The sequence below is a fragment of the Triticum urartu genome, chromosome 3 (genome assembly GCF_003073215.2).
Source record: "Triticum urartu cultivar G1812 chromosome 3, Tu2.1, whole genome shotgun sequence".
NCBI lineage: Eukaryota > Viridiplantae > Streptophyta > Magnoliopsida > Poales > Poaceae > Triticum > Triticum urartu.
The window spans coordinates 185,436,719-185,508,807 of NC_053024.1; the positions used below are offsets into that span (position 1 = coordinate 185,436,719).

The 72,089-nt window shown below is 47.2% G+C and overlaps 1 long non-coding RNA gene across 1 annotated transcript; it reads left to right on the forward strand.

Moving 5' to 3' along the window:
• The first annotated feature begins 17,106 nt into the window (after nucleotides 1-17,106).
• Nucleotides 17,107-22,332, forward strand: LOC125543535. The gene is made up of 3 exons (XR_007298556.1): nucleotides 17,107-20,392; nucleotides 20,836-20,926; nucleotides 21,625-22,332. It is a non-coding gene; the product is annotated as an uncharacterized LOC125543535 (long non-coding RNA).
• The last annotated feature ends 49,757 nt before the right edge of the window (nucleotides 22,333-72,089 follow it).

Below are 72,089 nucleotides of genomic sequence, written 5' to 3' on the forward strand. Positions count from 1 at the left end.
GAGCTCTACAGGTGTCTCCAAAGGTACATGTTGGGTTGGCGTATTTCGAGATTAGGATTTGTCACTCCGATTGTTGGAGAGGTATCTCTGGGCCCTCTCGGTAATGCTCATCACATAAGCCTTGCAAGCATTGCAACTAATGAGTTAGTTGTGAGATGATGTATTACGGAACGAGTAAAGAGACTTGCCGGTAATGAGATTGAACTAGGTATTAAGATACCGACGATCGAATCTCGGGCAAGTAACATACCGATGACAAAGGGAACACCGTATGTTGTTATGTAGTCTGACCGATAAAGATCTTCATAGAATATGTGGGAGCCTGAGCATCCAGGTTCCGCTATTGGTTATTGACCGGAGACATGTCTCGGTCATGTCTACATTGTTCTCGAACCCGTAGGGTCCGCACGCTTAAGGTTTCGATGACAATTATATTATGAGTTTATGAGTTTTGATGTACCGAAGGAGTTAGGAGTCCCGGATGAGATCGAGGACATGACGAGGAGTCTCGAAATGGTCGAGACGTAAATATCGATATATTGGACGACTATATTCGGACATCGGAAAGGTTCCAAGTGATTCGGGTATTTTCGGAGGTACCGAGGAGTTACGGGAATACGAGGAAGAAGCAATGGGCCTTAATGGGCCTTAGTGGGAAGGACCAGGAGGTGACGCGCGCCCCTCCCAAGCCTAGTCCGAATTGGACAAGGGGTTTGGGGCGCGGCCCCTCTCTCCCTTCCTTCCCCCCTTTCCCCCCTTCTCCTAGTTGGACTAGGAAAGGAGGAAACCTACTCCAACTAGGAGTAGGAATCCTACTCCCTGGCGCGCCCCTCCTAGGGCCGGCCTCCTCCCCCTTGCTCCTTTATATACGGGGGCAGGGGGCACCTCTAGACACACAAGTTGATCTCCAAGATCGTTCTCTTAGCCGTGTGCGGTGCCCCCTTCCACCATAGTCCTCGATAATATTGTAGCGGTGCTTAGGCGAAGCCCTGCGACGGTAGAACATCAAGATCATCACCACGCCGTCGTGCTGACGGAACTCTTCCCCGACACTTTGCTGGATCGGAGTCCAGGGATCATCATCGAGCTGAACGTGTGCTAAAACTCGGAGGTGCCGTAGTTTCGGTGCTTGATCGGTCGGGCCGTGAAGACGTACGACTACATCAACCGCGTTGTGCTAACGCTTCCGCTGTCGTTCTACGAGGGTACGTAGATCAAACTCTCCCCTCTCGTTGCTATACATCACCATGATCTTGCGTGTGCATAGGAAATTTTTTGAAATTACAACGTTCCCCAACAAGGGGGTGAAGGAAATATGCCCTAGAGGCAATAATAAAGTTATTATTTATTTCCTTATATCATGATAAATGTTTATTATTCATGCTAGAATTGTATTAACCGGAAACATAATACATGTGTGAATACATAGACAAACAGAGTGTCACTAGTATGCCTCTACATGACTAGCTCGTTAATCAAAGATGGTTATGTTTCCTAACCATGGACAAAGAGTTGTTATTTGATTAACGAGGTCACATCATTAGTTGAATGATGTGATTGACATGACCCATTCCATTAGCTTAGCACCCGATCGTTTAGTATGTTGCTATTGCTTTCTTCATGACTTATACATGTTCCTATGACTATGAGATTATGCAACTCCCGTTTGCCGGAGGAACACTTTGGGTGCTACCAAACGTCACAACGTAACTGGGTGATTATAAAGGAGCATTACAGGTGTCTCCAAAGGTAGATGTTGGGTTGGCGTATTTCAATATTAGGATTTGTCACTCCGATTGTCGGAGAGGTATCTCTGGGCCCTCTCGGTAATGCACATCACATAAGCCTTGCAAGCATTGCAACTAATGAGTCAGTTGCGAGATGATGTATTACGGAACGAGTAAAGAGACTTGCCAGTAACGAGATTGAACTAGGTATGGGATACCGACGATCGAATCTCGGGCAAGTAACATACCGATGACAAAGGGAACAACGTATGTTGTTATGCGGTCTGACCGATAAAGATCTTCATAGAATATGTAGGAGCCAATATGGGCATCCATGTCCCGCTATTGGTTATTGACCGGAGACGTGTCTCGGTCATGTCTACATTGTTCTCGAACCCGTAGGGTCCGCACGCTTAAGGTTACGATGATAGTTATATTATGAGTTTATGCATTTTGATGTACCGAAGGTTGTTTGGAGTCCCGGATATGATCACGGACATGACGAGGAGTCTCAAAATGGTCGAGACATAAAGATTGATATATTGGAAGCCTATGTTTGGATATCGGAAGTGTTCCGGGTGAAATCGGGATTTTACTAGAGTACCGGGAGGTTACCGGAACCCCCCGGGAGACATATGGGCCTTAATGGGCTTTAGTGGAAAGGAGAAAGGGGAAGCCCAAGGTGGCCGTGCGCCTCCCCCCTCCCCTAGTCCTATTAGGACTAGGAGAGGTGGCCGGCCCCCCTCTCTCTCTTTCCCCCTCGGGGAATCCTAGTCCAACTAGGATTGGGAGGGGAGTCCTACTCCCGGAAGGAGTAGGACTCCTCCTGCGCCCTCCTCCTGGCCGGCGGCCCCCTCCCCCTTGGCTCCTTTATATACTGAGGCAGAGGCACCCCAGAAACACACAAGTTGATCCACGTGATCTATTCCTTAGCCGTGTGCGGTGCCCCCAGCCACCATATTCCTCGATAATACTGAGTTTAGGCGAAGCCCTGCTGCCGTAGTACATCAAGATCGTCACCACGCCGTCGTGCTGACGGAACTCTTCCCTGACACTTTGCTGGATCGGAGTCTGGGGATCATCATCGAGCTGAACATGTGCTCGAACTCGAAGGTGCCGTAGTTTCGGTGCTTGATCGGTCGGATTGGGAAGACGTACGACTAATTCCTCTACGTTGCGTCAATGCTTCCGCAGTCGGTCTGCGTGGGTACGTAGACAACACTCTCCCATCTCGTTGCTATGCATCACATGATCTTGCGTGTGCGTAGGAAATTTTTTGAAATTACTACATAACCCAACAGGGGGCACCCCAAAGGCACACCAAGTCTTCTCTTAGCCGTGTGCGGTGCCCCCCTCCACAGTTACACACCTCGGTCATATAGTCGTAGTGCTTAGGTGAAGCCCTGCGCCGGTAACTTCATCATCACCGTTGCCATGCCATCGTGCTGACGGAACTCTCCCCCGGCCTCAACTGGATCAAGAGTTCGAGGGACGTCATCGAGCTGAATGTGTGCTGAACGCAGAGGTTCCGTACGTTCGGTGCTTGGATCTGTTGGATCGCGAAGACGTTCGACTACATCAACCGCGTTACTAAATGCTTCCGCTTTCAGTCTACGAGGGTACGTAGACACACTCTCCCCACTTGTTGCTATGCATCTCCTAGATAGATCTTGCGTGATCGTAGGTAATTTTTTTTGAAATATTGCGTTCCCCGACAGTGGCATCTGAGCCAGGTCTATGCGTAGATGTTATATGCACGAGTAGAACAGAAAGAGTTGTGGGCGATAATAGTCATACTACTTACCAGCAATGTCTTACTTTGATTTGACGGTATTGTTGGATGAAGCGGCCCGGACCGACATTACAGGACTGCGTTCATGAGACTAGTTCTACCGACGTGCTTCACACACAGGTGGCTAGCGGGTGTCTGTTTCTCCAACTTTAGTTGAATGGAGTTTGACTACGCCCGGTCCTTGTTGAAGGTTAAAACAACACACTTGACGAAAAATCGTTGTGGTTTTGATGCGTAGGTAAGAACAGTTCTTGCTAGAAGCCCGTAGCAGCCACGTAAAACTTGCGACAACAAAGTAGAGGACGTCTAGCTAGTTTTTGCAGGGCATGTTGTGATGTGATATGTCAAGACGTGATGATATATAAATTGTTGTATGAGATGATCATGTTTTGTAATAGTTATCGGCAACTGGCAGGAGCCATATGGTTGTTGCTTTATTGTATGAAATGCAATCGCCATGTAATTGCTTTACTTTATCACTAAGCGGTAGAGATAGTCGTAGAAGCAATAGTTGGCGATACGACAACAATGCTACGATGGAGATCAAGGTGTCAAGCCGGTGATGATGGTTATCATGGCGGTGCTTTGGAGATGGAGATCAAAGGCACAAGATGATGATGGCCATATCATATCACTTATTTTGATTGCATGTGATGTTTATCCTTTATGCATCTTATTTTGCTTAGTACGGCGGTAGCATTATAAGATGATCTCTCAGTAAATTTCAAGGTATAAGTGTTCTCCCTAAGTATGTACCGTTGCTACAGTTCGTCATGCCGAGACACCACGTGATGATCAGGTGTGATAAGCTCTATGTTCACATACAACTGGTGCAAGCCAGTTTTGCACACGCAGAATACTCGGGTTAAACTTGACGAGCCTAGCATATGCAGATATGGCCTCGGGACACTGAGACCGAAAGGTCAAACGTGAATCATATAGTAGATATGATCAACATAGTGATGTTCACCATTAAAAACTACTTCATCTCACGTGATGATCAGACATGGTTTAGTTGATATGGATCATGTGATCATTTAGATGACTAGAGAGATGTCTATCTAAGTGGGATTTCTTAAGTAATATGATTAATTGAACTTTAATTTATCATGAACTTAGTATGTGATAGTATTTTGCATGTCTATGTTGTTGTAGATCAATGGCCCGTGCTACCGTTCCTTTGAATTTTAATACGTTCCTAGAGAAAGCTAAGTTGAAAGATGATGGTAGCAATTACACGGACTGGGTCCGTAACTTGAGGATTATCCTCATTGCTGCACAAACGAATTACGTCCTGGAAGCACCGCTAGGTGCAAAGCCCGCTGCAGGAGAAACTCCAGATGTTATGAACGTCTGACAGAGCAAAGCTGATGACTACTCGATAGTTGAGTGTGCCATGCTTTACGGATTAGAATCGGGACTTCAATGACGTTTTGAACTTCATGGAGCATATGACATGTTCCAGGAGTTGAAATTAATATTTCAAGCAAATGCCCGGATTGAGAGATGTGAAGTCTCCAATAAATTCTACAGCTGCAAGATGGAGGAGAATAGTTCTGTCAGTGAACTTATACTCAGAATGTCTGGGTACCACAACCACATGACTCAACTGGGAGTTAATCTTCCTAATGATAGTGTCATTGACAGAGTTCTTCAATCATTGCCACCAAGCTACAAAAGCTTCGTGATGAACTATAATATGCAAGGGATGGATAAGACAATTCCCGAGCTCTTCGCGATGCTAAAAGCTGCGGAGGTAGAAATCAAGAAGGAGCATCAAGTGTTGATGGTTAACAAGACCACTAGTTTCAAGAAGAATGGCAAAGGGAAGAAAGGGAACTTCAAGAAGAATAGCAAGCAAGTTGCTGCTCAAGTGAAGAAGCCCAAGTCTGTACCTAAGCCTGAGACTGAGTGCTTCTACTGCAATGGGACTGGTCACTGGAAGCGGAACTGCCCCAAGTATTTGGTGGATAATAAGGATGGCAAAGTGAAAGGTATATTTGATATACATGTTATTGATGTGTACCTTACTAATGCTCGTAGTAGCACCTGGGTATTTGATAGTGGTTCTGTTGCTCATATTTGCAACTCGAAACAGGGGCTACATATTAAATGGAGATTGGCTAAGGACGAGGTGACGATGCGGGTGGGAAATGGTTCCAAAGTCGATGTGATCGCCGTCCGCACGCTACCTCTACATCTACCTTCGAGATTAGTTTTAGACCTGAATAATTGTTATTTGGTGCCAGCGTTAAGCATGGACATTATATCTGGATCTTGTTTGATGCGAGATGGCTATTCATTTAAATCATATAATAATGGTTGTTCTATTCATATGAGTAATATCTTTTATGGTCATGCACCCTTGATGAGTGGTCTACTTTTGTTAAATCTCGATAGTAGTGATACACATATTCATAGTATCGAAACCAAAAGAGACAAGTTTAATAATGATAGTGCAACTTATTTGTGGCACTGCCGTTTAGGTCATATTGGTGTAAAGTGCATGAAGAAACTCCATGCTGATGGGCTTTTGGAATCACTTGATTATGAATCACTTGATGCTTTCGAACCATGCCTCATGGGCAAGATGACTAAGACTCTGTTCTCCGGAACAACGGAGCGAGCAACAGACTTATTGGAAATAATACATACTGATGTATGCGGTTCGATGAGTGTTGATGCTTGCGGCGAGTATCGTTATTTTTTGACCTTCACAGATGATTTGAGCAGATATGGGTATATCTACTTAATGAAACATAAGTCTGAAACATTTGAAAAGTTCAAAGAATTTTAGAGTGAAGTGGAAAATCATTGTAACAAGAAAATAAAGTTTCTACAATCTGATCGTGGAGGTGAATATTTGAGTTATGAGTTTGGTCTTCATTTGAAACAATGCGGAATAGTTTCGCAACTCACGCCACCTGGAACACCATAGCGTAATGGTGTGTCCGAACATCGTAACCGCACTTTATTAGATATGGTGCGATCTATCATGTCTCTTACTGATTTACCGCTATCTTTTGGGGTTATGATACGTCCATTTTGCATCATGCTTTTATATCGATATTTATTACATTATGGGCTATTATTACACATTATGTCACAATACTTATGCCTATTCTATCTTATTTTACAAGGATTACACGAAGAGGGAGAATGCCGACAGCTGGAATTCTGGGCTGGAAAAGGAGCAAATATTAGAGACCTATTTTGCACAACTCCAAATGTCCTGAAACTCCACGGAAGTCAGGTTTAGAATATATAAAAATATTGGGCGAAGAAAGCACCAGAGGGGGCCACCCACCATCCACGAGGGTGGAGGCGCGCCCTACCCACCTGGGCACGCCCCCTGTCTCATGGCCCCCTGGCAGGCCTCTGGTGCCCATCTTTGGCTATATGAAGTCTTTCGCCCTGGAAAAAATCATAAGCAAGCTTTCGGGACGAAGCACCGCCGCCACGAGGCAGAACCTTGACGGAACCAATCTAGGGCTCCGGCGGAGCTGTTCTGCCGGGGAAGCATCCCTCCGGGAGGGGGAAATCATCACCATCGATCCTCTCATTGGGAGGGGGTCAATCTCCATCAACATCTTCACCAGCACCATCTCATCTCAAACCCTAGTTCATCTCTTGTATCCAATCTTTGTCTCAAAACCTCAGATTGGTACCTGTGGGTTGCTAGTAGTGTTGATTACTCCGTGTAGTTGATGCTAGTTGGTTTATTCGGTGGAAGATCATATGTTCAGATCCTTTATGCATATTAATACCCCTCTGATTATGAACATGAATAGGATTTGTGAGTAGTTACGTTTGTTCCTGAGGACATGGGAGAAGTCTTGCTATAAGTAGTCATGTGAATTTGGTATTCGTTCGATATTTTGATGAGATGTATGTTGTCTCTTCTCTAGTGGTGTCATGTGAACATCGACTACATGCCACTTCACCATTTTTTGGGCCTAGGGGAAGGCATAGGGAAGTAATAAGTAGATGATGGGTTGCTAGAGTGACAGAAGCTTAAACCCTAGTTTATGTGTTGCTTCGTAAGGGGCTGATTTGGATCCATATGTTTCATGCTATGGTTAGGTTTACCTTAATACTTCTTTTGTAGTTGCAGATGCTTGCAAGAGGGGATAATCATAAGTGGGATGCTTGTCCAAGGAAGGTCAGTAGCCAAGCACCGGTCCACCCACATATCAAATTATCAAAGTAACGAACGTGAATCATATGAGCGTGATGGAAACTAGCTTGATGATAATTCCCATGTGTCCTTGGGAGCGCTTTCCTTTATATAAGAGTTTGTCCAGGCTTGTCCTTTGCTACAAAAAGGATTGGGCCATCTTGCCGCACCTTACTTACTTTTGTTACTTGTTACCCGTTACAAATTACCTTATCACAAAACTATCTGTTACCGATAATTTCAGTGCTTGCAGAGAATACCTTACTGAAAACTGCTTGTCATTTCCTTCTACTCCTCGTTGGGTTTGACACTCTTGCTTATCAAAAGGACTAGGATATATCCCCTATACTTGTGGATCATCAAGACTCTTTTCTGGCGCCGTTGCCGGGGAGTGAAGCACCTTTGGTAGGTGGAATTTGGTAAGGAAAATTTTATATAGTGTGCTGAAATTTACTGTCACTTGTTACTATGGAAAGTAATCCTTTGAGGGGCTTGTTCAGGGTATCTTCACACCGACCAGTAGAGAAAGGAGTTGCTCCTCAACCTACTGAAAATGTTTACTTTGAAATTCCTTCGGCTATGATAGAGAAACTGCTAGCTAATCCTTTTATAGGAGATGGAACATTGCATCCCGATTTGCACTTAATCTATGTGGATGAAGTTTGTGGATTATTTAAGCTTGCAGGTATGCACGAGGATGTTATCAAGAAGAATGTCTTCCCTTTATCTTTGAAGGGAAAGGCATTGCCATGGTTTAGGCTATGTGATGATATTGGATCATGGAACTACAATTGATTGAAATTGGAATTTCGTCAAAAGTTTTATCCTATGCATCTGGTTCATTGTGATCGTAATTATATATATATAATTTCTGGCCTCGTGAAGGAGAAAGCATCGCTCAAGCTTGGGGGAGGCTTAAGTCAATGTTATATTCATGCCCCAATCATGAGCTCTCAAGAGAAATTATTATTCAAAAAATTTATGCTCGGCTTTCTCTCAATAATTGCTCCATGCTCGATACTTCTTGTACTGGTTCTTTTATGATGAAGACTATTGAATTCAGATGGGATTTATTGGAAAGAATTAAACGCAACTCTGAATATTGGGAACTCGATGAAGGTAAGGAGTCAGGTATAACACCTAAGTTTGATTGTGTTAATCTTTTATGGATACCGATGCTTTTTGTGAATTTAGCACTAAATATGGACTTGACTCTGAGATAGTAGCTTCTTTTTGTGAATCCTTTGCTACTCATGTTGATCTCCCTAAGGATAAGTGGCTTAAATATCATCCTCCCATTGAAGTAAAAGTAGATTAAAGTTGAAGAAAATACTATCACTTATAATGTTGATCCTATTGTTCCTACCGCTTATATTGAGAAACCACATTTCCCTGTTAGAATAAAGGATCATGCTAAAGCTTCAACTGTGGTTCGTAAGAGTAATACTAGAACACCTACACCCTCTGAGAAAATTAAAGTTGAACCTAGTATTGCTATGGTTAAGGATCTCTTGTCTGATAATATTGATGTGCATGTTATTTACTTTTGTGATGAAGCTGCTAGAACTGCTCGACCCGATACTAAAAATAAACATAGACCTGTTGTAGGCATGCCTGTTATTTCTGTTAAAATAGGAGATCATTGCTATCATGGCTTATGTGATATGGGTTCTAGTGCGAGTGCAATACCTCATTCTTTATATGAAGAAATTATGCATGATATTGCACCTGCTGAGATAGAAGGTATTGATGTTACAATTAAGCTTGCCAATAGAGATACTATTTCACTGATTGGGATTGTTAGATATTTTTAAGTCTTGTGTGGGAAAGTTAAATATCCTGCTGATTTTCTTGTTCTTGGTTCCCCACAAGATGACTTTTGTCCCATTATATTTGGTAGACCCTTCTTGAATACTGTTAATGCTAGGATAGCTGCAAAAAGGATATTGTTTCTGTTGGTTTAGGGGATATGTCTCATGATTTTAATTTTACTAAATTTCGTAGACAACCCCATGATAAAGAATTGCCTAGTCAAGATGAAATTATTGGTCTTGCTTCTATTGCCATGCCTCCTAATGATCCTTTAGAACAATATTTGCTAGACCATGAAAATGATATGTTTATGAATGAAAGAAGGGAAATAGATGAAGTATTCTTTAAACAGGGACCTATTTTGAAACACAACTTGCCTGTTGAAATTCTAAGGGATCCTCCTCCACCCAAGGGAGATCCCGTGTTTGAGCTTAAACCATTACTTGATACTCTTAAATATGCTTATCTTGATGAAAAGAAGATATATCATGTTATTATTAGTGCTAACCTTTCAAAGCAGGAAGAAGAGAAATTATTGAAAACTATAAAGGAGCACTGTGCCGCTATTGGATATACTCTTGATGATCTTAAGGGAATTAGTCCCACTCTATGCCAGCACAAAATAAAATTGGAGAAATACGCTAAACTGGTTGTTAATCACCAACGACGGTTAAATCCTAATATGAAAGAAGTGGTAAGAAAAGAAATACTAAAGCTTCTGGAGGCAGGTATAATTTATCCTGTTGCTGATAGTCAGTGGGTAAGTCATGTCCATTGTGTCCCTAAGAAAGGAGGTATTATTGTTGTTCCAAATGCTAAAGATGAATTGATCCCACAAAGAATTGTTACAGGTTATAGAATGGTAATTGATTTCCGCAAATTAAATAAAGCTACTAAAAATGATCATTACCCTCTACCTTTCATTGATCAAATGCTAGAAAGATTACCCAAACATACACATTTTTGCTTTCTAGATGGTTATTCTGGTTTCTCTCAAATACCTGTGTCAAAAGAGGATCAGGAAAAGACCACTTTTACTTACCCTTTCGGTACCTTTGCTTATAAACTTATGCCTTTTGGTTTATGTAATGCACCTTCTACCTTTCAAAGATGCATGACTGCTATATTCTCTGACTTTTATGAAAAGATTGTTGAGGTTTTCATGGATGATTTTTCTGTATCTGGAACTTCTTTTGCTGATTGCTTAAGCAACCTTGATCGAGTTTTGCAGAGATGTGAAGAAACTAATCTTGTCTTGAATTGGGAGAAGTGCCACTTTATGGTTAATGAAGGTATTGTCTTGGGGCATAAAATTTCTGAAAGAGGTATTGAAGTTGATAAAGCTAAAGTTGATGCTATCGAAAAGATGCCCTGTCCTAAGGACATTAAAGGTATAATAAGTTTCCTTGGTCATGCCAGTTTTTATAAGACGTTCATTAAAGACTTCTAAAAAAATTCTAGGCCTCTAACTAATCTCTTACAAAAATATGTTCCTTTTGTCTTTGATGATGATTGTGTAGAAGCATTTGAAATACTTAAGAAAGCCTTGATTTTTGCACCTATTGTTCAGGCTCCTGATTGGAATTTACCCTTTGAAATTATGTGTGATGCTAGTGATTATGTTGTAGGTGTTATTCTAGGACAAAGAGTTGATAAGAAATTAAATGTTATCCAATATTCTAGTAAAACTCTAGACAGTGCCCAGAGAAATTATGCTACTACTGAAAAGGAATTTTTAGCAGTTGTATTTGCTTGTGATAAGTTCAGACCTTATATTGTTGATTCTAAAATAACTGTTCACACTGATCATGCTGCTATTAAATACCTTATGGAAAAGAAAGGTGCTAAACCTAGACTTATTAGATGGGTTATCCTACTACAAGAATTTGATTTGCATATTATTGATAGAAAGGGAGCTGAGAACCCGGTTGCAGACAACTTATCTAGGTTAGATAATGTTCTTGATGACCCACTACCTATTGATGACAGCTTTTTCTGATGAACAATTAGCTGTCATAAATGCTTCTCGTACTGCTCCATGGTATGTTGATTATGCTAATTACATTGTTGCTAAATTTATACCACCTAGTTTCACATACCAACAAAATAAAAGGTTTTTCTATGATTGAAGACATTACTTCTGGGGTGACCCACACCTTTATAAATGAGTAGATGGTGTTATTAGACGTTGTGTGCCTGAGCATGAATAGGAATAGATCCTACGCAAGTGTCACTCCGAGGCTTATGGAGGACACCATGCTAGAGATAGAACTGCACATAAGGTATTGCAATCCGGTTTTTATTGGCCTACTCTCTTCAAGGATGCCCGTAAGTTTGTCTTGTCTTGTGATGAATGTCAAAGAATTGGTAATATTAGTAGACGTCAAGAAATGCCTATGAATTACTCACTTGTTATTGAACCATTTGATATTTGGGGCTTTGATTATATGGGACCGTTTCCTTCCTCTAATGGGTATACACATATTTTAGTTATTGTTGATTACGTTACTAAGTGGGTAGAAGCTATTTCAACTAGCAGTGCTGATCATAACACCTCTATTAAGATGCTTAAAGAAGTTATCTTTCCGAGGTTTGGAGTCCCTAGATACTTAATGACTGATGGTGGCTCACACTTTACTCATGGTGCCTTTCGTAAAATGCTTGCAAAGTATGATGTTAATCATAAAATTGCATCCCCATATCACCCACAGTCTAGTGGTCAAGTAGAACTGAGCAATAGAGAGCTTAAATTAATTTTGCAAAAGACTGTTAATAGATCTAAAAAGAATTGGTCCAAGAAACTTGATGATGCATTATGGGCCTATAGAACTACATATAAAAATCCTATGGGTGTGTCTCCATATAAAATGGTTTATGGAAAAGCATGTCACTTACCTCTCGAACTAGAACATAAGGCATATTGGGCCATTAAAGAGCTCAACTATGACTTCAAACTTGCTGGTGAAAAGAGACTATTTGACATTAGCTCACTTGATGAGTGGAGAACCTAGGCTTATGAGAATGCCAAACTGTTTAAAGAAAAAGTTAAAAGATGGCATGACAAAAGGATACAAAAACGTGAGTTTAATGTAGGTGATTATGTATTGTTATAAAACTCTCGTTTAAGATTTTTTGCAGGAAAACTCCTCTCTAAATGGGAAGGTCCTTACGTTATCGAGGAGGTCTATCATTCCGGTGCCATAAAAATCAACAACTTCGAAGGCACAAATCCGAGGATGGTGAACGGTCAAAGAATCAAACATTATATCTCAGGTAATCCTATAAATGTTGAAACTAATGTTATTGAAACCGTAACCCCAGAGGAGTATATAAGGGACACCTTCCAGAACGTTTCAGCCTCTGAAAAGGAAGATGTATGTGGTACGGTAAGTAAACCGACTCCAAAATAGTTCTAATAGCAAATTTTCCGTTTTGGAATATTTAAGAAAATAGAAAAATAAGAAGCACTCCAGAAAGGACACGAGGCGTCCACGAGGGTGGAGGGCGCGCCGTACCCCCCTGGGCGCGCCCCTCTGCCTCGTGGGCACCTCATGTGCCCTCCGGACTCCGTTTTCTTGCACGATACTTCTTTTGGTTGGTAAAAATCCATTATATAATCTCCTGGAGGTTTTGACCACCGTACCACGCAAATATCTCCTATCTTTATTTCGAGCTGTTTTTCTGACAGATCTAGATCACCATGACGTCTTCAAGCGCCCCCAAGGACAAGTTTTTCGAGAGGGTCATCAACCCCTACCTCACGGAGGTGCTACAACACCCTCAAACCATTGAGTTGCTTGAGGGGGTGCTGCACATCCGCGATGTTGAGGGACCAAGGAGGACCGGAAGCGTGGAGACAAGACTCGAAGTAATGGAGCAACAAGCTTTCAATTGCCAGGGGATGGTGGAACGCGGACTCGACGCCAACCACATGATGATCGCGGAGTTCACCAACAATCACAAGCTGGATGCCAAGGACATTGGGGAGACCATCTTCAAGCTTCACGAGAAAATCGAGCACCTCCAAGCCTAGATCTATGACCTGCAAAACCAAAACTGTGAGTATGAATATAGATTCGAGAGGACGAGTTTGATTGCAGATTCGAGGATACCGGAGATTCGATCATCATTCTATTATGGTGAGCCTATGCCTTGGAAGATGGACGACAAGCCTTCATCAAAAACTCCATCATCACTACCACCAAAGGAGAACTGAGTATCGGGTATGGGCACTCCCCTTGGCAACTGCCAAGCTTGGGGGAGTGCCCCGGTACCGTATCACCATCACACTTTTATCTTTATCATTTTTCTTAGTTCGATCCTTTTGGTAATGTCTTGATCTAGTAGAATAAAGTTTTAGTATGATTTAGTTTTGAGTTTTGCTTTATGATCCTTCTATGTAATCAAGTCCGTGAGCTATTTATCTATCTATCTATCTATCTATCTATCTATACCTATACCTATACCTACCTATACTAATTACAGACTCACGAGAAATTACCATGTTAATTAGAAAATTAGAGCCGTTAATCTGGTGGGACCGAGTTATTATGGTGTAGATCTACTCATAGAAAATCTATTTTTTTCTATACCTATACTACTTACAGACTCCCGAGAAATTACCATGTTAATTAGAAAATTAGGGCCGTTAATCTGGTGGGACCGACTTTATTACGGTGTAGATCTACTCATAGAAAATCCTTTTTTTAGGGTACGAGAAAATCTATCTATATCTAATTACTGTTTGAACAAACTATATCAATGCATACCATGTTACAGGCCCATTGTCAAAAGAATATAGTCCATAATTTCTCATTGTTATGGACTCAGAAACGGCGTTTCCTAAACGCCGCCTGTAGCGCCCGTTTTAGGCTTATTGGTATATGACGCACACCCCTTTTACCCCGCTGGGCCGGCCCATCTCCTTTTTCCTAAGCGCTAATCTGGTGGGACCGAGTTATTATGGTGTAGATCTACTCATAGAAAATCTATTTTTTTCTATACCTATACTACTTACAAACTCCCGAGAAATTACCATGTTAATTAGAAAATTAGGGCCGTTAATCTGGTGGGACCGACTTTATTACGGTGTAGATCTACTCATAGAAAATCTTTTTTTTGGGGTACAAGAAAATCTATCTATATCTAATTACTGTTTGAACAAACTATATCAATGTATACCACGTTACAGGCCCATTGTCAAAAGAATATAGTCCATAATTTCTCATTGTTATGGACTTAGAAACGGCGTTTCCTAAACGGCGCCTGTAGCGCCCGTTTTAGGCTTATTGGTATATGGCGCACACCCCTTTTACCCCGCTGGGCCGGCCCATCTCCTTTTTCCTAAGCGCTAATCTGGTGGGACCGAGTTATTATGGTGTAGATCTACTCATAGAAAATCTATTTTTTTCTATACCTATACTACTTACAGACTCCCGAGAAATTACCATGTTAATTAGAAAATTAGGGCCGTTAATCTGGTGGGACCGACTTTATTACGGTGTAGATCTACTCATAGAAAATCTTTTTTTAGGGTACGAGAAAATCTATCTATATCTAATTACTGTTTGAACAAACTATATCAATGCATACCACGTTACAGGCCCATTGTCAAAAGAATATAGTCCATAATTTCTCATTGTTATGGACTTAGAAACGGCGTCTCCTAAACGGCGCCTGTAACGCCCGTTTTAGGCTTATTGGTATATGGCGCATGTAGCGCCCGTTTTAGGCTTATTGGTATATGGCGCACACCCCTTTTACCCCGCTGGGCCGGCCCATCTCCTTTTTCCTAAGCGCTGGTACGAGAAAATCTATCTATATCTAATTACTGTTTGAACAAACTATATCAATGCATACCACGTTACAGGCCCATTGTCAAAAGAATATAGTCCATAATTTCTCATTGTTATAGACTTAGAAACGGCGTTTCCTAAACGGCGCCTGTAGCGCCCGTTTTAGGCTTATTGGTATATGGCGCACACCCCTTTTACCCCGCTGGGCCGGCCCATCTCCTTTTTCCTAAGCGCTAAAAACAGATGTCCCGGCAGAGGATCGAACCAGCGACATCCCTGTCGAGCAAAGCATCGCTAACCATCACGCTAACTTGCTTATATGTGTTTCTCAAAAAAAAAACTTGCTTATATGTAAACTACAATCTTTTTCCTCTATTTCCATTCTATTCTTTCCTCTTTTCCTTTTTTTCCTTTTTCGTTTTTGTTTTCTGTTTTTCCTTTTTTTGTTCTTCCTACTTTGATGTTTTTGCTTGAAATTCATGATTTTTTTCTTAAAAATCAATGAACTTTTTTCAAATGTGAAGAACTCTTTTCCAAATTTGATGAACCTTTTTCAAATCTGATGAACGTTTTTCCAAATCCGATGAACTTTTTTCAAATTCTATGAACTCTTTTTCCAATTTTGATGAACTTTTTTCAAATTTGATGAACTTCTTTCAAATCAGACGACCTTTTTCCAAATCCGATAAGCTTTTTTCAAATTCAATGAACTTTTTTCAAATCCGATGTTTTTTTCAAAATTCGATGAACTTTTTACAAATTTGATGAACTTTTCTTGAAAAATTATTAACTTTTTTTCAATTTCGATGAACATTTTTCAAATTTGATGAACTTTTTTCAAATCCGATGAACTCTTTTCCAAATCCGATATTTTTTTCAAATTCGATGAACTCTTTTCCAAATCCGATGGACTTTTTTCGAATTTGATGAACTTATTTCAAATCCGATGAACTTTTTTCAAATTCGATGAACTTTTTTCAAATCCGATAATTTTTTTTCAAATTCGATGAACTCTTTTCCAAATCTGATGAACTTTTTTCAAATTTGATGAACTTATTTCAAATATGATGAACTTTTCAAATCCGATGAACTTTTTCCAAATCTGATGAACCTTTTTCCAAATTTGATGAACTTTTTTCAAATTTGATGAACTTTTCTTGAAAAATTATTACCTTTTTTTTCAATTTCGATGAACATTTTTCAAATTTGATGAACTTTTTTTAAATTCGCTGAACAATTTTTCAAGTTTGATGAACATTAAATGAAAATGCATTTTTTTTATTTTGATGAACGTTTTTCAAAACCAATAAGTTTTTTCAAATTTGATGAACCTTTTTTGAAAACCAACGAACTTTTTCAGTTTTGTGTAATTTTCCTCCAAAATGAAGAACAATTTTCAAAATCCATGAACTATTTCAATGTCACGATCTTTTTCCAAAAAAAAATCTATGAAATAGAATAGCGCAGCGACATTATTTATTATGCCTTTGCCGCTGTTACTAATCACTACCTAGACGATAGATCGTGTGGCTAGCGGACTCGTACGTAAACTGGAAGGTTCTGTGTTCGAGACCCGGAGATGTCTTTGTCCGAATTTTTTTCGCGAGCTTTTTGTGTTCGCTGCTGGGCGCGATTCGTGGGCCGGCCCAACTGGCCGCCGTAGCGAGCGCCAGGGAGAGGTTCGGGCGCTTCAGGCGCCCGATAGTAGCTCCCCTTAGAAACCACTTTACAACCGCACCGGATTACCCCCGATGATGTTGCGCGGTCAACGACCCATCAGCCCATTACAGCCTGAACGTTTGCACCAAAAGCCTCGCTCCGGGACTGGTTCTCCTTGGCTTCCTCGACCTATATGCCGCCGCCATCCGCCGTTGCGACCGCCACTGCTGCCATCCGCCGCTCCCACCGCTGCCGCCATACGCCGCTGCTGCTATCCGTCGCTGCGGCCACCGCTGCCGCTGCCGCCATCCAACGATGTCGTCGCCATCGTCATGCAACGATGCCGCCGCCGTCATGGGACGATGTCGCCGCCGCCAATTCCTTCATGATGCTCTGGGTGGTGCGCTCTAGCATTGCGCGTTCCCAGCGCCCCTGCCGTCCGTCGCCGTGCTGCGGTGCCTGCACTGTGACGAGCGCCTCATGCTAGAGGCCATGGTCGTGAGGCCCCAAGTGTACCTCACACTATAATCGCTCTGATAAAAGGCCCACACAACCCAATCACCTCTTGCTAATCCTTCTCCGTCTTACTTCAATGTCATCTTGAAGTTCAGATTTCTATCAACGGATCTGAAAAAGGATCACAAACTCACAGTTCAATCCAGAATCTCCCCAATCCCTTTCTTTTTTGGTCTTTAATAACAACATATTTTGGGTTGTGATTATGCAGCATGCCAACATAAATCATTTTAGGCCAATTTACTGAGTCAGTCTCACAATGGTTGATGTGACGACGAGTGAAGGGGCTGTAGCGGACTGCTAGCGCCAGGATCCCTACTCTATTCTCCATCCGTTCAATTTATCACAGAGGTATGATGCTTGGAGTTTAAATATTCTTTCATGTGTTAAACTACTAAATTGTGCACTTTTGTTATTGTTATATCCGCTGGTAGTCAGATTTTAAAACTATTGGCCATACACAGTTAGCTTCAAGTACGAGTTGTACATGCATAATATTTTTTTTGGCAAACCTCTATCCCTTAAAGGTACACTCCATTTCTTTCTATATCACACATATGGTTTATATCATTTGTTATTTCCCTAACTGTACTCTATATGCAACTATGCAAGTACTGCACTCCACTTAAGATTTTTTGCTGCTAACCATGGTCATTGTTATGTGTAATATTTTTCCAAGTATGATCAATTCATACTATTTTGTGTAATATTTTTGCAGCTTGAGAGAAACTACATGTAAGTATCTTCATCATTCTTACGATGTTAAGTTTAGTGCTCTGCTAGCCCTTTTAGTGCTTAGTTGCTGTTACGACTGAAGTAACTTCTTTTTCATTCACGAATTCGCATGCTAGGATGCAATGTTATGTAGGATAGTTCTTCTAAGGGGTCGTTAGAGAGGGAAATTTGAAGATGACAGTGTGTTGACTTTTTGAAAATCACTAATGGTCTACTGAATATTTTAACATTCTATCGAAATGCTTTGTAATTTTTACTATTCTAATTAGAGACTTCTTTAATTAGTGCTTCCTCATTTATCCACGTCGTTCAAACTATCAAATTAATCTATGTAATTGGAATATGTTAACCAAACGATTTAGATAACTCTTGAAGTGGAAAAATAACCCAACCTACACGATTTTACTTAGGAAGTTAATATATAATTTACCTGTAGCACTCGGATGAAGCATGAGATGCTCTCATATGCCACGTGTGACGAGTCGTCCTCTCCTTGGTCTCTCATGTTTTCCTTGAGGCATCCTCCCCTTGATTCTCCTATTTTGCCCTATTGGGGAAAAAATGATCGTCATCTCTCTCTGTATGTCTCGACAACAAAAAATAGGAAAAATGATATTTGATCGCAGGCTCCTTATAAATTAGCTACTTTCAGCCCTCGATGAACTGAGCCTACAGAGCACAATCATCTGCCTGCTATTGCAATCTTAATTTCCATCGCCTAAAAAGCATCCCTCTTATCGTGATGTCGTTGTTCCCAGCCGGCATCACTCCTCGAAAGAAACTTCATACATACAATACAACGTGCTGATGATGCTGTTACAATATTGATCTCGCACTGCACATCTGTCCAAAGGAATTGCATCATCATCTCTCATTGCAGATCTATCTGAAGGCGTCATTGACAAGGGTGGACATTGCTAGCCTGGGCGACTAGATAGATCCCTTCCTCGGTTTTGTACTTTTTTGCCGTTTTCTTATAAAATAGTGGATTAATATCCTCCGGTGTTTCTAAATGAATCTTTTAGTTTTGTATCCATATATTTGCTAACAAGCCTGACGTGTGAAGCCAAGATGCTAGACTAGCGTTTTATACAAACACGGAAACTGTTGCTTTGTATTTCCTTGCAGAACATGGATGGGAGCACATCTTCATCCTATTTTATATCGTTGTTTCAGTACACATAGAGGTATTGGTCTGGTCGCTTCTATTCTGATACATCAAATATGTAAGTGAAACCCTCGAAGTGAATGTCTTATATGAATTCGTTATTGCCTGACTACTTAACATTGGTGTCTAAATAATCTTTCCATTTTTTATTTGTTATTTTGGTTTGCAAGCTAACCTTTTAACTGCTGATGACTTTTTCTGTTCTAATAACAACATCGGAGGTGGATTTTGTACTATTGTAATTGAGAAAATGCCTGTAATGCAGAATTGCAATCTCAAGAATGAAACTAAAGAATGTGCGTCATGATGTTTTTCTTTAAGATTAATTTTATAATTTTATATGCCATCTTCTTTTTTGCTTCAGGATTAGAAATGTCCGTCTGCTACATAATGCATGTGTTCAGTCTGAAAATTTCAGTGTTAGTACTATCATATTTACTATTTGTTAGTATTAATTCACAACACGTCATTGGTAAAAGTGTACTGGAAAGAACAACTAATCAATATTGTTGTGCTTTGATGTTTCCCTGGTCTGTTCACATGCTTCTTTAATAGTTTCCATTGGATTACATGCATGATCTTCTTTGTCTTTGTGGAGCTAGCAGAAATCTGTTTGTGATCAATCAAAGACAATGAAAACATTTACTCTAGATTTTTATTAGTGTGGATCCTATAAAATACTATGATTGGAAGTCCAATGGCCAATCTCATTTTCTTAGTACTGGTAGTTCTATCTGGAGTGCTTTTGCCTTCTATATGTACTAAATAAATAAAATAGCACTTTTTAGGAGATGGTGCAGGGGTGCGAACAAGTAATCATAGTATTAGTAAATCATTTTTTGCAATCAGTTATGCTTTTTTCATACATAATACTATTATTTTGGGGCATGACATAATGTTTCTCTCTCTCTCTTGGTATGAATGCCTGAGTTTTACTAGAAGCCTTCAGGTTTGCATGTTGAGATTGAAGGTGTTTGATTTTTGGAGGGCAATATCCATCTTACACTAAAGGTAAAATGTTCTTGAACTGATGCCGCATGGATAAGAGAACTTATTGTGCTACGTGAGAACTTCATTTGGCCTCTAATATGTGGCATCATTATAGTTGAATATAGAGAATAAGTTGTTAATATATTCTTTGCGTTTGAATAAATAACTACCATATTAGCTGGCCACTCTATCTAATACACATAAGTATAGTTCTTACTATACACAGCATCATACGTGTATTTCCCATACAAATGTTTGTTGAACCAATCAAGCTAGATCTTGGATTTGATGTTTCCTCTGTACTGTGCTATCTTCTTGCTGTTACAATTGCATCAATGCATAATTAAATCTTCATGCCTTGACAACTTTTAGTATAGTCATGCTATATGAAGCAATAGGAATTTGAGAGCAACTGGTGAAATATCACTTAATAACACCTCACATAACTTTCTTTTTTATTGCAGAATGTATTTTGTTCTAGATTACATCTATCGACAGAAACAATGTTCGGAGATTCAGGTTTTCTAAAGGCCTAGCAGAACAGATAAATACCAGGTACCATGCTGCTGTGATATAGTTTTATGGATCAAATTTTGATTATATGATTAGTAATTTCATAAATTTTGATCCCAACAATTGATAGTGAATTAGCAGTGATGTGTGGATACTTAATACCGTTACACCGAAACTATAAGAAAGCCTACGAGCATGAGAACCTTGAACATTTGTTGCCAATAGCTTACTCTTTCAGCATGTTACTATATCTGTATAGTCTTACAAGCAACAACCATTGACTCCCGATATCTGTATTCTCAGTTTACAAATGATTATTGTTGTTGCGACTGAATCTGTATTCTTAGTATACAAGTGATTATCGTTGTTGCTACTGAAGATTTGGCATTCGAAATGACTTTCAGAATTGAATCTGTAAGATTATGCACCTATAATTTTAATATTTCACTCTCAATATGTATTTGTAACAGTGTTGTACACTTTGGAAGAACATCTTTCCCTCAGATATTGTACTTCATTAGCAAGAATCCATGATTAGAATGACTGGATTTGTAAATTATCTATATATATTTCTTAATTCATCCATGGGAGATGAAAAAAAGAAATCAAAATAGTTTCAAATATTTATATTCTTTTTTTGCAAGTAAAATATTTATATTCTATAATAAAAATAGGTTCAAAAATTTATATTCTTTGAAATACTATAATCTATAATAATGTGTTATTGCTCAACTTTTCAGATCACAACTCACTACGTAGATTGGAAGGAAAAGACTCCATATTTATTCCCCGTGTTCATTTCATTAGGAATACATAACACATCAATTTGATTTGTGCTAAGAATTGGCAAGAGCGGTAGCTTATACCTAATACAGGAAATGGTGCTATAAGTCTAATGTCACCTGAATGCACATTATTTTGAAAAATCCTTATAAATGTAAAAATAGACAAGAAGTTGTCATGTCGACTAGAGATATAGCTTCTGAGGTGTATAACCGTGGGTATATTCAAACATGTCATCTGATTCAAGTTGAAGCGACGTGGTTTGCTTCTTTAACACCTATCTATTCAGTGTGCTTGTGGAATGGTCTTATAATCAAAGTTGTATTTTAATGAAAAAAGTAGTCTTCAAAAGGGAGAAGAAGCAATTTCTTTCTCGGCCAGAACATCACTTATTATAACATTACAGAGTAGTATGCACAATTTTTCCTTTTCGTTTTGCCAAAAATAACAGACCAAGACTTATATCTCACACAGCTCACATGCGTTTATTCATATGCATGTCATACAAATAATAAAGAAGTTTGGTTTAAAAAAATTTAGACCGAGATGAATGTCTCATGCACGGTTTTGCATGAGAGAAACAAACAAGGAGTCCTCTTCTCGACTCTGACTCCCCCACTCCAGCCGTTGCGTTTCTTTCTATTAGTTCGAAAGTAGTTGCTTCTGCCACGCGAACTCGATATTTCTTTTTATTTCTCATCATACAAATGACATCTTATAGAAATCCTAACTACTATTAGCAAGACACCCAAAATAAGAATCTAATAGTACAACAGTAAAAGATTGAGAACCAGTGGAATATGCATACAAATTGAAAGATCCAGCACAAAAAATGGTAGAGCCCATGAACACATGTGAAGTGTCTAATAATTACCTAACCTAAACTCTTTAACTCTGTTTTTCATATGGATTACCATGAAAAATTATAACATGCATTCTCAGTATGGAGTTACATGTAAAGCGTATCACCAATAACTGAACCAAAGGATTTGATCCTCTTTATCATATGGTCATTTTTAGTAAAAGCATACATACCCATGTGATAATCAATTGGTAATACTTCTAAAATTTTAGTGTTGTGCAACAATAAACTAGCCTGTGCAATGCACGGGTTGGCTAAAGATTAGTTTTGAGTCAAGGGCTTGGTTATCATCTTATGGAGAGTAATGATTTCACATATAAAAGAGTATGATGAATAAAAGTTGTTGAGAGTTGACAAACATAGTTTTGATCATTGTTGCAATTAGTAGGAAGTAATAAAGAGAGAGAGGTTTTCACATATAAATATACTATCTTGGACATCTTTTATGATTGTGAGCACTCATTAAAATATGACATGCTAAAAGGTTGATGTTAGACAAGGAAGACAACGTAATGGGTTATGTTTTCTTACGTCCGAAATAAATTATATTATCATGGATCATCCAACATGTTGAGCCTGCCTTTCTCCCTTATTCTAGCCAAATTCTTTGCACCAAGTAGAGATACTACTTGTGCTTCCAAATATCCTTAAACCCAGTTTTGCCATGAGAGTCCACCATATCTACATATGGATTGAGTAAGATCCTTCAAGTAAGTTGTCATTGTTGCAAGGAAAAAATTGCTCTCGAAATATGTATGATTTATTAGTGTGGAGAAAATAAACTTTATACAATCTTGTGTTGTGGAAGAAATAAAAGCGACGCACTGCATAATAAAGGTCCATATCACAAGTGGCAATATAAACTGATGTTCTTTTGTATTAAGATTTCGTGCATCCAACCATAAAAACACATGATAACCTATGCTTCCCTCTACAAAGGGCCTACCTTTTATTTTTTGTCCTATACTTCATACAAGAGTCACGCTGATCTTCACCTTTTCTTTTTACATTTTATCCTTTGGCAAGCACTGTGTGTTGGAAAAATACTGATATATATATATAGCTAATTGGATGTGGGTTTTCATAAACTATTATTGTTGACATTACCCTTGAGGTAAAAGGTTGGGAGGCAAAACTATAAGCCCCTATCTTTCTCTGTGTCCGATTAAAACTTTATACCCATAAGTATTGCGTGAGTGTTAGTAATTGTGAAAGACTAAATGATAGTTGAGTATGTGGACTTCCTGAAAAGTTCTTATATTGACTGTTTTCGATGTTATGATAAATTGCAATTGCTTCAATGACTGAGATTATAGTTTGTTAGTTTTCAATGAAGTTTGTGATTCATACTTGAAATTGTGAATGAATTGTTACTTTAGCATAAGAAATCATATGACAATATATATATACGTTGCTGTTCTAAGAATGATCATGATGCCCTCATGTCCGTATTTTATTTTATCGACACCTCTATCTCTAAACATGTGAACATTCGATATCGGCTTCCGCTTGAGGACAAGCGAGGTCTAAGCTTGGGGGAGTTGATACGTCCATTTTGCATCATGCTTTTATATCGATATTTATTGCATTATGGGCTGTTATTACACATTATGTCATAATACTTATGCCTATTCTCTGTTATTTTATAAGGATTACATGAAGAGGGAGAATGCCGGCAGCTGGAATTCTGGGCTGGAAAAAGAGCAAATATTAGAGACCTATTATGCACAATTTCAAATGTCCTGAAACTCCACGGAAGTCAGTTTTAGAATATATAAAAAATATTTGGCGAAGAAAGCACCAGAGGGGGGCCACCCACCATCCACGAGGGTGGGGGGTGCGCCCCACCGCCCTGGGCGTGCCCCTGTCTTGTGGGCCCCTTGGCAGGCCTCCGGTGCCCATTTTGGCTATATGAAGTCTTTCGCCCTGGAAAAAATCATAAGCAAGCTTTTGGGACGAAGCACCGCCGCCACGAGGCGGAACCTTGGCGGAACCAATCTAGGGCTCCGGCGAAGCTATTCTGCCAGGGAAGCATCCCTCTGGGAGGGGGAAATTATCACCATCGTCATCACCATAGATCCTCTCATCGGGAGGGGGTCAATCTCCATCAACATCTTCACCAGCACCATCTCATCTCAAACCCTAGTTCATCTCTTGTATCCAATCTTTGTCTCAAAACCTCAAATTGGTACCTGTGGGTTGCTACTAGTGTTGATTACTCCTTGTAGTTGATGCTAGTTGGTTTATTTGATGGAAGATCATATGTTCAGATCCTTTATGCATATTAATACCCCTCTGATTATGAGCATGAATAGGATTTGTGAGTAGTTACGTTTGTTCCTGAGGACATGGGAGAAGTCTTGCTATAAGTAGTCATGTGAATTTGGTATTCGTTCGATATTTTGATGAGATGTATGTTGTCTCTCCTCTAGTGGTGTCATGTGAACATCGACTACTTGCCAATTCACCATTGTTTGGGCCTAGGGGAAGGCATTGGGAAGTAATAAGTAGATGATGGGTTGCTAGAGTGACAGAAGCTTAAACCCTAGTTTATGCGTTGCTTCGTAAGGGGCTAATTTGGATCCATATGTTTCATGCTATGGTTAGGTTTACCTTAATACTTCTTTTGTAGTTGCAGATGCTTGCAAGAGGGGATAATCATAAGTGGGATGCTTGTCCAAGGAAGGGCAGTAGCCAAGCACCGGTCCACCCACATATCAAATTATCAAAGTAACGAACGCGAATCATATGAGCGTGATGGAAACTAGCTTGACGATAATTCCCATGTGTCCTCGGGAGCGCTTTCCTTTATATAAGAGTTTGTCCAGGCTTGTCCTTTGCTACAAAAAGGATTGGGCCATCTTGCTGCACCTTACTTACCTTTGTTACTTGTTACCCGTTACAAATTACCTTATCACAAAACTATCTGTTACCGATAATTTCAGTGCTTGCAGAGAATACCTTACTGAAAACCGCTTGTCATTTCCTTCTGCTCCTCATTGGGTTCGACACTCTTACTTATCGAAAGGACTATGATAGATCCCCTATACTTGTGGGTCATCAGGGTATGCTTTAGATACGGCCGCATTCACGTTAAATAGGGCACCATCTAAATCCGTTGATACGACTGTCAGTGTCAAAAACGACGGATCTCGGGTAGGGGGTCCCGAAATGTGCGTCTAAGGCGGATGGTAACAGGAGGCAGGGGACACAATGTTTACCCTGGTTCGGGCCCTCTCGATGGAGGTAATACCCTACGTCCTGCTTGATTGATCTTGATGATATGAGTATTACAAGAGTTGATCTACCACGAGATCGTAGAGGCTAAACCCTAGAAGCTAGCCTATGATTCTGATTGTTCTTGTCCTATGGACTAAACCCTCCGGTTTATATAGACATCGGAGGGGGCTAGGGTTACATAGAGTCGGTTACAAGGGAGGAGATCTACATATCCGAATTGCCAAGCTTGCCTTCCACGCAAAGGAGAGTCCCACCCGGACACGGGACGAAGTCTTCAATGTTGTATCTTCATAGTCCAACAGTCCGGCCAAAGAATATAGTCCGGTTGTCCGAGGACCCCCTAATCTAGGACTCCCTCAGTAGCCCCCGAACCAGGCTTCAATGACGATGAGTCCGACGCGCAGATTGTCTTCGGCATTGCAAGGAGGGTTCTTTTCCAAATTCCGAATACCTGTCGAGCAGTGCCCGGCTTCCCATGAATGTTGCACTCCTTGGCTTATGTGCCTAATAATGGCTATCCTCCACATGTCGAGTGAATGCAAGAAGTCGGGGCATATTTACACTTGCCACCCTAACCATGCGAGTAAATCGTCTATCTAAAGAGACGGGGATCCTCAGATCCAGATCACACCATCTTCCCACAGCGAGCATCCATCGTAGCGCACCCGGAAAAAGTCCATCCCATCATGGCCGGCCATCACAGCTCCTCCTCTCGCTCCCGTAGCCCTAAGCCAAGTGATTGGAAGAAGTGTTCCGTCCCCCATAGTCAATTAGTAGAGCTACAAACCCAGGGGTTTCTCCCGCCAGCGTATATGGTCTCCGTTCGAGCCAGACTTGCCACTTACAATGGTGGGGAGCAAGCGGAGAGCTTTTCCAACCCATCCACGGGGGAGCGGGTATGCCTTGTCCCTTACTTACTAAGGGGGCTTGGATTTCTAATCCATCCATTCCTCTGCGGGCTCCTGGAGTTCTATGGCCTCCGGCTACATAACTTTACTCCCACCTTCATATTACACAACGTTGGTTACGTCGCCTTTTGCGAGCTGTTTTTGGGCTGCGAAGCTCATTTCGAGCTATGGAATAGGCTATTCTGCCTCGTACCCCGTACACAGGAGGGGTCACTATATCAAGTGGGCGGAGCCGAGATATGGCGCATCGCCGGGACCGGATACCTGTCCGATACTCCGAAGAAGACATCCAAAGACTGGCCTTCGGAGTGGTTTTATATGGAGGACGTCCCTCTTCCGGATCCTATTCGGATGGGCCTTCCTGAATTCAGTAACGCCCCTCTGAAGAAACGCCACAGCTGGCGCCCTCGGGACCCCCAGGAGGAAGATGACAGAGAGGTCCTTTACCTGATGGGCCGGATAAAGACGCTGGCCAAATCAGGATTGACAATAATCGAGGTTATGTCAGTATGTATAATGCGGGGGTTGCAGCCACTTCAATATCAGGGACAACCCATGTGGCACTTCAATGGAGAAGACGATGCCACCCATTGCGGTCGTAAGGGACCGGACTCCGCCGCTGCCCTAACGAAAATACTGTTCGATCTATATAAGGGAGAGGAAGAGGAGTTCATCCGCATCAAGCCACGGGATAGGTTCTCCATGTACAACCCCCCAATCTGGGTGAGCTCCTACTTTCTACTCCAGACCTTCCCGCATTCTTCGTCATGAGTATTTACCTTGCTATTTCATAGCAGGAAGTGCGAAAAGCCGTAAGGGAGATCCATAGCCCGCCTCCACAACTAGAGGACCCTGACCGGGCCCTCGACCCCGGACTCGAAGAAGATCCGGACACATTTGTGGAGCTCATCGACAGGACGTTCTATCAGTTAAGCTACAATGGTGCCTTGGTGGCCATCATAGCCGATTATCCCGGACTGCTCCCTGCCTCGCACGTAAGTAAAACCGAAGTCCCAACTTCCGAGAAGGATTCCCCTATTTTATTTTCGCACTTCACCTACCGCACACATATGGTGTCTTATAGGGAAGGCCCTCGGGACGCCATGCCGAACCCGCGGTGACTCACCAACAAGAAGCACCGTTGCCGGGTAGGCTTAAAAGGAAGGCGGTCAGGACTGAGACGCCGTCGCAAAGGTATGAAAAAGAACCCCGCTCCATGGTTGTTGTCTTTTAAAATATAATAACATCCATGGTTCCTGACAGGAAAAACGCTCGCCGGACCATATCCGGAGAGCCTGCTGGCCAAGCTTCCACCAGCCAGGCTCCAGAGCCGGACTTAGACGCAGATGCTAACGTGGGGCCAACATCGGATGTTCCTCCTATAGAGGATGCGGATAGGCTGTCCGCTACACATTCCGAAGTGGAGAGCGCCATGAATCACATGCGTCGCCGGGCCATACTCCGCGACGCTTGTTTCTCTCAAGAGGCGTTCGATGCCTTCAACTCAGGAGATGCGTATATCCGAGCTGCTCAAAATGGTCTTGCCCGAGCCATGGACCAGTATGTGAAGGATATACGGGTAAGAAAATCTAATAATTATGTATATCAGTAGCCCCTGAGACTTGAAACAGTTGGCACAACTGATTTAAGGATCATTGTTTGTGTAGGTTCTTACGGGGAAGAATTCCCAATTGTCTCAAGAGCTGGAGGAGTGCAAAGCCCAGCTACGGGCCCCGGTTGCCGCAATGAAGGAGTCCGAAAAGGCCCCATCTGGTAACACTTGTTATCTAAAAGAATGACATGTACCAGTTCGTGTTCGGCATGCATGCAAATCTAACAGTAGATTCTGCAGATGATCCCGGAGTGAATCCGGAGGTCGCACGAGGGGATGAGCAACATGCTCAACGACTGCTAAAGGCTGGTGAGCGCGTGCTTACGTAGGTTAGGCAGGAGAGAAACGATCTCCAAGATGCCAATACCCGGCTGGGCGTTGAACTGAACGATGTTCGGGCCCAGCTTGCTGACTCCGTAAAGGAGAATAAGAGGCTTCGACGCGGCATTTTTAGTAAGTGCTTGAACGAACTTTCATAGAGTTCGGCGAAGAAATTGGCTAACAGAGTTATATCTATAGGTATGCTGACGGGTCGTCCCGCAGAGGAGATGCCCGGGTCGGTGGGTGATCTTCTGCCAGAGCTCTCATAACTGCACGAACAAGTTAGGCAGGTGATGCAGGGCATTGCCCAAGCCTTGTGGCCATCCGCCTCCCTGCCAGGAGGCATGGGGAGCTTGTAGAGATGCTCAAGGGAGCGCGGCGGCGCTTCCGATTATGGAAGATATCAGCCTGCCGACAAGGTGCAAGGGAAGCCTGGGCCATGGTGAAGACGCGATATACCAAGGCAAACCCGAACCACATGGCCGAGGTCGGACCTGTGGGGTCATATGGGAAAGAGATCCCTTTCAATTTGGTGTATGACCAGGTTAAATTAGCCGCAAAGTATTCCCAACAGGATTGTAGGCTAGACAGTCTGTTGGATGGTATAGAAGAAGAATATAGTCAGTCTAAGTGACTGTGTACTTCAATTGACATATATTGTCTCTAGCCGGATTGTAAATCATTTGTCATGGCGGACCTTTTCGCTTCAACCTTCGGACCCGACAGTCCGGAGTGTATCCGAATACCTGCTCGGTTATGTAAAAACCGGGGTATGCATGGAAACCAGGCGTAGGGGTCATAAGTGCTTGAACAGACAAGTACCCAACTAGCTATGTTATATTACATGGATAGTAAGAAACATCTTCCAGGGAGAATAGTTCCGTTAAGGGTTCCTTTCCCTGGGTACGCATGCATTAATGTGCATGTCCGAACTGCAAAAAGAGGCGCGGGATATAGACATCTGGTGGCATGTATTACAATAAATAAAAGCCGTCTTTTGTCCACCGACCGAATATTCCCTTAAGAACTCTAGCTTTCGGCTTCACCCAGTCTGAGGTACACATCCAGCTGACCCAGTAGTAACAATCGTAGAGGTGCTCCCCTTATGCTCTAGCCGAATTAACGGGAACGTAGGGCATAAACACAAGAGCCAGGCAACCCAACTTGGCCAAAACTTAAGTCATATCGATGCATATAATGGCGAAGAAAATGCACATGTGGAAAAGTAACACATGTGCGGGGGCATAGAGCCCGGAACATAGTTATATTAAGCTTCTGTATAGGAAGCCCCCAGGTATAATAAGCACGCTTAGTGTGTCAAGATTGTGCAGTCAAGACACATTTTAACCTTTTAAGGCCGTGAAGAAAAAGGGAAGAAAGAAAGAAAGAAAAGATAGATAACGGATGTAAAAAAATTGATGGAGGTAAGGGGACGAACACAAAGTCCGGCGCTAGGCGTAGAACCTTCGGAGTCTGGCTGCGTTCCATGGGTTTGGCTCGAGTCGATTGTCCGATGCATCCCGCAAACGGTACGCTCCACCGGTCAGAACTTTGTCGATGACGAAGGGACCTTCCCATTTGGGCTTGAACTTGTCCTTTTTCTTCTTCGGTAGGCGTAGAACGAGTTCGCCAACGTTATAAGTTCTGGCCCATACTTCTCTGCTTTGATACCGTCGAGCCTGTTTCTGATAGAATGCAGAGCGGGCTTTTGCCACGTCACGCTCCTCCTCCAGGGAGTCCAAACTATCCTGCCGATCAAACTCGGCTTATTTCTCTTCGTACATGCGCACTCGAGGTGAATCATGAATAATGTCGCAGGGCAATACCGCCTCTGCGCCGTACACCATGAAGAACGGTGTGTATCCGGTAGTGCGATTCGGTGTGGTCCGCAGCCCCCATAGTACGGAGTCAAGCTCCTCCACCCAGTGCGTATCTGATTCCTTCAAGGATTGCACTAATCTGGGTTTAATGCCGCTCATGATAAGACCATTTGCTCGCTCGACTTGACCGTTAGTTTGCGGGTGATAGACAGAGGCGTAATCGAGCTTAATGCCTATTTTGCTGCACCAAGTTTTTACATCGTCGGCTATAAAGTTCGAGCTGTTATCGATGATGATGCTGTGGGGAACACCGTAACGGTGTACAACCCCGGATATGAAGTCTATCACTGGTCCGGACTCGGCCGTTTTAACTGGTTTGGCCTCTATCCATTTGGTGAATTTATCCACCATAACCAAGAGGTATTTTTTCTTATGGCTTCCCCCTTTAAGGGGTCCAACCATATCAAGCCCCCAGACCGCAAAGGGCCAAGTAATGGGGATTGTTTTGAGAGCGGTAGGCGGCATATGGCTTTGGTTTGCAAAAAGCTGGCAACCGACGCAACGTTGAATGGGGTCCTGTGCGTCCGCTCGGGCTGTCGGCCAGTAAAAACCTGTATGGAAGGCCTTGTTTACAAGGGCCCGAGCTGCAGCGTGGTGGCCGCCAAGTCCAGCATGAATTTCTGCCAAAAGTTGCCGTCCTTCCTCTTCGGAGATGCACCTTTGAAGGACTTCGGTAGCACTTTTCTTATAAAGCTCTCCCTCGTGGACCTTGTAGGCTTTAGACCGCCGCACAATGCAGCGTGCCTCGTTTGGGTCATCAGGGAGTTCTTGCCTAGTTAGATAAGCCAAGAAGGGTTCTGTCCACGGGGCGATGACGGCCATAATCACGTGGGCCGAAGGTGTTATTTCGGTGGTAGAGCCTTCGATTACGTCAGAGTGTTCGGGGTCTGGTGTTGTGGCCGGATCCGGACTGTTACTGCCGGACTCCCTATCCCACACCACGGATGGCTTAAACAACCTTTCCAAGAAGATATTAGGTGGGATAGGGTCATGTTTAGCGCCGATGCGGGCGAGGATATCCGCCACTTGATTGTTTTCTCGGACCACATGGTGGAATTCGAGGCCCATGAACCGAGCTGACATTTTGAGGATGGCGTTGCGGTAAGCCGCCATTTTGGGTCCTTGGCGTCAAAGTCCCCATTTATTTGAGATATTGCGAGGTTCGAATCCCCCCGCACCTCAAGGCGTTGAATGCCTATGGAGACTGCCATCCGGAGACCATGCAACAGGGCCTCATATTCTGCTGCATTGTTGGAGTCTATGTATAATATTTGGAGTACGTACTGGACTGTATCTCCGGTGGGGGATGTCAGGACGACGCTTGCCCCCAGACCAGCCATCATCTTAGAGCCATGAAAGTGCATGATCCAATTTTAGTACCCGCTGTACTCTTTAGGGAGTTCGGCTTCCATCCATTCGGCGACGAAATCAGCCAGTACCTGCGACTTAATGGCTCGCTGTGGTTTATATGTTATGTCGAACGGGAGGAGCTCGATAGCCCATTTAGCAATCCGGCCCGTGGCATCGTGATTATTTATTATGTCGTTGAGTGGTACTTCGGAGGCCACCGTGATTGAACACTCTTGAAAGTAGTGTCGTAGTTTTCGGGATGCCATGAAGACCGCGTATGCTATCTTTTGGTAATCTGGGTACCGTGATTTGCATGGAGTGAGGACGGTGGACACGTAGTATACCAGCTTTTGAAGCGGGAACTTATGTCCGTCCGTCTCTCGTTCGACGACGAGCACTGCGCTTACAACTTGGTGTGTTGCCGCTATATATAACATCATTGGTTCGCTGGCATTTGGCGCGGCCAAGATTGGGTTGGTGGCCAATACGGCCTTTATTTCTTCCAATCCGGCCGTGGCCTCATCCAACCACTCGAAGTGTTCGGTGCGTCTAAGAAGGCGATAAAGAGGTAGTGCCTTTTCTCCTAATCGGGAGATGAAGCGGCTTAAGGCAGCCATGCATCCAGTTAACTTCTGGATTTCCTTGAGGTCTGTTGGGATAGCCAACTGTGACAAAGCTCGGATTTTAGCCGGATTTGCTTCAATTCCTCTATTGGAGACGATGAAGCCCAAGAGCTTTCCGGCGGGCACGCCAAAAACGCATTTTTCCGGATTGAGCTTAATGTCATATGTTCGGAGGTTGTCGAATGTGAGCCTCAAGTCGTCTATTAAGGATTCGACCTGTCTTGTTTTAATGACCACATCGTCTATGTATGCCTCCACTGTTTTGCCGATTTGTGTTTCCAGGCATGTCTGAATCATGTGTTGATAGGTTGCACCGGCGTTTTTGAGCCCGAAAGGCATCGTGTTGAAACAGAAGGGGCCGTATGTAGTGATGAATGCCGTTGCGGCTTGATCGGGCTCCGCCATCTTAATTTGATGGTATCCGGAGTATGCGTCGAGGAAGCACAATGAGTCGTGTCCCGTGGTAGCATCGATAATTTGATCGATGCGGGGGAGGGGGAAGGGATCCTTGGGGCAAGCCTTGTTAAGGTCCTTGAAATCGACACATAGGCGCCCGGATTTGTCCTTTTTTGGTACCATCACCAGGTTTGCTAGCCAGTCCGGATGTTTTATTTCTCTAATGAATCCGGCCTCGAGTAACTTGGCTAGCTCTTCTCCCATGGCTTGTCGCTTAGGCTCAGAGAAACGCCGAAGAGTCTACTTGACCGGCTTGAACCCCTTTAGGATGTTAAGTCTATGCTCGGCCAGCCTGCGTGGGATTCCTGGCATGTCCGAAGGATGCCAGGCGAAGATGTCCCAATTCTCGCGCAAGAACTCCCGCAGTGCGGTGTCTGTTGTGGGGTTCAGTTGTGCCTCGATGGATGCTGTTTTGGTAGGGTCCGTTGGGTGGACCTGGAATTTGACTATTTTGTCCGCTGGTTTAGAAGAGGTGGACTTGGGTCTTTTGTCGAGTATCACGTCATCCCTGTCCACCGTGGAGCGCAACACAGTTAGTTCTTCGGCCACGAGGGCTTCGGATAACGCCTCGAGGGCTAGTGCGGCAGTTTTATTTTCGGCGCGGAGTGCTATGTCCGGATCACTAGCTAGAGTGATGATTCCATTGTGCCCGGGCATTTTGAGCTTCATGTACCCGTAATGGGGTATAGCTTGGAAGATCGTGAATGCATCCCACCCTAAAAGGGCGTGGTATCCGCTACTGAACGGGGCCACTTGGAATGTGATTTCTTTGGACCTATAATTCTCCGGCGTGCTGAATACCACATCTAGTGTGATTTTTCCTGCACATCGTGCCTCCCGGCTAGGGATGATTCCTGTGAAGGTCGTGCTGCTTTGCTCAATGAGGCTCTTGTCTATTTCCATTTTTCTAAGAGTTTCCTGCAGATGAGGTTTAATCTGCTGCCACCGTCCATGAGCACTTTAGCAAGCCGGAAGTCGTCCATAATTGGACTAAGGACCAAAGCGGCTGGTGCTCGGGCTGTTCGGAATTGAGGTTCGTCACTGGCATTGAAGGCTATGGCCATGTCGTTCCATGGATTTATTGTTGTAACGTGGCAGACTTCAGCAAGGCTGCGGAATGTTTCGTTTGCGCCTATTATTTGAGGCGAAGGTCTCGAAGACTGTCAATACTGTATTGTTGTTTTCCACCCAATGGTGCTCTACCGTATTGTTGATGAGGATATCCTCGCCACTCTTGGCTACCTGCCGAAGTATCCAACACTCTTGGCTACAAACCAAGTAATTGTTCTTTAATAAAAAAATATTTATTAATAAAATAAATTATCACAAACCAAGTAATTGTTTTTTAATAAAAACAATATTTATTAATAAAATAAATTTGGATGGATATCACCTGATATATTTATCAGATGAACGCAGACGCCGGTGCTGGATAATGCACCTTGATGCTTTTGGCTTCATCAGATGTGTACTATTGGACTTGTCTTTGAGCGCCCAGCATGATTGAGGTGTCTACGTGATGTAGACTTGATTTTTCTTCAAATGTCAAATATTAGTACTCCTGGGACTCAGCACAGGTGAGAAGTACAAACAATCTCCTGGGGACTCGGACAGCCGCGTGTGGACAGGAAGACACAGGAGCAATCTGACATGTCCGCTTACACAGATTGAATCTGCAGTAGAAATTCCTGATGGTCTCGGTAAACTGTGTACGATTGGAGTACTAGTGTAAGCGGACTCCTCCACGTCATGTGTACTAGTAGCATAGATTGCCTTCTCTCCTCCACGTCATGTGTACTAGTAGCATAGATTGGCTTGTCTTCTTTGCATAAAAAAGGAAATTTTCTTTGGGAGTCCGTGGTGCACCCTCCAAGATTGCTTTGGAAAACGAGATTTCATTCCCGTGGGATCTTCGGCTGGTTCTACTTTATGAGCGCTGACCCGGCGGGGCTTGCGTGCTATGGACACACCTGGTCTTTTGCGTCCAGCATTTTGATCTGATGATTTTCTTTTTGTTGGATCGTCCTCCGAGTAAATTCATCGTGCCAGGAACTCATCCGACACTTATACTGTATGAGGGATTTGTTGAATAACAGGAACGGCAGGTGCTAGCTCATGAAGAAACTACTGAAACCTTGACCCGTGAGGGACAGAGATCAGCGAATAGAAACAGAGTTTCAGCCTGACGCATCAATGCAACAACCCGGTGGAAACGGGGCGGTCCCGAGGCGCAGCGGTTTAACGGAGGCGGCCCTGGAGGTGACGCGTGTATATATTCTCTGTGTGAATTTGCAAAGGCAGTTCCGATTTGGCCACTTCCCCATGTAGCAATTTTGGCTAATAAAAAATTTGAAGTTTGTAGATCAACCTGACCATCACGTGGCAGAATACTAATTGAATTAGTACGATAGCTACTGTTATCTTGTACGAACAGGTGCGTCTTCCCATTGTTTTGAGGATACCGCAGTTGGTCTGATTCCTTCGTGTGTGTGCATCTTGATTGGTCAATCAGAGAAGAACGAGGATTCCGGCGATTTGACCGCTTGGTCTCGGCGACTTGCAACAATAAACAGATCACAACCCAATCCAAATTTCTCTTGAACCTCTCGATCCTTGTAAGAGATCCCTTCAAGAACTCAACACCATTGTGCGCGAGCCCCATGGTGGACGCCAACTGTCGTGGAATTGTCACGGCAGATGTCCTCGTTGAAAGGACTTAGTCGTGAGGCCAACGCATCTATGTGGTAGCTTGAGAGGGGTTGAGTGGAACGAGATACACGAGGTTTTACCCAGGTTCGACCCCTCACGGTGGAAGTAAAAGCCTATGTCCTGCTTCATTGATATTGATGATGATGATCCCGATTACAAGGGAGCTCTATCTCGAGAGCTATTGAGTTGTCTGTTTAAACCTAACGTGTAAAAACCTGTGGAACTTGTCCCTCTTTGGGGAGCCCTGCCCCTCCTTATATAAGTTAGAGGGGCGGGTTATATGTGGAGTCCTATTAGTATTAGGACTAGTCTACCTTCTAATACAAACCGAATACAAGTCCGGGTCTTGACTCCTTGTAAGGGAAATATTCCTCACGCCTTTCCTCTTAAACCGGCCCACCATTAACATAAACCGGCCTTCTGAGCCTTGGGCCTTGTCATCCGTCTGTCCCACCCACCGGGTAACCAGTGAGTCATAATGTTCAGGCGGGTTGCTGGTAAACTGTCTGGTCAGGGCGGGTCGCCAGTGAATCGCCAAGTGTTAACCGGGTCTCAAGTAAACCGCCAAGCCCGGCCGGGTCATATTTCCGGGCGGGTCATACCGCGGGGTATATCCACGACAGCAGATGGATGTCAAAAACTGCATTCCTTAATGGATATCTCAAAGAGTTGTATATGATGCAACCAGAAGGTTTTGTCGATCCAAAAGGTGCTAACAAAGTGTGCAAGCTACAGCGATCCATTTATGGACTGGTGCAAGCCTCTCGGAGTTGGAATATACACTTTGATAGTGTGACCAAAGCATATGATTTTATACATACATTTGGAGAAGCTTATATTTACAAGAAAGTAAGTGGGAGCTCTGTAGCATTTCTGATATTATATGTGGATGACATATTGTTGATCGGAAATGTAACACCCTCAATGCAGCTATATCTCCCGCGTGTCGAAGCACGACTTAGAGGCATAACCGCACTGAAAGCAATGTCGCAAGTGAGGTAATCTTCGCAAACAACCCATGTAATACAAAAGGGGAAAAGATACATAGTTGGCTTACAATCGCCACTTCACACAATTACATGAATAAAACATTACATCATCCAGATACAATCAAGGTCCGACTACGGAACCAAAATAAAAGAAGACTACCCCAAATGCTACAAGGTCCCCGATCGACCCCAACTGGGCTCCACTACTGATCAACTAGAACGAAACAACACAAAGGACAAGATCTTCATCGAGCTCCTCCTTGATCTTGGTTGCGTCATCTGCACGGACTCATCGGCACCTGCAAGCTGGTTTTGGAAGTATCTGTGAGTCACGGGGACTCAACAATATCGCACCCTCGCGATCAAGACTATTTAAGCTTATGGATAAGGTAAAAGGTATGAGGTGGAGCTGCAGCAAGCGACTAGCATCTATGGTGGCTAACATACGCAAATGAGAGCGAGAAGAGAAGGCAAAAGCACGGTCGAACAACTATGATCAAGAAGTGATCCTAGAACAACCTACGTCAAGCATAACTCCAACACCGTGTTCACTTCCCGGACTCCGCCGAAAAGAGACCATCACGGTTACACACGCGGTTGATGTATTTTAATTAAGGTCAACTTCAGGTTTTCTACAACCGGACGTTAACAAATTCCCATCTGCCATAACCGCGGGCACGGCTTTCGAAAGATCAAATCCCTGCAGGGGAGTCCCAACTTAGCCCATGACAAGCTCTCACGGTCAACGAAGGATATACCTTCTCCCGAGACATTCCGATCAGACTCGGTATCCCGGTTCTACAAGACAACTTCGACAAGTTAAAACAAATCCAGCAACACCGCCCGAATGTGCCGACAAATCCCGATAGGAGCTACACATATCTCGTTCTCAGGGCACACTCAGATGAGCGCTCCATACAACTAAAACCAAACCTCGAGTTTCCCCAAGTGGGCGCTGCACATGACTCTAGTTTGGACCAACACTCAGAGGAGCACTGGCCCGGGGGGGGGGGGTTAAATAAAGATGACCCTTGAGTCCGCGAAACCCAAGGGAAAAAAGGCTAGGTGGACAATGGTAAAACCAATGTTGGGCATTGCTGGAGGAGTTTTATCCAAGGCGAACTGTCAAGGGGTTCCCATAATAGCCCAACCGCGTAAGGAACGCAAAATCCAGGAACATAACACCGATATGACGGAAACTAGGGCGGCAAGAGTGGAACAAAACACTAGGCATAAGGCCGAGCCTTCCACCCTTTACCAACTATATAGATGCATTAATTAAATAAGAGATATTGTGATATCCCAACAAGTAAACATGTTCCAACAAGGAACAACATCTCCATGTTCCAACAAGGAACAAACTTCAATTTTCACCTGCAACTAACAACACTATAAGAGGGGCTGAGCAAAGCGGTAACATAGCCAAACAACGGTTTGCTAGGACAAGGTGGGTTAGAGGCTTGGTTCAACAATATGGGAGGCATGATAAGCAAGTGGTAGGTATCGTAGCATAGGCATAGCAAAAGAGCGAGCATCTAGCAAGCAAAGATAGAAGTGATTTCGAGGGTATGATCATCTTGCCTGAAATCCCGCAAGGAAGAAGAACGAGTCCATGAAGAAGAAAAACGGGCGTAGTCGAATGGGTCCTCACAAACGCGACGTTATCGGAACCAACCCGAAGAAGCAACACCGGAAAAGAGCAAACAACCTAGTAAACAACCACCACATAGACATGGCATGATGCGCAAACAAGTATGATGCATGTCCGGTTTAAAGAGGGCATGGCATGGCAAAGTGCACAAACAACCCTACAAATTAAGTGGAGCTCAATATGCAACTCCGTTGCATATTGACGAAACACCACATTCAAGTTATTTAGTTCGATCTCGTTTATGTACCCAACAATATTAAATGTTGTTAAACAATGGCAAGAGGGGAAGCATGATGAAACTATCTAATCTAGGCAAGTTTAAATGAGGCCGGAACAACAAAACAATAAGTCCGGAAACTCCTCGTATGCATATATTAGGTTTGGTACTGTTCTGCCCTAAACATAATTTTAGAGTTGTTAAGCATGCAAAGTGATGCCACCATGTTGAACTAGGCAAAATTCTACCCCATTTACATATAAAGATTAACTAAAACCGAGCTACGGTTAATTAGTTATGAATTAAACCGTTTAGCATGGCAAAAGAGTAAATCTACACAAACAGAAATTTAATCATTTTAACCATGGATGAAAATGACAAATTATTATACTAGATGAAAAACTAAGCAAGTTTCATATATAACTTATTTTAAATTGATGTACGGTTTGTGAGTTAGAATATGCATGAACATTAAGGGGTTTTCTGAAAAACTATAGTTCTCTGATTAATTAGCAAATTCGTTTGTGGAAAAAAAACAGACATCGGGCCGAATTGGAGCTACATGCCGAAACATGTCATGGGTCTTGGGGGGTTGCCTCACATAATGGGCCTTGGCCCGGTCGGTGGGCTGCAGCAGGCCGGCTGAGTGGAAGGACGAGGTGGGCGCTGGGCCTAGGCGAGGCCGGTCCAGGCGAAGTCAACGCAAGCGAGCGAGGCGCTCGATCCCGAGCTGCTGCTCGATGCAGAGGATGCAGAAGAGCCGGCGATGCAAGGCGCGTCATCTTCAGGCGATGCAGGATGTCGGAGTAAATAGCCATGGGTAGCCTAGCCGGCTTCCCCTGGCCCTTCTGAAAAAATTACGAGCCCGTCCGGCTCTCAAGAATCCAAGACATGGGGCCGCCTTCCCCTTGCTGGCTGCCACCCAGGCCGGCTTTTGGAAGGCGGCCCGACTTTAGCCCTCATGAAGAAAGCCATGGGAGGGCCGACTTCGAGAAGCCGGCCGCGAGAAGGCCGACTCCAAGAAGCCGGCTCCCACAAAGCGGTCGAGACCGTACCCTCAAAGTTTGCATCCACCTAGCGGCGATGGGACGGGGCATGGCTACAGTAAAGCCTGCCACCCCCGAATCCCGGAGCACGCCTGGCACAGTGCGCCGTACGGAGTGGCCATGACCCGTCCGGCGCGGCACTGTTGCCATGTTGACCCTGATGTCATCCACGACGGGCTACCAGTACGGCCCGCGGGCGGTGGGCCCCTGCGGGCAGAGAGACGCCTGAAGGCGGCCAGGCCTCCCCCAGTCAGCCTGAGACGGGGCCGGCTCCCTGCAGCCGGCTCGCTTCCCCCCTCGAAGGAGACGCCCCATTAAGGAGACAAGACGCGGTAAGGCTACAGCGATCGCCCGCCGGACGGCGGCACTGTAGCCGCGCTTACCTCAACGAAGCCCTCGTCATCAGGTTGAGGCAACAGTAACCAACCACCGACGAGACCCTTGGCAGTGGGGCCTGCCTGTTGCCAAGGAGTTGGCAGCCGGCGGGACCCACCAGCCGGCGGGCCCCAGCAGTCGGCGCAAAAGCCGGCGAGTGCAGTCACAGACGGCTGGGCCCCGCGCCCAGTCGGATTACCATTGTACCCCTGGGGGGTAGGCCTATATAAACCCCCCGGGGCACCCATGCAAAGGGGGGGACCCCCTGCTAGTCCTAGACACCACACAAGGAGAAGAAGCAGGCTAGCCGTGCCATTCTTCCTCCTCCCACCGAACAGCTCAAGGAGCATTGTGTAGCTACTTGTCCATCTAGTGATCACGCGGAGACCCCGCAGAGCAGCAGTAGGGGTGTTATCTCCACGGAGAGCCCCGAAGCTGGGTAAGATCCGCCGGCGTGCATGTCTTTGCCTTATCCCGTTTCCAGGCACCGGCGACGTCTTACTGGCTCCCACAATGATAAGCCATCCGTTGGCATATGTCGCACCTACCACCCGACATTTGGCGCCCACCATGGGGCCAGGTGCACCGTCGTCCGGAGACCTGTTCTGGACGGGAACCCTCTTCGTCCCCAGCGAGCGTAGCCAGCCCGGCACGCCCGATGGCGCTTGCCACGACGCGCTGCAAGGCACCACCAGCGTCTGCGCGGCGAGCAGCCTCGCCGATCTCCTTGACGAAACCTTCACCTCCGACGAGCTCGCCTCCGATGCGGGCACCGACCACCTCGCCAACCTCCTCGGCCAGCTCCGTGTCTCCAGCGAGCCCGCTGTGGATCTGGAGTCGGTTGGCTCCACCGACCCGATGCCTGTCGACTCCGACATGGCCTCGTTCGACACCTTCCCCACCAACGTCGCGATCTACAACGACCCGCTTCCCCGAGCCGGTGGCTGCGACGCTGTCACCACCGAAGTGATGGTTGTCGGCCACGGCGGCCCGGCCGACGAGAGCGCCCACGACGCCCCACACGCGGCGGCCCACGACTTGTCCACCCCCTCCCGGCTGATGTCGACGACGAAGCACTGGAGGCGCGCCGCCTCGCCCTCCTCGCAGAGGGCCGGAGGCTGGCCTCCGTTAGACGCCTCACTGAGGCCTACCAGCGCGAAGCTGACCGCGCCGCCTTCGGCACGCCGGCCCCGGGCGGGCCAAGCCGGGCCGGCTTTGTCAAGCAACGCGGCGCCATCATCGCCGACACGTTAGGAGTCGACCGCCCAGTCTACGGCACTCCACTTGAGAACCTGCGCGCCGCCCAGGCGGCCGTAGACGAGCTAGACGGACTGGGGGCCGAAGAACTCCCCCACATGACCCGACGCATCCAGCAGCTGATTGACGCAGCCGCATAGCGACATGAAGCCGATGCCCGCGCGGGAAGCCCTCCCCCGCGCCGAGATCACGGCGCGACGTCCCGGACACCGACTACGAGCAACACCCGCGCGCGGCGCGAGAAAGAGCCGGCTGCCAGCCGCAGCCGTACCCGAATCTCCATCGAGCGAGACGCGGACGACCATCCCCGAGCCATGGAATGGCGGGGCAACCCGCCTCCGCCTCCACCCCATGGAGAGAGATATCCCACCCCGCCGCCAGTGGCGCACCCGACTCTCAGCGGCCGACTAGATCGCCGCGAAGGAGTCGGCGAGAACGACGCCCGCCATCGGATCGACCGCCTGGCGCGATCCCTGGCGCTGGAAGAAGAAGACGATGTCGGCCCGCCTTGCTTCGGCCCCCGCATCCGCGACGAGCCCTTCCCCAAAGGGTTCCCGCTCCCAAGAGACACGCCCAAGTACAACGGCTCCGTGAAGCCGGAAGATTGGTTGATTGACTACTCCATGGCGGTTAGCATAGCCAACGGCAACCGGCGCATTGCCGTGAAGTACGTGCCCCTCATGCTGCAAGGCACGGCGCGGACCTGGCTCAACAGCCTCAAGCCGCGCAGCATCAACAGCTGGCTAGATTTCACCGAAGCTTTCATCCACAAGTTCACCAGCACCTACAAGCGGGCTCCCAAGCCCAGACAGCTCTCCTTGTGCGTACAAGGCCCCGCCGAGTCCACTCGCGACTACCTCACGCGTTGGGCCGAGCTCCGCAACTCTTGCGAAGGGGTGCACGAGGTGCAAGCCATAGAATACTTCACAGCCGGATGCCGAGAAGGCACCCTCCTCAAGCACAAGCTCCTCTGCGACGAGCCGACTAGCCTCGACGAGATTCTGGACATAGCCGACAAATACGCCACCGCTGACTCCTCGATGAAGACCGAGCTTCGGGTAGACGCGTCCGGAAAAGTACTCAACCCGGCGCCCAAGACGCCGGCTGGGGATTCCGGCCGACGCCCACACTCGAACGACCACAAGCGCAAGGGCCCCGCGCCGCCTCCCGCCAGTCGGCAGGTGGCCACAGTTGAAGACGTGCCGCCCGAAGGGCGGCCCGCACCCAAGAAACCCAAGGGCGGCAGGCCGGCTTGGCAGCCGGCCTTCTCCTACGAGCAAACTCTCGACGCCCCCTGCAAGTTCCACAGCGGCACAAAGCCGTCCAACCACACAACCCGGATGTGCCATTGGCTCACCCGAATCTCTAAAGGCGAGGGGCTCGCGCCGCCTCCGCCTGCCGGCCCGCCGCCTCCGGCCCCGCCGCCTCCGGCCGCTCGGCCCGCAGTCGGAGCTGTGCACGACGAATTCCCCGACGAGCAAGCAACTTACATCATCTTTACAAGCCAGCCCAAAGACCGGCGCAGCAAACGCCGAGAGCACCAGGAAGTCAGCGTGATCGCTGCCAACCCCGCCGGACACATGCATTGGTCAGAAAAGCCCATCAGCTGGAGCCGGGCCGACCATCCAGAGGTGATGCCGTCTCCCGGCTCTTATGCCCTAGTCCTGGAAGCCACCCTCGCGACGGACAGGCGCGCCGCCCGCTTCTCCCGTGTGTTGATAGACGGCGGGAGCAGCATCAACATCCTGTACCGTGACACCCTGGAGAAGCTAAATGTCAAGACGAAGCAGCTCATGCCGACTCGGACAGTGTTTCATGGCATCGTACCCGGCCTGTCCTGCGCCCCCATTGGCAAGATCAAGATTGATGTACTTTTTGGGACAAGGAGCATTTCCGCCGGGAAGCGATCTCGTTTGAAGTGGTGGACCTGGAGAGCCCTTACCATGCATTGCTTGGCCGACCTGCCTTGGCCAAATTCATGGCAGTTCCCCACTATGCATACCTCAAGATGAAGATACCAAGCACCAAAGGCGTCATCACCATAGCCGGCGATTACAAGAAGTCTTTTGAGTGCGCAGGAGCCAGCAGCCGGCTGGCCGAGTCCCTTGTGATTGCCGAAGAAAAGAAGATGTTGGACCGAGTCGTGGCCATAGCCGGCAAGCAGTCGGCCGTGTCCCCCGACTCCACAGCCGGATGCGAGCTGTTGAGCTTCTTGGATGCTTACTCAGGATATCACCAGATAAAGCTGGATCCGGCTGACCGCCTGAAGACCGCCTTCATCACGCCATTTGGAGCCTTCTGCTACCTGACTATGACATTCGGCTTGAGAAATGCCGGTGCCACTTTTCAGCGTTGCATGCAGAAGTGCCTCCTCAAGCAACTTGGCAGAAACGCTCACGTTTACGTGGACGACATTGTGGTGAAGACGGAGAAGCGCGGCACCTTGCTGGGAGACCTCAAGGAAACGTTTGAGAACCTATGCCGGTTCCAAATCAAGCTCAACCCCGAGAAATGCGTGTTCAGAGTGCTAGCCGGCCAGCTCCTAGGCTTCCTGGTCTCTGAACGCGGCATCGAATGCAACCCGGTGAAGATCAAGGCCATCGAGAGAATGGCGATCCCCACCAAGCTTCGAGACATCCAAAAGTTCACCGGATGCTTGGCCTCCTTGAACCGCTTCATCAGCCGGCTCGGAGAGAAAGCTCTCCCCCTCTACTGCCTCATGAAGAAGAGCACTCACTTCGAGTGGAACGACCAGGCCGACCAAGCTTTTCATGAGCTGAAGAAGATGCTGGCCACGCCGCCCGTCCTGGCGGCGCCGACTGAGAAAGAGCCCATGCTCCTTTACATTGCCGCAACCAGCCGGGTGGTCAGCACCGTCATCGTAGTCCAACGCCCAGAAGAAGGCCGAGCCCAGCCGGTCCAGAGGCAGGTGTATTATTTGAGCGAGGTGCTGTCCGCTTCAAAGCAGAACTGCCCGCACTACCAGAAGATGTGTTACGGCGTGTACTTCACCGCCAAGAAGCTGAAGCCCTACTTTCAAGAGCATCCCGTCACGGTCGTATGCACCGCCCCGCTGGCCGAGATCATAGGCAGCCGGGACGCATCCGGCCGGGTGGCGAAATGGGCCATCGAGCTGGCCCCTTACACAATCTTCTACCAGCCCCGCACCGCCATCAAGTCCCAAGCACTGGCCGACTTCCTCGTCGACTGGGCCGAGACCCAGTACCTACCGCCGGCTCCCGACTCCACCCATTGGCGCATGCACTTCGACGGGTCCAAGATGCGCACCGGCTTGGGAGCCGGCGTCGTCCTTACCTCTCCCAAGGGCGACAAGCTCAGATACACGCTGCAGATTCACTTTGCCGCCTCCAACAACGTGGCCGAGTACGAGGCGCTCATACATGGGCTCCGGCTTGCCAAAGAACTCGGCATTCGCCGGATCCTATGTTATGGCGACTCGGACTTGGTGGTTCAGCAATCATCCGGCGACTGGGACGCCAAGGACGCAAATATGGCGAGCTACCGCTTCCTGGTTCAACAACTCAGCGGATACTTTGAAGGATGCGAGTTCCTCCACGTACCGCGAGCGGACAACGAGCCAGCCGATGCCCTGGCTCGAATAGGCTCCACTCGGCAAGCAATACCAACCGGCATCGCTCTACAACGCCTCCTCAAGCCGTCCATCAAGCCGTCTCCAGAGTCCGATTCCATCTTCGTGCCGCCTGACCTCGACGCGGCCGGGTCCGGCTCAAAGAACCAAGCAGGCGGCCCCGGGACTTCAGTAGTCGGCCCGGGGACTTCGGCAACTGGCTCGGGGACTGCAGTAGCCGGCTCGGGGACTGCGATAGCCGGCCCAGGGACTGCACCAGCACAACAGCCGGCGGCCGACTCCAGCATTTCACCACCCAGCCCGCCCACCATGGTGGCAGTAGCCACATTGGCAGTAGGAGAAGTCGCGGCTCCGTCATGGGCTCAGTCCATCCTCAACTTCCTAGTAAACCAAGATCTGCCGGCTGACGAAACAGAGGCAAGACAAGTCCAACGTCGAGCCGGAGCATACACAATCGTCAACAGAGAACTCGTCAAACGCAGTGTCACTGGAGTCCTCCAACGGTGCGTCGAGCAAGAGAAGGGCATTGCAATCCTCAGAGACATTCACCAAGGAGAATGCGGCCACCATGCGGCCTCAAGATCACTTGTCGCCAAAGCCTTCCGCCATGGTTTCTTCTGGCCGACTGCTTTGGATGACGCCAAAGAATTAGTTAAATATTGCAAGGGGTGCCACCTCTTCAGCTCCAAGCAACACATGCCGGCTTCGGCACTCAAGACCATTCCCCTCACTTGGCCCTTCGCCATTTGGGGACTGGACATGGTGGGCCCATTCAAGACGACGCGTGGCGGCATGACGCATTTTCTCGTCGCCGTGGACAAATTCACCAAGTGGATTGAGGCAAAGCCGATCAAGAAGCTGAATGGGCCGACTGCTGTGACATTCATCGCAGACATAACAACTCGGTACGGCGTGGCACACAGCATCATCACCGACAATGGCACGAATTTTGCCAAAGGAGCCTTGGCACGTTTCTGCGCAGCCCAAGGTATTCGGCTGGACTTAGCGTCCGTCGCCCACCCGCAGTCAAATGGCCAGGTCGAGCGAGCCAACGGCCTCATCCTCTCTGGCATCAAGCCCCGACTGGTCGTACCTCTGGAGCGTTCAGCCGGCTGTTGGCTCGATGAGCTGCCGGCTGTCCTCTGGAGTCTGCGCACTACACCAAACAAGTCAACCGGCTTTACCCCTTTCTTCCTCGTCTATGGTGCCGAGGCGGTCATCCCAACTGATATCGAGTACGACTCGCCTCGAGTAACCATGTACACAGAAGCGGAGGCTAAGGAAGCACGAGAAGACGGCGTCGACCTGCTGGAAGAAAGCCGACTGTTAGCCCTCAGCCGGTCTGTCATCTACTAGCAGGGCCTGCGTCGCTACCACAGCCGGAAGGTCAAGCCAAGATCCTTCCAAGAGGGCGATCTTGTGCTCCGGCTGATCCAGCGAACAGCCGGCCAGCACAATCTCTCGGCCTCTTGGGAGGGCCCCTTTGTCATCAGCAGAGCCTTAGGCAACGACTCCTACTACCTGATCGACGCGCAGAAGCCGAAGGCACGAAAGAGAGACGACTCCGGCAAGGAGTCGGAACGACCATGGAACGCCAACCTCCTTCGAAGATTTTACAGCTGAAATGCAGTATGTATCACGCTAACTTTTGTACTAAGTTCGAGACAATAGGCCCCCTGAGGAAGGCTCGGGGACTACCATCTTATATCTATGAATGAAAAGTATCATGCTTATGACCTTGTCATTTCATTTACTTGTTCCGTCCGGCACCGGGTTCGACTAGTCGGCTCGGGGACTGGCCGACTGGAGTTATATTAGAAGTCCTACCCGCAGTCAGACAAGTAGTGTGCCGGCTCCCAAGCCTTCTCTTGCCAAAAGTCGCAGTTCAAAGAACCAGCTGTCCGGCTGGCAAGAGTCAAAGGCAGGAACGGGCGCCCACACGAAAAACGGCTAGGGACTAATGGACTAGTATAACAAAAGCCGGTTTTTTCCCCACCGCCGACTGGCTACCAGAGTAGCCGGCCGGCCGGTTTCCATTCACTTCACTTCAATCCAAGAAAGATCGAGTACTTGCCTCCCCAAAGAGGGAAGGCGGCAAAGGAAAAGGCCTAAGGATAAAAAGCATACGCGAATGGAAACCAAACATGCACATAACAATATTTACATAAAAGACCTCCGAGAGGCCAACATTCAACATAGTTTGGATACACCCCCAGTGGGTGGAACTACGAAAACTTAATGAAGATTGTTCAAAAGACAACAAGCAGGAAAAATAAGGACGACAGGTCAAGCTGGCGGAGCGACCGACGAGCCGGGCTGGTTGGCGGAGACGGTTGTGCCGGCTGAAGGAGCGGCCGGCTGGCGAACCTCAGCTTGGTCACCGCCTCCCGCAGAGGGCGCGCTTCCACGCGCCTCGTTGCTGGAGGCACGGTCGGCCTGAGGTCGGCCGGTTGTTCCACCAGCCGGCTCGACGTCTTCGCCGTCCTCCTCTTCGTCATCCTCGCCCTTGTCGCTGGAGGCGATCTCCTCTGCCGAGTCCTCGCCCACCGCCGGGTTCAGCCCGAACCACTCCTCCGGCTAGGCAACACCGTCATCATCGATTTCGGGTGCAAAAACGCTGATGTCGGTGCACTCGGCGATCGTCGAAGCCCGCTGGGCGATAGCCGGCCTCACCTCCTCCAGCTCCGCGTCGGCCTCCATCCGCCAAGTGCACAGCTGATCCAGGCTCAGCCCTGGGTACCAAGCCCGAACGAACTCCAACGCCCGCCCGGCTCCGAGGCGGGCCGCCGACGCCTTCCAAGCCTCAAAGCGATCGACTGCGACCTCCAGCCAGTCGGCAGTCCGGCTTGGGGTGCGGGGGATCGTCTCGCCGGGCCAGAGGGCGGCCAACACTTGCGCCCCGGCACGTTGGAGCCGGCGAAGCATCCGATGAGCCGGCTGCAACCGCGCCTGGACAGCCAAGAGCTGCTCCTCAAGCGTCCGGTTCGCATCCGGCGCGATGTTGGCCCCCGCCTGACGGCGCGCCTCGCGATGGGCCTCGATGCTTTGGGCGGCGAAGGCGGAGTAGCCGGGGAAGTAGTCTGCACAAAAAAATAAGCAGCAGCACAAGTTAAGCCAAAAACCCAGGCGGCAAGGGGCAGGAGAGGAGCGAGGAAGGCGGCTTACCGTCGATCAAGTCCTCGATACGGCCGAAGCCTTCATCCAGTGCTCGCCGGGTCTCATCCCAGCTCGCCGCCTCGGTCTCAAACTCTGCCTTCAGGGCGGCCTTGCTATCCTGCGCTTTCTGCAGGGCCGCCTTGTGGCTCTTCTCTTGGTCGGCCAGCTTCTTGGCCAGGCGATCACGCTCCTGGACCAAGGCAGCGTACTCGGCATCCTTGGTATGAAGGGCGGCCTGCGCTTCGCCGAGCTCCTTCCTGAAGTCGGAGTTGGCCCCTGAAGACAAAGAAAAAGAAAAACCACTAAGGAAAAAGTCGTCAAGAAAGATCCGACCTGACTGCTCAGGAGTCGGCCCGAATCTCGGGGACTACACCCAGTGGGTGCGCTGACGCGCCCCCACAGGATACAGACAAGATCAAGTACTTACTTCGGCTGTCGGCCAGGTCGTCGGTCGTCCGACCCAACTCCCGAGCCTGGGAGTTGAAGGCGGCAGCACGGGAGTTATGATATTCCTGGGAGTTCAGACAAGAAGCAAAAATAAGGTAGCCGTCAAGAAAGATCCGACCCGGCTGCGCAGCAGTCGGCCCGAATCTCGGGGACTACACCCAATGGGTGCGCTGACGCGCCCCCACGGAAGAAATCAAGAGATCAAAGCGGACAAGAATGGAAGACTCACCCGGATGGTGGCCCGCGTCGACAGGAACTCCTGAGTGTACTGCTGCAGCAGGGCGGCCTGAGCTTGAAGCCGGCTCCGGACCTCTTGAGCCGCCACATTCAGCTTGCCAGTCCCCCCGCTGGGAGTCCACTCGGACGTGGCGGTGCTGGCCGTCTCCAGAGCCTCCGCCGACTGACCGGCACCCACGACTCGACGCGACTCCGGCGGAGCGACGCCTCCCCCTGCGCGCCGGCGCGTCACCGGCTGCACCTTGAGGCCGGATCTGTCCTCCGGCTCACCCTCGGCCGGCTCCTCTGGAGCCGCTGACGATTGGCCGCCTTGGCTCGCTCCGGTTGGTGCCGCTGGCGGCGCTCTCCTCGCGAAGGCCACAGGGTCCTCCCCCCTCTCCATCAGCGGCGGGTCTTGGACGATTTCCTCCGCCAAGGGCAATGGGGTGTCAGGGGCCATGACTCGGAGGGGAATGGCGAGCCCTCCGCCTCCATCTCCGCGGTCGCCGCCTCCGCCTGGGCCTTGGCTGACGCGTCGGCCTGCTCCTTCACCGCCTGGGCGGCCGCTCTTTCCGCCGCCTCGCGCTCCTCCCGCGCCTCACGGGCGTTCCGCTCCGTGGCCTCCCTGAGGTCGGCGCGGGGGTCCACGCGGCGGGAGCTCGAAGATCCTCCAGCCGGCCCCACTACTGAGCCGCCCCGACCCCGCTCAAGGGAAAGCGGCGCCCTGTCCAGCAAGCGGGATAGGGTGAAGAAGAATTTTCGAACAAGAGAGAACGATGAAAAGCATGCGACAGGGCAATTGATGACTTACACCGAGACCGCCTGAGGCTGCTTCACCGCCTTGCGGAAGCGGGCCGCTTTCACAGCCGCCTCATCTCGCTTGGTCGCCGCGGTGGAGGCTTTGGACTTCTTTGGCCGACTGCCGAAGAGGCCTGAAGCGGCCCGGCGCTTCTGTGCGCCGCCGCTGGCAGCCGGCGCGATGGACGAGCCCGCGCCCTGATGGTCGGCCGCCGGCTGGCGACGCGGGGCGACTTCGGCTTCAGCATCATCCGGCCAGTCCTCGAAGCTGGCGGTAAGCCTTGAGCCCCCGGGCTCGGCGTCGTCCCCCATGACGGCGTCTTCCATGGCGGCCGCCCCCAAATCCGGGTCGTCGAAGTCGTCCGCCGTGCGGTCGGGGGCATACTGGCGTTCTATCCCCGCTGCTCCGGCCGTCGGCGGGAGAAGGGGGTTCTGCTAAGAAGAACCGACTGATCAGAAGCCGGCCATCATAAAGCCGGCTACCAACAAAAAGAAGAAAGAGAGGAAGGCTTACCACGGGCGGAGGGTTGGCGCGAGAATACGGCGCCTTGCCGTATCGCCAGTCTTCGGCGAGCTTGCAATTGGAGATGTAATTTACCATATACGATACCTCCGCATGAGGCATCTCCCTGGTGCTCAGCCGGCTTGGGTCGAAGCGGCCGCTCATCTGGCACATCATGTGGGGCCGGCTTTGGAGAGGAGATATCCGGCGCTCCACGAAGGCGGCCACCAAGTCAGCCCCGCTCAGGCCTTCCGACTGGATCATCACCCGAAGCCGGGAGACGGCAGCGTTCCCGGCCTGAGACAGTGACCGGGACCGGAAACTCCATGAGGGCTGCCTCCCAGCCGGCGGGCCGGCTACGTAAGCCGGCAGGTTGACATGGTCTCCTTACTCGGTGACGTTCTTCACGTAGAAGTATGACTTCTGCCAGATCTTCACCGACTGGATCAGGGGAATGGGCGGGAACGGGTTGTTCTCGCCCGCCCTCCTCATGGCGATGAAGGCCCCGCAGGGGGCGGGCATGCCTGCGACGACGATGCCGAGTTTTCTCTGGAAGAACTCCCCCCAGAGCTCCAGCGTGGGGAGCAGCCCCAAGAAACCTTCGCAGAGGGAGACGAAGGCCGACAGTAGCATCACCGCATTGCGCGTTAGGTGATGCGGCTGAAGGTTGTAGAACTTGAGGAAGGAGCGCAGAAATCCGCTCGCCGGAAGGCCGAAGCCGCGTAGGAAGTGCGAGCGGAAGACGACCCGCTCGCCCTCCTCTGGTGCCGGCGAAATCTCCGTCTCCGGCGCCAGGCGGACCCGCACGAGGTTGGCGTCGGGCAGGCGCCGAGTCTGCCGGAGGAACTGAACGTGGTCCTCATGGACGTTGGAGCCGTCCCACGAGCTCGTCAGCGCCATGGGAGCAAGACGATGTAGCGGCACGACGGCGCTGAGACGGGAGGCTGCGGCGGCAACGAAAGGAAGAGAGGAGGACGAGGGGGGGGGGGGGGGGGGGGCGGAGCGAGAGAGAGCGTGCGAACCTCTGTCTGTCCCCCCTCCCCCTACTTATAGGCTCGCGTGGCGGAGCCGAGGAGGCGTGGCGTGGGGAAGCGTGGGGATCGATCGTGCCCACTCCCCCATGTCCCGCGCTTATTGCGCCCTAATGGCGAAATAAAATCGCCACGGGAAGGCGAGAGGTCCACCTGGGCCTCACAAGATCAGTGCTCGGGCCGAGGCCTAGGAGTGGCGGGCCCGGGCTTGCGGCGGCGTCCCGTCGCGCGCGTGCGCTGGCAGGATCTCGCTGCCACGTGGCGGCGGGAGGGCCCGCGGTCAGCACGCGGGTCGACCCCTTTCCCGCCTGCAATACGCGGGGCTCCCCGAAATCGGCGTACACCAGCGAAGCCGGCTCTTCAGGATAGGAAGCTGACCAAGCTTCTCGTCCCTTTGTCCGCCTCGAAGCTCGATCAGCTTCGGGGACTACTGTCGGAGTAAATAGCCATGGGTAGCCTAGCCGGCTTCCCCTGGCCCTTTTGAAAAAATTACGAGCCCGTCCCGCTCTCAAGAATCCAAGACATGGAGCCGCCTTCCCCTTGCTGGCTGCCACCCAGGCCGGCTTTTGGAAGGCGGCCCGACTTTAGCCCTCATGAAGAAAGCCATGGGAGGGCCGACTTCGAGAAGCCGGCCGCGAGAAGGCCGACTCCAAGAAGCCGGCTCCCACAAAGCGGTCGAGACCGTACCCTCAAAGTTTGCATCCACCTAGCGGCGATGGGACGGGGCATGGCTACAGTAAAGCCTGCCACCCCCGAATCCCGAAGCACGCCTGGCACAGTGCGCCGTACGGAGTGGCCATGACCCGTCCGGCGCGGCACTGTTGCCATGTTGACCCTGATGTCATCCATGACGGGCTACCAGTACGGCCCGCGGGCGGTGGGCCCCTGCGGGCAGAGAGATGCCCGAAGGCGGCCAGGCCTCCCCCAGTCGGCCTGAGACGGGGCCGGCTCCCTGCAGCCGGCTCGCTTCCCCCCTCGAAGGAGACGCCCCATTAAGGAGACAAGACGCGGTAAGGCTACAGCGATCGCCCGCCGGATGGCGGCACTGTAGCCGCGCTTACCTCAACGAAGCCCTCGTCATCAGGTTGAGGCAACAGTAACCAACCACCAACGAGACCCTTGGCAGTGGGGCCTGCCTGTTGCCAAGGAGTTGGCAGCCGGCGGGACCCACCAGCCGGCGGGCCCCAGCAGTCGGCGCAGAAGCCGGCGAGCGCAGTCACAGACGGCTGGGCCCCGCGCCCAATCGGATTACCATTGTACCCCTGGGGGGTAGGCCTATATAAACCCCCCGGGGCACCCATGCAAAGGGGGGGACCCCCTGCTAGTCCTAGACACCACACAAGGAGAAGAAGCAGGCTAGCCGTGCCCTTCTTCCTCCTCCCACCAAACAGCTCAAGGAGCATTGTGTAGCTACTTGTCCATCTAGTGATCATGCGGAGACCCCACAGAGCAGCAGTAGGGGTGTTATCTCCACGGAGAGCCCCGAAGCTGGGTAAGATCCGCCGGCGTGCATGTCTTCGCCTTATCCCGTTTCCAGGCACCGGCGACGTCTTACTGGCTCCCACAATGATAAGCCATCCGTTGGCATATGTCGCACCTACCACCCGACACAGGGCACGGAGGAGATGCGGATCCGGGCACTGGATGGCATCCCAAGTGAGATCCGAGGCGAGGCAGGGGTTCGGCGGCCATGGCGCGGCTTGGGTCTTGGCGGAGGAAGGAGGTCCGGTGAGGGCACGCGGGTGAAGGGCGGCGGATCCGGCCAGGAACGAGCTCCGACGGCGGCTTGAATCCCGCTGGGGCAGAAGAAACATGGAGTTGAGAGAGGGAGAGCAAAGCAAACAGAAAGGAGAGGGAAGGCAGGAAAAGGAGGGCGGCAACGCTGCTGGGTTCGCCGGCAAGGGTCGCGGTATGGCCGCGGTCAGGGAGGATGTAACACCCTCGATGCGACTATAGCTCCCACGTGTCGAGGCACGACTTAGAGACATAATCGCATTGAAGGCATATGTCGCAAGTTAGGCAATCTTCACAAACATCCCATGTAATATAATAAAAGGGGAGATAACATAGTTGGCTTACACTCGCCACGTCAATCAAGTACATAAATAACATTACATCATCCAAAACACTCATGGCCCGACTACGGCGCCAAAATAAAAGAGAACCCAACATGCGACACGGTCCCAATCACCCCCAACTGGGCACCACTACTGATCATCGCGAAAGGAAACATAGTATCGTTGAGAGTCTTCGTCGAACTCCCACTTGAGCTCATACGCGTCTCCTGGAGCGGAATCATCAGGCCCTGCACCTGGTGTAATAGTAATCTGTGAGCCACAGGGACTCAGCAATCTCACACCCTCGCGATCAAGACTATTTGAGCTTATGGGAATGGCCAGGTAAAATATAAGTGGAGCTGCAGCAAGCGACTAGCATATATGGTGGCTAACTTATTCGCAAAAGAGAGCGAGAAGAGGAGGGAAAGCGCGAGCGAGAAACTAGAGAGCAACCTGCGCAAACATTACTCCAACACCGTGTCCACTTCCCGGACTCCGCCGAGAAGAGGCCATCACGGTAACACACTCAGTTGATTCATTTTGATTAATTAAGGTTCAAGTTATCTACAACCGGACATTAACAAATTCCCATCTGCCCATAACCGTGGGCACGACTTTCAAAAGTTCAATCCCTGCAGGGGAGTCCCAACTTATCCCATGACAAGCTCTCACGGTCAACGAAGGAATAGACCTCCTCCCAAGATGTTCCGATCAGACTCGGTATCTCGGTAACTCAAGACACTTCGACAGGTCAAAACAAGACCAGCAACACCGCCCGAATGTGCCGACAAATCCCGATAGGAGCTGCACATATCTCTTTCTCAGGGCACACTCAGATTGTCTAAACTTCCGGTAGGCCAGCCCAGAGTTGCCCCTGGTAGCCACCGGCGGCTGACAGTTTGGACCAACACTCAGAGGAGCACTGGCCCAGGAGGGTTAAAACAATGATGACCCTTGAGTCTGCAGAACCCAAGGGAAAGAAAAGGCTAGGTGGCGAATGGTAAGACCAATGTTGGGCATTGTTGGAAAAGCTTTAATCAAGGCGAAATATCAAGGGGTTCCCATTATAACCCAACCGCGTAAGGAACGCAACAATCCGGGAACATAACACCGATATGACGGAAACTAGGGCGGCAAGAGTGGAACAAAACACTAGGCGAGAGGCCGAGCCTTCCACCCTTTACCAAGTATATAGATGCATTAAGATAACATGGCAATATAATGATATCCCAACAAGTAAATAAAAGATGTTCCAACAAGGAACGGCCTCCAATCTTCACCTGCAACTAGCAACGCTATAAGAGGGGGCTGAGCAAAGCGGTAACATAGCCAATCAACGGTTTGCTAGGACAAGGTGGGTTAGAGGTTTGACATGGCAATTTGGGAGGCTTGCAAGCAAGTGGTAGGCATCGTAGCAATGGCATAGCAAAAGAGCGAGCAAACTACCATAGCAAAGATAGTAGTGATTTCGAGGGTATGATCATCTTGCCTGCAAAGCTGTCAGAGTTGACTGGATCCTCAAAAGCAAACTCAACGGGCTCCTCGTTAGCGAACTCGTCTCCCGGCTCTACCCAAACAAGACAAACAAACAACAAGGATACAATCAACCACGTGCAAACTCAAACAACAAGATGCAGTGATGGTATGCTATGCGGAATGCGATGCGGGATGCAAAATGCAAGATATGATAGGAAATGCATGAACCTGGCCTCAACGTGGAAATCCAAGTGTGCCACTGGAAAGATGGGATGAAATCGCTTGAAAACGATATAAAGAACACCGGAATCGGAGTTATGGTTTGGAAATGGCAAGCGATTCAAAAATGACACCGGTCTGCGATTTACAGCAAGTAGGCATCTAAATGCAATGAGATTAACATGCTACAACATCCAAACAAGACAACAAAATACATGGCAGGGATTCACACAAGATGCTTAACAAAAGTCTAGCACTGAGCTACGGCCAAATCATCCATTATGAGGTTCAAACAAGCATGGCAAAAACGCAAATGCAAAACAGATTTCAGACTTAGTGAAATTAACACTTGTCTGGAATTTCAGATCATATAGCCCTCTTCGGATCAACAAAACAACATGCTACAGGACCTGAACATGACAGAGAAAGACATGGCATGGATCTACTCAACAAGCTTAACAAAAGTCCCTTAGTGACCTTGAGCCAAAAGGGATCACAAAATATACTAACAAGCACACGAACATAGCAAAAACATAATCAGTTTTCAGACTTAGTGAAAACTGGGACTTGCTGAAACATAACTCACGAAGGCATGTTTACGAGCTCGATGCACTCACCACGGTGCAAGTCATAGCAAGACAATCATACATCCCTTAAGAAGGCACAAAATACAAGCTAGACATGGCAAGAACAATAGCATAGCATGCACGGATCAACTACAATAACATCGGCAAAATCGCAAACAAGTTGACGATCTGCCTAGATTCACAACGAAGCAAAAGTAGAGCTCGATTGACTCAAGCTAGGGTGCTCCATAATTGCAAACAAAGACATGTATGGATAGAGCACTACAAGATTAACAAAACTCCCTTACTGATCATCCTCAAAAGAGGCACGTATCACTAGGAAACAACAAGAACATATGGCATCGTGAGATAAACAATCCCAGACTTGGTGAAAACTACTAAGTCCCTGAAAACAGATTTACCGGGTGCCTCACTTTGTAAGCTTGCACAAGTCACCACACACATCACAAAAATGCATGGGTTGCACCTCTGGAAAGATAACAAAATCCTTAACAAAACATATGTAGGACTCACAGGCATATCATGCACACAATAATCATGGCAAAAATGACAAAAGTCTAAGATGAACTAGCAGATCTGACAATTAACTCACGAAGCCTCCTTCTAACAGCATTTCGGGCACCAAGATGAACTCAAATAAAAATGATGCAATGTAACGAAATGATGTACTCTCTGAGACGAACATTTTGATATGCTATATGCCCAAATCGGAGCTACGGATGCGGAGATATCACAGGTCAAAGTTTGCATAAAAATTAGGGTTTAGGGAGGAGAAAGTCAACCGATCCAAAATATCTCAGATCTGCACGGAAAATGAGGCACGGCTGGATCCGAGCTCGCTGGAGCTGTAGACGGCCGGAGTTGGAGGGGGCGGCCGGATTCGGGCTCCGCTCGCCGGAGAGGAGCGGGCGGCGGGGCGGCGGCGGCGGCCCGCGGTGGCGGCGGCGGCGGCCCGGCGAGGCGGCGGCGGCGGAGGACGGCGGCGTGGGGCGCGGCGGAGGACGGCGGCGTGGGGCGCGGCCCGCGGTGGCGGCGTCGGGGGCCGGCCTTGGGCCTTCGGGCCCGTGGCGGTGGGAGGTGGCCGGTTGCCACGTGGGGCGGCGGATAGGGCGAGGGGGGCGGCGGCGGACGTGTCCGGCGCGCGGAGATAAATTAGGGTTTCGGGGAGAGGGAGAGATCCGAAATTCGGGGGGGGGGGTCTATTTATAGGCATAAGTGGAGCTAGGAGAGTCCAAATGAGGTGTGGTTTTCGGCCACGCGATCGTGATCGAACGCTCTAGGTGATGGAGCAGAGTTTGGTGGGGTTTGGGCCAAATTGGAGGGGTGTTGGGCTGCAACACACACGAGGCCTTTTCGGTCCCTCGGTTAACCGTTGGAGTATCAAACGAAGTCCAAATGGTATGGAACTTGACAGGCGGTCTACCGGTAGTAAACCAAGGCCGCTTGGCAAGTCTCGGTCCAATCCGGAAATGTTTAATCCCCACACACGAAAGAAAGCTAGAAATGGCCACCGGAGGAGAACGAAGCGCCGGAATGCAAAACGGACAACGGGGAAAATGCTCGAATGCATGAGACGAACACGTATGCAAATGCAATGCACATGATGACATGATATGCAATGCATGACACGCAAGCAATGACAAGGCAACAACAGCAAATAACTGGACGACACCTGGCACATCGGTCTCGGGGCGTTACAGAGGAAGGAGCCGCTGCTGCTCGCCGGTGGCTCAGTGCTGCTGCTGGGTCGACGAGGAGGAGCTCGGGGAAGGAGTACGGCGCGGCAGGGGGGGTCCGGCAGGCGCGGGAAGCGGCGGGTCTGGTCGTGGCCTTCGTGAGCGGCCGGCGCGGGCGTTCCTGTAGAGGAAGAGACAGGGGGAAGAGATGAGCAGTGAGAGAGAGGATCAGAAGAGGAATGAAGGAGCAGGGGCGAGGCTCATCTGTTGGGTCTGCCTCCGGCGTGGCTGGACAGACGGAGGCTGCAGGCGCCGCGAGATGCGGTTGGATCGAGGCGAGAAGGTGGATTGGATCTGGATCCCGAGGAAGATACGGTAGGTGGCGGCGGCTCGATGGGACAAAGTCCCTAGATTCTAGGGTTGCCGCCTAGGGGATTGGTCTATATGTAGTAAGTGGATTTTTGGATAGGGGCATTTGGTCCCTCGATCTTAATCAGACGGACGGGAAAAATAGGTTAGGTAGCCCAAAGAGAAAAACGGAGACGTTTTGTAGATGTTTGGGGATGATCCGGACATGACGGTGACGACTGCTCGGGTCAGGTCCGGGACAATTTTCGGACGCGCGCGAGGAGGGCCGCGGGCTGACGAGAGAGGTTAGGTTGGACCTGGCGGTAGGTAGTGCAGAAGGCAAAGGGCTGAGAAGAGAGAAGAGGAGAGGCCCGGCGACTGTTTCCGGAGACCGAAAACGTCCGACGTTAGACCGGCTATAATGCCGCTATAGTTTAACGGTTGGGCTATCAAACGAACTCCGAATGCGATGAAACTTGATAGGCGGTCTATCTACACTAAAATAAGACCACACGCCAACTTTCATCCCATTCCGAGAACATTTTCCAAACACTTATAAAATACTATTTCGGACATGCCGCAGGTGCGTGCAAGTGTGTCTGGGCTTAGAACGGACAACGGACGAAACTGGGGAAACCCGGACGAATGCAAGTTTTGAAAACATGATGATGCAATGCATATGATGCAATGACAAGATGCAACACGCAAGCGAATGACATGGCAATGACGGCGAATAACTGGAGGACACCTGGCACATCAGTCTCGGGGTGTCACAGGAAATGATACTGAATTTCTAAATAGCATAAAAGGATACTTGAATAAGAACTTTTCGATGAAAGACCTCGGTGAAGCTGCTTATATATTTGGCATGAAGATCTATAGAGATAGATCAAGACGCCTAATTGGACTTTCACAAAGCACATACCTTGATAAAGTTTTGAAGAAGTTCAAAATGGATTAGTCAAAGAAAGGTTCTTGCATGTGTTAGAAGGTGTGAAGTTGTGTCAGACTCAATGCCCGACCACTGCAGAAGATAGAGAGAAACTGAAAATCATTCCTTATGCCTCAACCATAGGTTCTATCATGTATGCAATGTTGTGTACTAGACCTGATGTGTGCCTTGCTATTAGTTTAGCAGGGAGGTACCAAAGTAATCCTGGAGTGGATCACTGGACATCGGTCAAGAACATGCTGAAATACCTGAAAAGGTGATGCGGAGCATCCTATGGACATCACCATGGCAAGAGTCCATTTGGAAAGTGACACGTGCCACATATACTTCATACATACAAAGGTGAATCATCTCCTTTACATGTGTCCACTTGTATCTTTCGAGGATGGTATACTACTTGACCCCTCTCTCGTGTGCATACATAGGTGTGAGCGGAGCTACACATTCATCGAGGAAGAGTCCAAGAAGAAGAGAACATCTACACCATCAAAGAGGGAAGCCTGGAAGCGGAGAAGGAAGCACCAAGAAGACGGCAGCAGCTCCCAGGCGACCCCATGCGCACGGGCCCCTCCGACCCCATGCCCACGGGCCTCCCAGGCCGGCGATCCTGAAGACCCCGTGCGCACGGGCGTGTACCGTGCCCACAGGACCCCCGTGTCTGCGGGCCCCGCGGACCCCGTGCGCACGGGCTCATGCGTCAGGTCTCTGGATACCCCGTGCGCACGGGCTCCACTTACCCCGTGCACACGCCCCCCCTGAGTGTTGCTGTGGGCTTTGCCCATGAAATCCCCATTTCGCCCTGCTTACCCCTTCATCCCTTGGAACTATATACACTCCTCTTCCTCCTCCATTTAGACTTAGCTAAGAATAGATCTAAACATTAGAGCTTAGCTCATGTATCTCCCCTTGTGGGATTCCTCTTGACAGAGAAGACTCCATTGGAGTACAAGTCCTCCTTTGGAGAAGATCCCTAGGGATTCAAGATCCCCTTGAGGGAAGGATCTGCCTAGATCACCAAGACCTCATCTCCTTTGGATTTGAGATGAACTCTACCTTGTATCTTTCCTTTTGATTGTTCATGTACCTTGTGGATCTTATGTGTTTGTGAGTCTAGTGGATGTGTGATTGGACTTGTTCTTGAGTGTTCCTCTTGTTTTCTCTCTTGTGTTCATCTTGTTCTTGGGGATTTCCCCTCCAATTCGTGGAAGATCTTCACTTAGGGTTCCACCCTACAACAAAAGGACTAAGGATATGTTTCTCATTTATGGAGGTGACAAAGAGCTCATCATAAACGGTTACGTCGATGCAAGCTTTGACACTAATCCGGATGACTCTAAGTCACAAACTGGATACGTATTTATATTGAATGGTGGAGCTGTCAGTTGGTGCAGTGTTAAGCAGAGTGTCATGGCGGGATCTACGTGTGAAGCGGAGTACATAGCTGCTTCGGAAGCAGCAAATGAAGGAGTCTGGATGAAGGAATTCATATCTGATCTAGGTGTAATACCTAGTGCGTCGGGTCCAATGAAAATCTTTTGTGATAATACTGGTGCAATTGCCTTAGCAAAGGAATCCAGATTTCACAAGAAAACCAAGCACATCAAGAGAAGCTTCAATTCCATCCATGATCAAGTCAAGGAGGGAGACATAGAGATTTGCAGGATACATACGGATCTGAATGTTGCAGACCCGTTGACTAAGCCTCTCTCACGAGCAAAACATGAACGACACCAAGACTCCATGGGTGTTAGAATCATTACTATGTAATCTAGATTATTGACTCTAGTGCAAGTGGGAGACTGAAGGAAATATGCCCTAGAGGCAATAATAAAGCTGTTATTTATATTTCCTTATATCATGATAAATTTTTATTATTCATGCTAGAATTGTATTAACCGGAAACTTAGTACATGTGTGGATACATAGACAAACAGAGTGTCCCTAGTATGCCTCTACTTGACTAGCTCGTTAATCAAAGATGGTTAAGTTTCCTAGCCATAGACATGTGTTGTCATTTGATGAACGGGGTCACATCATTAGAGAATGATGTGATGGACAAGACCCATCTGTTAGCTTAGCATAATGATCGTTTAGTTTTTCTGCTATTGCTTTCTTCATGACTTATACATGTTCCTCAGACTATGAGATTATGCAACTCCCGAATACCGGAGGAACACCTTGTGTGCTATCAAACATCACAACATAACTGGGTGATTATAAAGATGCTCTATAGGTGTCTCCGATGGTGTTTGTTGAGTTGGCATAGACCGAGATTAGGATTTGTCACTCCGTGTATCGGAGAGGTATCTATGGGCCCTCTCGGTAATGCACATCACTATGAGCCTTGCAAGCAATGTGACTAATGAGTTAGTCATGGGATGATGCATTACAGAACGAGTAAAGAGACTTGCCGGTGACGAGATTGAGCTAGGTATGATGATACCGACGATTGAATCTCGGGCAAGTAACATACCAGTGACAAAGGGAACAACGTATGTTGTCATGCGGTTTGACCGATAAAGATCTTCGAAGAATATGTAGGAACCAATATGAGAATCCAGGTTCCGCTATTGGTTATTGACCGGACATGTGTCTCGGTCATGTATACATAGTTCTCGAACCCGTAGGGTCCGCACGCTTAACGTTCAATGATGATTTGTATTATCAGTTATGTGATTTGCTGAACCAAAGTATGTTCGGAGCCTAGATGAGATCACAGACATGCCGAGGAGTCTCGAAATGGCCGAGAGGTAAAGATTCATATATTGGAAGGTTACATTCGGACACCCGAATGGTTCGGGTCGTATGGGATGAGTTTAGGAGTACCGGGGGTTACCAGAACCCTCCCCCTTGGGAAGTTAATGGGCCATACATGGGCCTTACTGGAGGAGAGAGGGTTGGCCAGGGAGGTGGTGCATGCCTCCCCTTGCGCAGTCCGAATTGGACAAGGGGTGGGGGCGGCGGCTGATGACCCACAAGTATAGGGGATCTATCGTAGTCCTTTCGATAAGTAAGAGTGTCGAACCCAACGAGGAGCAGAAGGAAATGATAAGTGGTTTCCAGCAAGGTATTCTCTGCAAGTACTGAAATAAGTGGTAACAGATAGTTTTGTGATGGGATAATTTGTAACGAGCAACAAGTAACAAAAGTAAATAAAGTGCAGCAAGGTGGCCCAATCCTTTTGTAGCAAAGGAAAAGCCTGGACAAACTCTTATATGATGTAAAGCGCTCCCGAGGACACATGGGAATATCGTCAAGCTAGTTTTCATCACGTTCATATGATTCGCGTTCGGTACTTTGATAATTTGGTATGTGGGTGGACCGGTGCTTGGGTGCTGCCCTTACTTGGACAAGCATCCCACTTATGATTAACCTCTATTGCAAGCATCCGCAACTACAACAAAAGTATTAAGGTAAACCTAACCATAGCATGAAACATATGGATCCAAATCAGCCCCTTATGAAGCAACGCATAAACTAGGGTTTAAGCTTCTGTCACTCTAGCAACCCATCGTCTACTTATTACTCCCCAATGCCTTCCTCTAGGCCCAAACAATGGTGAAGTGTCATGTAGTCGACGTTCGCATAACACCACTAGAGGAGAGACAACATACACCTCATCAAAATATCGAACGAATACCAAATTCACATGACTACTAATAGCAAGACTTCTCCCATGTCCTCAGGAACAAAAGTAACTACTCACAAAGCATAAACATGTTCATAATCAGAGGGGTATTAATATGCATATAGGATCTGAACATATGATCTTCCACCAATTAAACCAACTAGCATCAACTACAAGGAGTAATTAACACTACTAGCAACCTACTAGCACCAATCCCGGACTTGGAGACAAGAATTGGATACAAGAGATGAACTAGGGTTTTGAGATGAGATGGTGCTGATGAAGATGTTGATGGAGATTGCCCTCTCCCGATGAGAGGAGTGTTGGTGATGACGATGGCGATGATTTCCCCCTCCGGGAGGGAAGTTTCCCCGGCAGAACAGCTCCGCCAGAGCCCTAGATTGGTTCCGCCAAGGTTCTGCCTCGTGGCGACGGAGTTTCGTCCGAGAAGATGGCTTATGATTTTTTCCCATCGAAAGACTCCATATAGCAGAAGATGGACACCGGAGGGCCACCAGGGGGCCCACGAGGTAGGGGGGCGCCTTGGGGGGTAGGGCGCGCCCCCACCCTCGTGGGCAGGGTGTGGCCCCCATGGTGAGTTTCTTCCACTGAGTATTTTTTATATATTTGGAAAACACCTTCCGTGAAGTTTCAGGACTTTTTGAGCTGTGCAGAATAGGTCTCTAATATTTGCTCCTTTTCCAGGCCAGAATCCCAGCTGCCGGCATTCTCCCTCTTTATGTAAACCTTGTAAAATAAGAGAGAATAGGCATAAGTATTGTGACATAATGTGTAATAACAGCCCATAATGCAATAAATATCGATATAAAAGCATGATGCAAAATGGGTGTATCAACTCCCCCAAGCTTAGACCTCGTTTGTCCTCAAGCGAAAAGCCGGAATCGAAAAATATGTCCACATGTTTAGAGATAGAGGTGTCGATAAAAATAAAATATGGACATGAGGGCATCATGATCATTCTTAGAACAATAACTTATATAATTCTTGTCATATAATTTCTTATGCTAGAGTAATAATTCAATCACAATATCAAGTATGAATCGTAAACTTCATTGAAAACTAACAAACTACAATCTCAATCATTGAAGCAATTGCAATTTATCATAACATAGGAAAGAGTCAATGGTTAAGAGCTTTTCAGCAAGTCCACATACTCAACTATCATATAGTCTTTCACAATTGCTGACACTCACGCAATACTTATGGGTATGGAGTTTTAATCTGCCATAGAGAAAGGTAGGGGCTTATAGTTTTGCCTCCCAACGTTTTACCTCAAGGGTAATGTCAATAGTAATAGTTCATGAAAACTCACATCCAATTAGCCATATATACCAGGATCTTTCCAACATATTGTGCTTGCCAAAGGATAAAATGTAAAAAGGAAAGGTGAAAATCACCACGACTCTTATGCAATGTAGGAGATAAAAGTAAAAGATAGGCCCTTCGCAGAGGGAAGAAGAGGTTGTCATGCGCTTTTATGGTTGGATGCACAAAATCTTAATGCGAAAGAACATCACTTTATATTGCCATTTGTGATATGGACCTTTATTATGCAGGCCGTCCCTTTTATTTCTTCCATAGCACACGATCGTATAAAGCTTATTTTCTCCCACACTAATAAGTCATACATATTTAGAGAGCAGTTTTTATTGCTTGCACTGATGACAACTTACTTAGAGGATCTTACTCAATCCATAGGTAGGTCTAGTGGACTCTCATGGCAAAACTGGTTTAAGGGTATTTAGAAGCACAAGTAGTATCTCTACTTGGTGCAATGAATTTGGCTAGCATGAGGGGGAAAGGCAAGCTCATCATGTTGGAAGATCCAAGACAATATAATTCATCTCAGATGTAATAAAACATAACCCAATATGTTGTCTTCCTTGTCCAATGTCAACTCTTTAGCATGTCATATTTTAATGAGTGCTCACAATCATAAAAGATGTCCAAGATAGTATATTTATATGTTAAAACCTCGCTCTCTTTATTACTTACTACTAATTGCAACGAGGTGCCCACGAGGTAGGGGGGCGCGCCTAGTAGGGTAGGGCGCACCCTCCACCCTCATGGAGGCCTCGTGTCCTTCCCGGACTTCTACTTATTTTTCTATTTTTCTAAATATTCCAAAACGGAGAAATATTGCCTTAAAAACTGTTTTGGAGTCAGTTTACTTACCGTGCCACATACCTATTCCTTTTCGGATTCTGAAACGTTTCGGAAAGTGTCCCTTATATATTCCTCCGGGGTTACGGTTTCAATAACATTGGTTTCAACATTTATGGGATTACCTGAGATATAATGTTTGATTCTTTGACCGTTTACCACCTACGGATTTGTGCCTTCGAAGTTGTTGATTTTTATGGCACCGGAACGGTAGACCTCCTCGATAACGTAAGGACCTTCCCATTTAGAGAGAAGTTTTCCTGCAAAAAATCTTAAACGAGAGTTGTATAGCAATACATAATCACCTACATTAAACTCACGCTTTTGTATCCTTTTGTCATGCCATCTTTTAAATTTTTCTTTAAACAACTTGGCATTTTCGTAGGCTTGGGTTCTCCATTCAGCAAGTGAGCTAATATCAAATAACCTCTTCTCACCGGCAAGTTTAAAATCATAATTAAGTTCTTTAATAGGCCAATAAGCCTTGTGTTCTAGTTCGAGAGGTAAGTGACATGCCTTTCCATAGACCATTTTATACGGAGACATACCCATAGGATTTTTATATGCAGTTCTATAAGCCCATAATGCATCATCTAGTTTCTTGGACCAATTCTTTCTAGACCTATTAACAGTCTTTTGCAAAATTAATTTGAGTTCTCTATTACTCAATTCTACTTGACCACTAGACTAAGGGTGATAAGGAGATGCAATTCTATGATTAACATCATATTTAGCAAGCATTTTACGGAAAGCACCATGAATGAAATGTGAACCACCATCAGTCATTAAATATCTAGGGACTCTAAATCTTGGAAAAATAACTTCTTTAAGCATTTTAATAGAAGTGTTATGATCAGCACTACTAGTTGGAATAGCTTCTACCCACTTAGTAATGTAATCAACAACAACTAAAATATGTGTATAACCATTAGAAGAAGGGAAAGGTCCCATATAGTCAAAGCCCCAAACATCAAATGGTTCAATAACAAGTGAATAATTCATAGGCATTTCTTGACGTCTACTAATATTACCAATTCTTTGACATTCATCACAAGATAAGACAAACTTACGGGCATCCTTGAAGAGAGTAGGCCAATAAAAACCAGATTGCAGTACCTTATGTGCAGTTCTATCTCCAGCATGGTGTCCTCCATAAGCTTCGGAGTGACACTTGCGTAGGATCTGTTCCTGTTCATGCTCAGGTACACAACGTCTAATAACACCATCTACTCCTTCTTTATAAAGATGTGGGTCATCCCAAAAGTAATGCCTCAAATCATAGAAGAACTTTTTATTTTGCTGGTATGTGAAACTAGGTGGTATAAACTTAGCAACAATGTAATTAGCATAATCAGCATACCATGGAGCAGTATGAGAAGAATTTATGACATTTAATTGCTCATAAGGAAAGCTATCATCAATAGGTAGTGGGTCATCAAGCACATTTTCTAACCTAGACAAGTTGTCTGCAACGGGGTTCTCAGCTCCCTTTCTATCAACAATATGCAAATCAAATTCTTGTAGCAAGAGAACCCATCTAATAAGTCTAGGTTTAGCATCTTTCTTTTCCATAAGATATTTAATAGCAGCATGATCAGTGTGAATAGTTACTTTAGAATCAACAATATAAGGTCTAAACTTATCACAAGCAAATACAACTGCTAAGAATTCTTTTTCAGTAGTAGCATAATTTCTTTGAGCATTGTCTAGAGTTTTACTAGGATATTGAATAACATTTAGTTTCTTATCAACTCTTTGTCCTAGAACAGCACCTACAGCATAATCACTAGCATCACACATAAATGCAAAGGGTAAATTCCAATCAGGCGGCTGAACAATAGGTGCAAAGATCAATGCTTTCTTAAGTATTTCAAATGCTTCTACACAATCATCATCAAAAACAAATGGTATATCTTTTTGTAATAAATTAGTCAGAGGCCGAGTAATTTTTGAGAAGTCCTTAATAAACCTCCTATAAAAACCGGCATGACCAAGGAAACTTCTTATACCTTTGATGTCCTTGGGACATGGCATCTTTTCAATAGCATCAACCTTGGCTTTATCAACTTCAATACCTCTTTCAGAAACTTTATGCCCCAAGACAATACCTTCATTAACCATAAAGTGGCACTTTTCCCAATTCCAGAAAAGATTAGTTTCTTCACATCTCTGGAGATGTTGAAGGAGATTGCCCTCTCCCGATGAGATGAGCGTTGGTGATGACGTTGGCGATGATTTCCCCCTCCCGGAGGGAAGTTTCCCCAGCAGAACAGCTCCGCCAGAGCCCTAGATTGGTTCCGCCAAGGTTCCGCCTCGTGGCGGCGGAGTTTCATCCGAGAAGATGGCTTCTTTTTTTTCTCATCGAAAGACCTCATATAGCAGAAGATGGTCATCGGAGGGCCACCAGGGGGCCCACGAGGTAGGGCGCGTGCCCAGTGGGGTAGGGCGCGCCCCCCACCCTCGTGGGCAGGGTGTGGCCCCCTGGTGAACTTCTTGCTCTCAGTATTTTATATATATTTGGAAAACGTCTTCCGTGAAGTTTCAGGACTTTTGGAGCTGTGCAGAATAGGTCTCTAATATTTGCTCCTTTTCCAGCCCAGAATCCCAGCTGCCGGCATTCTCCCTCTTTATGGAAACCTTGTAAAATAAGATAGAATAGGCATAAGTATTGTGACATAATGTGTAATAAAAGCCCATAATGCAATAAATATCGATATAAAAGCATGATGCAAAATGGACGTATCAGCGCCCCCCTTTCCCTCTCCTACTTCTCCTCTCTTTCCCTCTTTGCTATTCCGAAAAAGGAAAAAAAGAGATGGGAATCCTACTTGGACTAGGGAGTCCTAGTAGGACTCCCCACACCTAGCGCTCCCCCCTTGGGCCGGTCACCTCTCCTCCCCCATTTATATACGTGGGAGGGGGCACCCCAAAGGCACACCAAGTCTTCTCTTAGCCGTGTGCGGTGCCCCCCTCCATAGTTACACACCTCGGTCATATCGTCGTAGTGCTTTGGTGAAGCCCTACACTGGTAACTTCATCATCACCATCGCCACGCCGTCGTGCTGATGGAACTCTCCCCCAGCCTCAATGAGATCAAGAGTTCGAGGGACGTCATCGAGCTGAACGTGTGCTGAACGAGAGGTGCCGTACGTTCGGTGCTTAGATCGGTTGGATCGCGAAGACGTTCGACTACATCAACCGCGTTACTAAATGCTTCCGCTTTCGGTCTACGAGGGTACATAGACACACTCTCCCCGCTCATTGCTATGCATCTCCTAGATAGATCTTGCGTGATCGTAGGTAATTTTTTTGAAATACTGCGTTCCCCAACATGTGGCCCACGACGTGGCTCCCCCGGCGGCCTGGTATGGCCCATCTCCAGGATCAACAATGCAAGACCCGCACGAGGGGCCAAGCCTCGCGAGGTGGACGACACCAAGACCTATGAGGGAGCAAGCTCCCTAGGCTCGCTCCTGAGGAGCGGAGACTTCTATGCAGGCGACCACCTCGTGAGGTTCGGATGACGCAAGCCATGACGACCAAGGCCAGGCGGGCGCAGTATAGCAGGTTTCCTCTTTGGTGCTAAAGAGGCAAGCGTAGAAGCGGAGTCCCGAGGAATTAGCCAAAGGTTTCCATTTCCGTCCTACAAGACAAAGACCACCAGGACGATAGGATGGAGGTCATCGCCGAGCCCACCACGACATCACGACCAGAAGCGTTGCAGGCGAAGACCACCTTTCGTCGGGATATGATGTACTATTTGTATCCCCTCGAACTTGGCCATTGTGGGATCCCTTACCGCCTTCATTTTGAGGGAATAGGACCAAGGCCACTATAAATATAGCTTAGCCACCTCCGTAGAAGGGGAGGGATGAATCAGACCATCCACACCCTCACCCACTCACACAAGAACACACCTCCTGAGGCTATTCTTCCCCTGTACTAGTTCATCCTCGGCCCACCTCGAGGCTAATCCACCACAAAGTAGGAGTAGGTTTTACACCGCAAGGTGGCCCGAACCTGGGTGAACGGTCGTGTATCTTTCCTTTCCATGTTGGTAGGCTGGGGAGATTGAGTTCTTCGCACGCACCCCAGAGTTTGAATCTTTCTTGGGTCTGCGGAGCCCCAAATCCGACATTCGGCATGGGTTCGCGAGTGGGGTGGCCGTACCGCCACCACATGTTCTCCTCTACGACTCCGCTCGTCACGGCGTCGGCCGCCATCCCTATGTGCAGGGCTTTGCGCGCGGGCATACATGGGGACAGGGAAGCCTGGCGGAACTCGTTCATGCCAAGACCGCGTCGCCATGGGCTCCGCGACGGCGTCAAGAGAGCAATCAGGCCTCTTCTTTGGCGGGAGCAGCTCAGGTTCCACCTGAGAGGTTTTTCCCTTCTCCGCAGTGGAAAACCTTCTCACTGGCGCCATGGGCTCCGCGACGACGTCAAGAAGATGGCGGGACAAAGAGCAAGAAGGAGGAGCAAGCAGCGAGAAGACGGAGATGAGCAGGGGGCTCCGCCCCCTCTCCCATTTATAGTAGAGGAAGGCCAACTGCCGACCTCCCACGATCTCGAGTAATGATGGTTTTTCTGCATGCAACAGGAAGTTGTCAAGTCGGATGATGCGTCTCCAACGTATCTATAATTTTTGATTGTTCCATGATATTATATTATCTGTTTTGGATGTTTAATGGGCTTTATTATACACTTTTATATTATTTTTGGGACTAACCCACAAACCCAAGGCCCAATGCAAATTGCTGTTTTTTTGCCTACTTTAGTGTTTCGCAGAAAAGGAATATCAAACGAAATCTAAACGGAATGAAACCTTCGGGAGAGTTATTTTTGGAACAAACATGATCCACGGGACTTGGAGTAGATGTCAAGAAAGAAGCGAGGCGGCCACGAGCCAGGGAGGCGCGCCTGCCCCCTAGGCGCGCCCCCACCCTCATGGGCCCATCGCAGCTCCACCGACCTACTTCTTCCTCCTATATATATATATCCATTTACCCCGAAAACATCGAGGAGCACCACGAAACCCTATTTCCACCGCCGCAACCTTCTGTACCCAAGAGATCCCATCTTGGGGCCTTTTCCCGAGCTCCGCCGGAGGGGGAATCGATCACGGAGGGCTTCTACATCAACACCGTAGCCTCTCTGATGATGTGTGAGTAGTTTACCACAGACCTTCGGGTCCATAGTTATTAGCTAGATGGCTTCTTCTCTCTCTTTGGATTTCAATACAAAGTTCTCCTCGATCTTCTTGGAGATCTATTTGATGTAATTCTTTTTGCGGTGTGTTTGTCGAGATCCGATGAATTGTGGGTTTATGAGCAAGATTATCTATGAACAATGTTGGATTCTTCTTTGAAATCTTTTATGTATGATTGGTTATCTTAGCAAGTCTCTTCGAATTATCAGTTTGGTTTGGCGTACTAGATTGATCTTTCTTGCAATGGGAGAAGTGCTTAGCTTTGGGTTCAATCTTGCGGTGTGCTTTCCCAGTGACAACAGGGGCAGCAAGGCACCTATTGTATTGTTGCCATCGAGGATAAAAAGATGGGGTTTATATCATATTGCTTGAGTTTATCCCTCTACATCATGTCATCTTGCCTAATGCGTTACTCTATTCTTATGAACTTAATACTCTAGATGCATGCTGGATAGCGGTTGATGTGTGGAGTAATAGTAGTAGATGCATAATCGTTTCGGTCTACTTGTCATGGACGTGATGCCTATATACATGATCATGCCTAGATATTCTCATAATTATGCACTTTTCTATCAATTGCTCGACAGTAATTTGTTTACCCACCGTAGTACTTATTCTATCTTGAGAGAAGCCACTTGTGAAACCTATGCCCCCCAGGTCTATCTTTTATCATATAAGTTTCCAATCTATTTTATTTTGCAATCTTTACTTTCAATCTATATCATAAAAATACCAAAAATATTTGTCTTATCATCTCTATCAGATCTCACTCTCGTAAGTGCCCGTGAAGGGATTGACAACCCCTTTATCGCGTTGGTTGCGAGGTTCTTATTTGTTTGTGTAGGTACGAGGGACTTGCGTGTAGTCTCTTACTGGATTGATACATTGGTTCTCAAAAACTGAGGGAAATACTTACGCTACTTTGCTGCATCACCCTTTCCTCTTCAAGGGAAAACCAACACAGTGCTCAAGAGGTAGTAAGAAGGATTTCTGGCGTAGTTGCCAGGGAGATATACGCACAAGTCAAGACATACCAAGTACCCATCACAAACTCTTATCCCTCGCATTACGTTATTTGCCATTTGCCTCTCGTTTTCCTCTCCCCCACTTCACCCTTGCCGTTTTATTCGCCCTCCTTTTCCATTTGCCTCTTTTCGCGTGCCTCTTGCTGTCTTAATGTCCGAAATTGGGGAGGTTATCATTGATAAGGATAGTGGTAATAACATGGAAAACTTTGATGCTTTTGTTGATCCTCATGAAGAACCTACTATTTTACACACTAAATTTTTTTGAATTGGTAGTGGTAATATTATTGGAAAAGGAGTTATTCAATATTTCTTTACTTGTGCCGGTGCTTTACCTACTATGGGAGGGTCTATTCTCCATAGAACTAGTTGTTTTGCGGATGCTATATCTTTGCTCATAGTTGAACTTGAAAGACAATTTATTCATATGCACCCTTGCATCCAAAGGATTTTTCTAGAATTTTCTAATATTGAGCATTCTTCTGTTAAGCGAGCAGCTACCATCTTTTTGGCTCATGAGTTCAGATTCATAATAAAAGAAGCCAATGAAATTTTTTTGCATTATAGGGTGGACGCCGGCCGTCCTCCCATAGAAGCAATCTTTTTTTATCAAGAAGACATAATGCGCTTACGATCTTTAGATCATGTTACTTTTAACGAAAACCTTAGAAAGAAGGTTCCTACCGATGTTCTTGTTGACATGATCTCTAAACTTAATGATAATTTTCTATCCAAAATAATGGGTTAGGTTTTTCCCTTGAACAAAGGCTCATGAGTTTTTTTCCAAAGGAATGCTTAGAATGATGAATTGGTTGTGCAATATGAGTGGCCAAAGGAGGAACCAATACCTCTCGAGTTTGATCTTGGGGACTTTTGTCCCGTTAAATTTAGCCCTTTTGATTACTTTTGCTTGCCACAAAGAAATCTTGCTGCTGAACGTAGGGAGTATGAGATGAGTTTTCGCGATTTACCTTATCATTATCATAGTAATACCTAGATCTATTCTTGCTTTTATGCCTAGCTAGGGGCGTTAAACGATAGCGCTTGTTGGGAGGCAACCCAATTTTATTTTTGTTTCTTGATTTTTGGTTCTTTTTAGTAATAAATAATTCATCTAGCCTCTGTTTAGATGTGGTTTTATGGTTTTAATTAGTGTTTGTTCCAAGTATAACCTTTGGGAAGACTTGGGGGAAGTTTTTGCGATCTTGCTGTAAAAAACAGAAACTTTAGCACTCACGAGATTTGCTGCCATTTTTTTACCGAAGAGTGAGATTAGGTTGATTCTTTTTGCAGATTATTAATAGACAAATTCCTCACGTCCACCAATTTATTTCAGAATTTTTGGGGTTACAGAAGTATTAGAAACCTACAGATTACTACAGACTGTTCTGTTTTTGATAGATTCTGTTTTTCGTGTGTTGTTTGCTTATTTTGGTGAATCTATGGACAGTATCGGAGGGTATGAACCATAGAGAAGTTGGAATAAAGTAGGTTTAACACCAATATAAATAAAGAATGATTTCATTACAGCACCTTAAGTGGTGGTTTGTTTTCTTATACTAACGGAGCTCATGAGATTCTCTGTTGAGTTTTGTGTTGTGAAGTTTTCAAGTTTTGGGTAAAGATTTGATGGATTTTGGAATAAGGAGTGGCAAGAGCCTAATCGTGGGGATGCCCAAGGCAACCCAAGGTAAAATTCAAGGACAACCAAAAGCCTAAGCTTGGTGATGCCCCGGAAGGCATCCCCTCTTTCGTCTTCGTCCATCGGTAACTTTACTTGTGGCTATATTTTTATTCACCACATGA